This window comes from Dendrobates tinctorius, unplaced genomic scaffold, assembly GCF_039654945.1.
Source record: "Dendrobates tinctorius isolate UK_male_01 unplaced genomic scaffold, ASM3965494v1 ptg000134l, whole genome shotgun sequence".
Taxonomy (NCBI): Eukaryota; Metazoa; Chordata; class Amphibia; order Anura; family Dendrobatidae; genus Dendrobates; species Dendrobates tinctorius.
The window spans coordinates 20,380,312-20,451,638 of record NW_027361802.1 but is presented as its reverse complement, the minus strand read 5'-3'; the positions used below and the strand labels follow the sequence as shown (position 1 = coordinate 20,451,638).

The 71,327-nt window shown below is 45.2% G+C and overlaps 3 protein-coding genes and 2 long non-coding RNA genes across 13 annotated transcripts; 4 read left to right on the top strand and 1 right to left on the bottom strand.

The window, feature by feature from the left end:
- Positions 1 to 23,108: 23,108 nt before the first annotated feature.
- Positions 23,109 to 24,788, bottom strand: LOC141048313 (uncharacterized). The gene is made up of 3 exons (XR_012220022.1): positions 24,729 to 24,788; positions 24,620 to 24,650; positions 23,109 to 23,387 (listed from the first exon to the last, which is right to left on the bottom strand). It is a non-coding gene; the product is annotated as an uncharacterized lncRNA (long non-coding RNA).
- Positions 24,789 to 24,877: 89 nt separating this feature from the next.
- Positions 24,878 to 26,032, top strand: LOC141048312 (uncharacterized). The gene is made up of 2 exons (XR_012220021.1): positions 24,878 to 25,271; positions 25,350 to 26,032. It is a non-coding gene; the product is annotated as an uncharacterized lncRNA (long non-coding RNA).
- A 753-nt stretch (positions 26,033 to 26,785) lies between these two features.
- On the top strand, positions 26,786 to 35,523 carry LOC141048311 (uncharacterized). Of its 8 annotated transcripts, XR_012220020.1 has the most exons (5): positions 26,810 to 26,984; positions 29,466 to 30,013; positions 31,353 to 31,726; positions 34,201 to 34,754; positions 34,833 to 35,523. XR_012220020.1 is itself a non-coding variant. In XM_073543777.1 (4 exons), exon 4 carries the CDS (start codon positions 32,815 to 32,817, stop codon positions 34,003 to 34,005), a length of 1,191 nt encoding a protein of 396 aa, XP_073399878.1. In that variant the 5' UTR covers positions 26,786 to 26,984; positions 29,466 to 30,013; positions 30,092 to 30,122; positions 31,353 to 32,814; the 3' UTR covers positions 34,006 to 34,086. The 8 variants fall into 8 exon arrangements, 7 of the variants coding, with proteins under 7 accessions (XP_073399878.1, XP_073399879.1, XP_073399883.1 ...); XM_073543777.1 differs by lacking the exons at positions 34,201 to 34,754; positions 34,833 to 35,523 and adding an exon at positions 30,092 to 30,122 and having other exon boundaries at positions 26,786 to 26,984; positions 31,353 to 34,086; XM_073543782.1 differs by having other exon boundaries at positions 34,201 to 35,523.
- A 2,449-nt stretch (positions 35,524 to 37,972) lies between these two features.
- On the top strand, positions 37,973 to 40,410 carry LOC141048310 (uncharacterized). Its single transcript, XM_073543775.1, has 3 exons — positions 37,973 to 38,992; positions 39,069 to 39,225; positions 39,348 to 40,410. Exons 1-3 carry the CDS (start codon positions 38,755 to 38,757, stop codon positions 40,348 to 40,350), a joined length of 1,398 nt encoding a protein of 465 aa, XP_073399876.1. The 5' UTR covers positions 37,973 to 38,754; the 3' UTR covers positions 40,351 to 40,410.
- A 412-nt stretch (positions 40,411 to 40,822) lies between these two features.
- Positions 40,823 to 48,362, top strand: LOC141048309 (uncharacterized). 2 transcript variants are annotated; one of them, XM_073543772.1, is made up of 4 exons: positions 40,823 to 41,441; positions 44,221 to 44,650; positions 44,723 to 45,706; positions 45,827 to 48,362. In XM_073543772.1, the coding sequence occupies exons 3-4, from the start codon at positions 45,342 to 45,344 to the stop codon at positions 46,818 to 46,820; spliced, it is 1,359 nt and encodes a 452-aa protein (XP_073399873.1). In that variant the 5' UTR covers positions 40,823 to 41,441; positions 44,221 to 44,650; positions 44,723 to 45,341; the 3' UTR covers positions 46,821 to 48,362. The 2 variants fall into 2 exon arrangements, with proteins under 2 accessions (XP_073399873.1, XP_073399874.1); XM_073543773.1 differs by having other exon boundaries at positions 44,221 to 45,456; positions 45,544 to 45,706.
- Positions 48,363 to 71,327: the final 22,965 nt, after the last annotated feature.

The window sequence follows — 71,327 nt, the reverse complement described above, 5'->3', positions numbered from 1 at the left end:
CGCAAGGTTCCCCTGCTCAAGAAGGCATATGTGCAGGCCCATCTGAAGTTTGCCAATGACCTCCTGGAAGATTCTGTGAGTGATTGGGAGAAGGTGCTGTGGTCAGATGAGACAAAAATGTAGCTCTTTGGCATGAACTCAACATGCCGTGTTTGGAGGAAGAGAAATGCTGCCTATGACTCAAAGAACACCATCCCCACTGTCAAGCATGGATGTGGAAGCATTATGTTTTGGGGATTTTCTCTGCAAAAGGCACAGGACTACTTCACCACATCAATAGGAGGATGGATGGAGCCACGTACCATAAAATCCTGAGTGACAACCTCCTTCCCTTCACCAGGACATTAAAAATGAGTCGTGGCTGGGTCTTCCAGCAAAACAATGACCCAAAACCTACAGCCAAGGCAACAAAGGAGTGGATCAAAAAGAAGCTCATTAAGGACATGGAGTGGCCTAGCCAGTCTTCAGACCTTAATCCCATAGAAAACTATGAAGCTCCGAGTTGTCAAGCAACAGCCTCAAAATCTTAATGATTTAGAGATGATTTGCAAAGAAGAGTGGACCAAAATTCCTCCTGACGTGCGCAAACCTCATCATCAACTACAAAAAACATCTCACTGCTGTGCTTGCCAACAAGGGTTTTGCCACCAAGTATTAAGTCTTGTTTGCCAGAGGGATCAAATACTTATTTCTCACTGCAAAATGCAAATAAATTTATATAATTTATACAATGTGATTTTATTGATTTTATTTTTGATATTCTATCTCTCAATGTTAGAATTAACCTACCCATAAAATTATAGACTGTTCATGTTTTGTCAGTGGGCAAACTTACAAAATCAGCAATGGATCAAATAATTTTTTCCTTCACTGTATATTTGATTGTTTAAATACAAAGAAAATGTGTCTTATTTAACTTTAGTCCTTTTAGAGATCATTTCATCTTCACCTGGCTTAACTTTTTACAATAAGGGCTCATACTCACTTGCGAGAAATATGGACGAGTGCAATCCGATAATAAATCGGATGGCATTTGGACCAATGTTATTCAGTGGGTGACATCTCATCTGAGATTATTTTCACAGCTGAAATCGGACTGAGAAAAAAATCTGCATATGCTGCGTATTGTTGCATATCTCGGACGAGACTCGCTAATGCAAGTCAATGGGTGTGAGAAAAAATTGCACAGCACTCGCACCATGCGATTTTTACTCACCGGTGTCTTTTGAAAAGCCGGCAAGTCAAGTCCGGCTACTGTAAAATCACACTGACAGGTTATAATAGAACAGATAGAGTACACACATACACATAGAATAGGTGTGAGTATGTATATATGAGTATGTGTATATATATATAAATATATATATATATATATATACTGTATATGTATGTCAGTGACACATATATGTATATACAAAAAAAAATTACCAGCACCTCCTATTGTGAACATGTGGAAGTTGCAAAACCTGCACAATATAGACAAAAAGAATACAGCAGCACATATGCATGAATCTAGGCCATGTGAAAACACAGAAAAACATTAAACCATTTGTGTACTAAGAACCTTCATTTTCATCTTACTGTAAGTTTAAAAAAAAAATAAAAAAAAAAAATTTTTGAGGATTATTATCTAAATTGAATGGTTTTAATGCTTTTCTGTGTTTTCACATGGCCTAGATTCATGCACATGTGCTGCTGTATTGTTTTTGTCTATATATACTATATATATATATATATATACTGTGTGTATATATATATATACACACATATATATATATATATATATACTGGTTCAAGTAGCGGGAATTGTATACAGGAGCAACTGCACAGCATATGATCTAAGTAGTACAGGTGGGAGACCCCAGAAATATTACTGGAGAATGAAAGGGCTAAAATCCTGTGGGACTTCAAGATGGATAAGCAGGTGTTGGCCAACCAACCAGACACTGTCATGGTAGACAAGGATCAGAAGACAGCAAGGATAATAGATGTGGCAGTACCAAGTGACAGCAACATCAGAAAGAAGGAATGTGAGAAGCTGGACAAATACCAGGGCCTCAAAGGAGAACTGGAGAAGATGTGGAAGATGAAGGCAACAGTGATTCCAGTGGTGATAGGAGCACTTGGAGCAGTGGCCCCTAAGTTGGAACAATGGCTACAACAGATCCCAAGAGCAACATCTGAGCTCTCTGTCCAGAAATGCGCAATACTGGGAACAACTAAGATCCTGCGCAGAACCCTCAAACTCCCAGGCCTCTGGTAGAGGACCCGAGAATGAGAAAGGACAGCAAGACCAACCCCAATGGGGGTGAGAAGAAAGGTTTTTTTTTAATATGTCTTTATATATCATACAGAGATACATAGAAGAATAGCCGTTAGTTCATTTGTCGGCTTCTGTAAAATCAATGCAGGAGCTGACAGTATAGAAGACATGGTTTACATACAGTAAACACATGCAGAATAGTTTGATATATAGATATCAGTAACCAATATAATTAGTATAATGTGTGCAAACTATGGGACATGTGTGTATTTAATAAAAGAATCTTTTCGGGAGAAAAATGCCGTGGGCTCCCGAGCAATTTTCTGCACCAGAGAGGCAAAGCCAGTGACTGAGGGCAGATACTAATAGCCTAGGGAGGGACCATGGTTATTTGCCCCCCCCGACTACAAAAATCTTCCCCCAGCCGCCCCAGAAATGGCGCATCTCTAAGATGTGCCAATTCCGGCACTTAGCCTCTCTCTTCCCATTCCCCTGTAGTGGTGGCATATGGGGTAATAGTTGGGGGTTGATGCCACCTTTATATTGTAAGGTGACATCAAGCCTGGCTTAGTAATGGAGAGGTGTCAATAAGACACCTCTCCATTACTAATCCTAGAGTTGTTAAGTGGTTAAAAAAACACACAGCCAGAATAAAGTCTTTTAATGAAATAAAACAGTAAACACAGTTTGCCATCTTTATTATTCTGCTAATCCAAGCGACACCCTCGTTCTCCTGTAAGTAATAAAAAAAAAACTACAATGTACCATACCTGTCCAGCGTTCAGTCCCAGACCGTAATCCATATCTGGGCCATATACAATTTACAACCAAGATTGGTGCTAATGCGACCGTCCCGGCTGTAAACTGCTGAATGAATGAGAAAATGCCAGCCCTTGCTTCAGAGACAAGCGCTGACATGCGCTGATCCGCGCTGAACTCAGATGCTTGGGAGAATGAACTGGCATTTTCCCACACAAGAGTTCAGCTCAGGTCAGGTTGTGAGGCAGCGCAGCATCAGTGACTAGTAGTGACGCACAGAAATCGCATTGCACTCGCAGGGCACCCATCTGTTTTTTCGGTCCGGAAATCGGACCATCTTTTTTCTCACATATGGGTATGAGCCCTAACAGTAATTTTTACCAGGGGTGCTCAAAGTTTTATATGCTACTGTATTTAGAGGACTGAGGCTGGTCAGTTGTAGTTCCTCTATAGAAATAGAAGCGGGTTAGCTGTACAGTCTAGTATAAGAGAATGGAAAAGTCACATGACTTCTATCAGAGTGCTATCTTGGCTGGGAAGTGAAGGATGTCTCTGGGTATGATGGTTAAAGTGTGAGCTTGGAGTTTGATGATAAGATTGAGATTATAATCTGATCTGAATTAAGGTATGAGTATTTTCTATAAACCACAATTTTCAAAAAGCCACTCATATTTTTAATGGGACTTTCTACTGGCGAATCATCATGTGAAGATCTTACCCAACTCCTCTGTCATCTGGTATGATGGGTGGGCGGAGGTTTGGCTTTTTTCTATATTTACATTTCAGCATAAAAGATCTGCATAAAACAGTTTTGCTGAGTCTAGAGTGGATGTACTTGATAAGCCTGCACAGAGCCACTGTCCTCAACCCTAGTTGAGATAATCTGTCTTTATTCTCTTATGTATCAGGTGTTAAAAATCTGATAACATCATATCTACAGTTATCTGCCTGATCACTTTAGTGAGTGGCAGGTATTGCACATGGAACACCTCACAGGGCCTTAGGTTACTCGGTACCGGGCCGGTCAGGTTCTTTAAAGGGGATGTGTCACGGTGGCAGTGACCCGGTACGTGGCCCTGGGCATCCAGAAAAAATTAGAGAATAATTATGTGGTGTTTGGTCGTAACGCCACCCATGGTGTTCGGCAATGGGCTGTTTTGGTTCACTGAGGCTGATGGTGATACAGAAAAGATGGTTCAGCTCCCCACGGGTAGAGCAGGGCCCCAGGGCAAATATATTTGATTGTTCAGATGGTGGTGAATGTTGGGGTGCAAAGGAAAAGTGAAGGACACAGAAAGGTGCAGTTTTCTTTACCTTTTACTTGAACGTAAATGCTATCTGGGGTACCACATACAGATGATGGATTGAGTCCGGCTCGCTTGGAGGCATTCAGGGGATCCACCCTGCCAGGTGTGGTTGGGGACCTTCCTTCTGTGCTCCTTTTTTGGGTCCCTACTGCTAGTAGCTAAGCTGCGGCCCTTTCCTGCGTGATGATTGCTAACCTGTATGGCAGACAGTGTGAGCCTATATCACGGGCACTGTCCTTTTCACTGTCAGCCCCGGGCTCTTGGCCTGCTGCCGTGCCTTCAGGTGTTCAGTGTGGCCAAGGAACTTGCAGTCCCCTGCACTCCAGATTTGGCTGTCAGGATGTAAGCTCCTGCCCAGTCAAGGACTCTGGCGCCCCTTTTTATATCAGTGCTTCACTCTGGGGTCAGCTATATGCAATTTTAGTTCCCCAGAGCCCCTTGTCTCTGCTCCTGTCCCTTCCCTCTCCACAGACCAACTCCCACTGTACTGGTACTGGTACTGTACCCGCTAGATTGTTGCTAGTACCAAATCTGTCCGAGGTTGCCTTTTTGAGTTCACAGCTTCAGACAGACATTACCCCTTTGATATAAAAGAAATCTTAAAAATCAAAGCATGAAATAGAAAACATAATATAATGTAAAATATTACTTTAAACTACATAATATATTACATAATTATAATACATAATATAACAAAAAATATAATTTGATTATGTTTTAAACCATTCAGTTCTGAAGGAATAATGCACTGATACAAGTGTCCCGTGAGTGTGTAAGAGAATACAAAAACGGAAAAGAGTTAAAAATGATTGCCTGAATTATTCTGACACATGCCTGAAATAGTGACTAGAAATTTCATGGTTGTCACGCCAGTAAGCACTTAAATTCATCTACAGTACAAAGATAAAGATGAGAGACATATAGGCATCTCTGGGGCATCATAAAAATAAACTACCCAAGCACTAATTGTAAGAGTGTTTCACTCGGGCAGCTAAGAGAAGATTTTCAAGCTGTAGAAAGCAATTCAAATATCAATTTTTCTAACAGAGCGCAAAAATGTCATATAGTTTTACAGCTGAGAGTTCATCTATTTTCTAATTTAGGATCAATGATATTTGCAAGAATCATGCCACTGGTTTACTTAAAAGACAATGACCTTTCACTTGGGGTCACTTCTGCCATGAGACGACATCTGGCCTCAAGTCTGAGACATCTACCCTTTAAGTATGATTTTACTAGTTCTTAAAATGACAGCCAGTCCCTCTCTGTCTGCATTCAGTTGCCTTTGCGCCCTGCAGATGTGAGAATAATTAAAGAAATGAGCAGCATGCAGATACTACAAGGGCAGAGGCAACATGCTGATGTCACTTGATTAATCTGCTCACAGCGGGGCTGCACAGCAAAGAAGGCAAAAGTGGAAGGATAAGCACAGTGTGAGGAGGGGGCACAGTATGGAGAAGGGGCAGTGTCAGAAGGGGTTATAGAATTGACAGGTGTGTCGTAATAGTGTGGACATAGAAACAAGAGAGGGCACTGTATGAAGAAGGATCAGTCTAAAGGGACAGCATGGAAAAAGAGCAATCTGGGTGATATACATTGTGGGGAGATATATGAACCTACATAGAAAACGGAGTATAACGCCATAGAGTCAATAAACATAAATGGTTATAATATCAAAAATGATTCGCTCTTTATTAGTACAGGTGCATAAAAGGTGTACATTACAAAATACAATCATATGATCAGATGTCGGACATGACACTAAGAAAGAGAGGGGATGGATACACCGCACATGTATGGTAAATGCAATGGTACAAAAAATGATAATACATAGCCCCAAAAACCTGCATAAAGACTGATACCCATGCTGAAGAGTCTCACACTTGGCCGTCTAGTGTTACTACCAAAGTGAAGTGCATACCAAAAGACATGGGGAATTCATACAGGACCTTCCAGTAAAGTGCTATGTGCAAAAAGGTGTGGGGAAAATTATGAAAAGGTAACCATGCTTACCCATAAGGAAAGTGCATGCCCCCTGATGAAGCCCAGCGCGAAACGTGCGTAGGGGCTATGGGGCTGGACACCACGCACATGCACTTTCCTTATGGGTAAGCATGGTTACCTTTTCATAATTTTCCCCACACCTTTTTGCACATAGCACTTTACTGGAAGGTCCTGTATGAATTCCCCATGTCTTTTGGTATGCACTTCACTTTGGTAGTAACACTAGACGGCCAAGTGTGAGACTCTTCAGCATGGGTATCAGTCTTTATGCAGGTTTTTGGGGCTATGTATTATCATTTTTTGTACCATTGCATTTACCATACATGTGCGGTGTATCCATCCCCTATCTTTCTTAGTGTCATGTCCGACATCTGATCATATGATTGTATTTTGTAATGTATACCTTTTATGCACCTGTACTAATAAAGAGCGAATCATTTTTGATATTATAACCATTTATGTTTATTGACTCTATGGCGTTATACTCCGTTTTCTATGTAGGTTCATATATTTCTAAGGGAGTTGTCCTCTTGTTTATGCCATTATGAACGTCCTTTTTTCTAGATAGGAAAAAGTATCATGTTCATTGCTATGTTGGATTATGTTAAATTGTGGGGAGATAGTATGGAGAGGTGGCAGTGTAAGGAGGAATACCGGGCTGCGGGTACCTGCGCAATGCCGGGTCTGGAACTGTCGTGGTTGCGTCCAGTGTTTCTGGGGATAAAGAAAAGGGAACCATACAGGAACCCTGACCTGTTGAGAGAGGGTGTGGCAAGATCCGGCAGAGAACAGAAAGCATGGGAAAGCAGTGCAGTTTCCTGCCGTCAAAGAGTAGAGACAGGTGTGCGGTGCCGGGACTCAGCAGAGCACACGTGAGGGCCCCGCAGAGTCCATGAGTGCACAGAGCGTCGGGCACACAGCCATACAATGTGCGGTGCTCACATTGAGAGGTGAGTACCAGGTGCCAGACTGTCAACATTATTCCCCCCAGTTGGCAGGTGTGCGGTGGAGCCCACACCAGGTAGAGACTTCCACGTCATTACCCATTTCAGCTGTACAAATTGAAAGACTAGGGGCTCAACGGGCAAAACTGGAGACCGCCCGTTGTGGCAAGAAGCTTGTTCCTGTGTTGGCAGATGATGCCTGAAGACTCCATACCGGCCGTTGCTGGCGCTATAATCCTCATCGGACTGCATGCAGCTGAGGAACATAGCAGTCATGATTAGTTTATTAATCGGACTGTTGAGTTACATAAAAATTTCTTTTGTTAATTACCTGTTGTCTCCCTGCAAGGAGTTTCCCTACTGTTAAAATTAAATTGCATTACTGTTAACCCTTGTTCTGCCTTCCCTGCATTACTGTGTCCCGGTACCTGCTTACAGCAGTATGGGGGATCAGTGTGAAGAAACAGTGTTAAGAAAGGGTAGCATTGGTTGCAGTGTGGAGATAGGGACAGTGTGATGGAAAACAGAGCAGAGAGGATGGTGTGAAGTGGGGACAGTATAGAAGCCATGGTTCATAAGGAAGGATAGTTCATAAGGGGGATGATGTGATGGTTAACATTCATAAGGGAGGATCTTGTGGCGACTATAGTTCATAAGGGGAATGGTCTAGCAGTTTTAGTTCATTAAAGCAAAGAGAGTGAAGACATAATTTTTTAAGGGAGGACAGAGTGAAGGTAATGCATCTAAAAAAGGATAGTACATGGACAGGGCCGGTTTTAGGCAAAGTGGGGTCCTAGGCAAAGTTTTAAATGAGGCCCCAAATGCTAATATATTGCACATCACACAGAAGCATTTCGGTTGTATATACATGCGCTGAGGTCAGGCCGCTAAATGAGTGTGATCGACAATATTGAAGTCGTTCAGCGCTTGTTTCCCGGCTTCTTTCCACCAACTGAGAAAGAATGATGGGGACAGAATGATCACTAATAGATCAATCTGTCCCCATACAGTATCATGTTATCAGCAGCACATCTACAGTTTACACCAGCGATGTGCTGCTGAGAACAATGATTTTTGTTCTGGCATAAACAATCCAATCACTCGATGAATATGCAGCATTTTGCTTGTTTAGTTTAATACACCCCATAGTCCTCCATATATTATAATGTGTACCACAGTCCTCCATATAGTATAATACACTCCTCATAGTGCTCCATATAGTATATTGCACCGCCATAGTCATCCATGTAGTACAATTCACTTCCCATAGTATAATGCACCCCATAGTTCTTCATATAGTATAATGTATTCCCCATAGTCCTCGATACAGTATAATGCAGCCCACATATAATATAATGCAGCCACCCCATAGAGCATAATGCAACCACCCCACAGAGTATAATGCAGTCACCCCACAGAGTATAATGCAATCACCCCAAAGTATAATGTAACCCCCCATAGAATATAATGCAGCCCCCCTCATATAGTATAATGTAGCCACCTCATAAAATATAAATATAATACAGCCCCCCCCATAGAATATAATGTAGCCCCGAATAGAATAGAATACAGCCCACCTACTCATAGAATATAATGTAGTCCCATCAGAGAGTATGATGCAATTCTCCCTCATAAAATCTAATACAGCCCCCCATAGAATATAATGTAGCCACCATAGAATATAATACAGCCCACCTCCCCATAGTATATAATGTAGTCCCCCATAGAATATAATGCAGGCCCCCATAGTATATAACACAGCATCCCCCCTAGAATATAATATACCCCCCAATAGTATATAACACAGCCCGCATAGTATATAACACAGCTAACATAGTATATAACACAGCCCTCATATTATATAATACAGCCCACATAGTGTATGACACAGCCCTCATAGTATATAACACAACCCTCATAGTATATAACACAGCCCTCATAGTATATAACACAGCCCACATAGTATATAGCACAGCCCTCATAGTATATAGCACAGCCCACATAGTATATAGCACAGCCTGCATAGTATATAACACAGCCCACATAGTATATAACACAGCTAGCATAGTATATAGCACAGCTAACATAGTATATAGCACAGCCCGCATAATATATAACACAGCCCACATAGTATATAACACAGTCCGCATAGTCTATAGCTCAGACCACATCACCCCCCTGAGAATGGCCCCACAGTCCAGTGCTCACTGTTATAGTAAAAAAAAAACACACAATCCTCACCTCTCCTCGTGCTCGCACTGCTCCCGGCTCCTGTCTCAGCCGCTGCACTGCTGGCACACAGTGAGTGCACGGTGACATCATCACGCACCTGCAGTGTCAGAGGCAGAGCAGGGAATGATGGGGAGAGGGAGCGTCAGCTGACGCTCTCTCCTCCATCATTGCTTTGAACTGTACTGGCAGACGCTGGTATAGTTCAATGTGGCTGCTGGGGGAGTCGGCGCTGGCAGCAGGCGAGCCCCTCTGCCTCACGGGACCCTTTGCGGCTGCATGATGTGCTGCCAGATGGGGGCCCCTGGGGGAGCGGGGGCCCTAGGCAGCTGCCTGGTCTGCCCCTAACGCCATCCTTGTGCATGGAGCACACTGAAAGGTAATAATTTATTCAGGGCACATCATAGCTAGATATTTTTATATAGAGGACAATATAATATTTGCCTATCTGTCTGTGTGGTACTGATGCAGCACACGGGTGGTACATGGTTGCCACATGTGTGCCACACGTAGTACACACAAGGACACACGAACGCAGATATCTCCGGTACCGGTTTTTCCTGTGCCAGAAATATACAGTCGTGTGAAATGAGCCTTAGTTGTAAAATTTCATCGATATAACGTGCATTTATTTATGAAAAAAATGGAAATTTGGCAAAATTTTTCAATTTTCAAACTTTTAATTTTTGTACCCTTAAATCAGAAAGTGGTGTCACACAAAATAGTTAATACATAACATTCCCACATGTCAACTTTACATCAGCACAATTTCTAATTTTTCCAACAAAATTTGCAAAACCATTTTTTTAGGGGCCACCTCACATTTTAAGTGAGTTTGATGGTCAATATAACAGAAAATACCCAAAAGTGACACCATTCTAAAAATTGTACCCCTCAAGGTGAGCAAAACCACATTCAAGAAGTTTATTAACCCTTCAGGTGCTTCACGAGAACTAAAGCAATCTTTTCACAAAAAGTTTACTTTGGGACCAATTTTTTTATTTTCACAAGGGTATAATGAGAAAATGAACCACAAAATTTGTTGTGCAACTTCTCCTGAGTACGCCAATACCCCGTATGTGGGGGAAAGCCACTGTTTGGGCACATGACAGAGCTCAGAAGGGAGGGTGCACCATTTGACTTTTTGAACGCAAAATTGGCTGGAATCAATGGATGCACCATGTCACATTTGGAGACCCCCTGATCTACCTAAATGAGGAACCACAATAGGAAATGTCATCTCATCTAGTGATCATATGAATACAAAATATAAAAGTAAAAATAATAATGCCACTTGGCATCTGTTCACGGACCCATTGACAACTTTGGAAAAAAGCCCAGGCTGATCAATGAATAAAACAGGGTGACATTGTTCCGTTTTTTATTATTAAGATATTTCTATGTATGAGATGAAAATTGGTAAATCAACGGGGACCCAGAGTGAACATTGGTTCAATAATACCTTCATATTGTTTGATGTATCATGCTGCAACAATATACCAGTGACAGCCAGATAGCGTATTAATATTGTCATCCTCTGCTGATATACAAATAAGTTGGTCTTTTTCATATGGGATTACGGGATATAAGTATTCACTCTGAGGGATTCCTTTCTGATTGATATATAGGTTTCCACAGTGCAGATAAAAAAGGGGGTCAACTCCTTCTCCCCTCCCACACACAACCCGAGTCCTATGTTAATTGCTATTATTTAGTTATATGTTTATATGCCTGTTGTGTTTGTTATCCCATTGAGACTAAGGGTCTTTTTAGAAGGATTATTAAAAGTTATATTTTAATCTTTCCACTACCTTGCTATATACTAAATTGTGATTGGTAGATCTGTAGAGGTGAGAGGGCCGGACTAGGGGGGTGATCCCTCGTTATACCGCGCAGAGATGTAACAGAGACAAGATGGAGGCAGATTCTGGGTGCAACAGGTCCAAGTTTATTGTTCACCGTCCGACTGACGGCCCTCGCAGCACACCGCAATATCTCTCTCTCTCACAGCCCTCCGTGTCCAGGGCCGCTTCATACACCGTACGTTACACTAGGGACGTATTTATACGTACCGCCCCTTTTCACGCTGTGACAATCCTGTCAGCTCAGTCACTGTGGCCGCCTTAGGCCTGTACACCATCAGCACTTTACTGGCCAGTTTTGTTGTTACACATATGGTGTCCTTCACCCAGAGCCTCGTCTCTACTGCGGTTCTTTCCTGTCAGGACCACCCCCCTGATGTTCTCTCTCCTCAGTCCCCCTGGTTTGGCTTTCCTCAGAGTGCACAGACTGTCGCAGTCCTCCTGTCACTTGAGCTCCCCCTGGGGACTGGAACCTTCTGGAACCCTCCCTCAGTATTTACAGTATAGCTCTCCCGGTCCCCTGTCACTGTAACCACGCCCCCCATGACCAACGGTTTCTAAAGCCCTAAGCTGTTGTCAAGTCCTTTGCTCACACTCCTCCCTGCCATCTAATGGTCAATCCAAGGTACTGCACGTCCACTACACTTTCCTAGCTGTTTCCCCACTGTAATAACTGACACCTACCTACATTATGCAAACCTTTCCTTCTTCACTCTGACTAGTCCGTCCGTCCGTCAGGTCACCTTCCCTACACTCCCCCTTCCTTTGTCCATTGTCATCCTTGACAATCGTCATCCCTGCCTTCGTCGTTCTGAAGCTACACCTACATTCTGTTGTCGGACCAGCTGTTGAGCCAAACCCACTATCTGCGGGGCCGAACCATACTTGGAGCACTATGCTCTGAGCAGCCTACTGCTACTCACCAGCGCGCACGCCACATGACAACGTCTTTCAAATTGGGCTAGGTACACCCATATTCTCTCTATGGCGAGTACCTTCCTCTACTCTCCCCTACTGTTACCTTCCACTATCCGGTACGCCATGATCGAGGCCTCACACCTACCAGATCATTACCAGCGCCCGCCTTGCTCCTTCAGGGGTGTGCGTGGTGTTGGGGACCTGACCTAGGACGGCTGTCTTTCTCACGTCTTCCAACTCATTTTCCTTTCTTTCAATAACATGTCATGGTCGGCGTCCCAGTTTCCCAGACCTCCTCAACTCTTAGATCCCTACCGGACCTCACACTTTCCTTTGGTCCTGCAGACCTTCCCTTACCCGGACCTGTTGCATTTTACCTTGGCATATTATACATTAAACAACTTTATAATAGCACAAGTACCCATTTTTATATATTTTTTTTCATTTTCTTTTGCTTCTAAAACCAACATATAACAAAAACATTGCATGTCTTCTTTCTCCTCCCCCTTCCTTGGACATATGCACTCCCTCGCTTCTTGACACCCCACTCTGTCAGGTTTTATGCAACCAACAACTTTAACTTCTTATAATTTACATATACATCAACTGTCACAACGGTGCAACGAAACTTCGAGAGTTCAAACCACTCCCCGACGGCTGGCAGCGAGGGGCCCCACAGCCGTGGAGCGCCCGGGGTATAGGGAGTGTCCTAGGAGTTCTTACTACGGGGGTTCACGGTCCTCTGGTTCAGCAACCACAGCTACCGCGTAGTAGCCACGGGGGCAGTACTCCTTGTAGTACGACACCCAGTCCCCTTCATGTAGAGCCCGGCCGTGACGAATAGATGCCACATTAATATAAACCTTTTGTACAGTCTCATCCCGGATAAAACTGTATCCTCTATCAATGTTGGTGTATATCAGCCGTCCCCGGGATCTTTCCACCGCCATGCCAACCTCCCCCTTTGAGTGGAGCAGGCTCCATACCTCCTGCTCCCGAACTTTCTTTTGTTTGATCAACTCCGCGACCCAAACGGAGGGTGCCGTGCCAGTCCCAGAGTCCGGTGGGCGGGACTTCGCTGTAAAAGCGCGTGGGGAAGAGGCGGCTGATGAAATCTGCGGCCCAGCAGCCGCTGGGGCCGGGTGGCGGGTGAGGACAGCCGGGTCCTTGAGGGCTGGAGTAACAGGGCCTGTCAAACAGGCCGCAGCCAGTTCTAACGCTGGCAATACCGCGGCTGCAGGATAGGCCGCATCCAAAACTTCTAACGGAGCTGAAGTAACGGCCGGTTCCAACAAGGCAGCCCTTGACAAGGGGAGCGCAGCAGCGTCTTCTTCGGCTGAACGCCGCACTGGTAGCTCCGGGCAGGGTATCTCAGGGACCTGAGCGGGGGCCTCGCTCAGTTCCGTATACGCCATGGGGCCCGTGGTGACTAGGCCTTCCGGTGCGCAGGGGGCCGCGTGCTGCAGCATAATGGTGGGGGCCGCCTGCGGAGGCACTGATAGGGCCGGGGGTTCTCTCACCTTCCCCGGCGCTGCAGCCTCCGTCCCATCATCACGCGGTGGCCCCCGCAGCCTCCATTCCTTGCTCCACTGTCCGGCGGGCCATTCCTCCGGACTCGGGAGCTCCGCTGTGAAGTCCTCTGCTGGTATTGGTGGCGGCCGCTCTCGATGACTCCGCTCAGGCTCCGCTCCCCAGCTCAGTATTCTGCGGTTCACCCGTGGCTCTGAGGACAATTTCTGCTCCATCTCTCGCCTCCATTGCCACTCCAGGCGGCCGATGCCCCGGCACCCGCAGCGTCTCATACCGTCCGTTGGGCAGCAATCGAATGGCGCCAGACAGCTACAGCCAAGCTTTTCTTCTGTGCCACTCCTCCTGCTGGGTGGGGCATTGGCAGGCCTTTCCACCCATCTGCTAGGGTCCAGTACATGGGAGCGTCGGCCTCCGGGCACATACTGCTGTCCACAGGGGTACGTTGGAGGGGGTCCCAGTCCATTCAACACGACTGCAAACACCCGGACCTCTCCCCTGCGCTGTAGTAATGCCGCCATCTTGCGCAGCTCCTGATACCGCCCCGGATCTTCGGTCAGCACCACAGAGTCACCACAGCGCTCCCAATTTGTAATCCACAGGTAAGCCAATTGTAATCCACAGGTATTTATAATCCAAGCAGCACAGTCCAAGTCCTTTTCCATTCTTTTAAGGCAGGCCTGCCGCAGAAGATGATGTATTAGCGGCGGCGATCCTGCCGACCACGCCAAATGTAGAGGTGAGAGGGCTGGACTAGGGGGGTGATCCCTCTTTATACCGCGCAGAGACGTAACAGAGACAAGATGGAGGCAGATTCTGGGTGCAACAGGTCCAAGTTTATTGTTCACCGTCCGACTGACGGCCCTCGCAGCACACCGCAATATCTCTCTCTCTCACAGCACTCCGTGTCCAGGGCCGCTTCATACACCGTACGTTACACTAGGGACGTATTTATACGTACCGCCCCTTTTCACGCTGTGACAATCCTGTCAGCTCAGTCACTGTGGCCGCCTTAGGCCTGTACACCATCAGCACTTTATTGGCCAGTTTCGTCGTTACACATACGGTGTCCTTCACCCAGAGCCTCGTCTCTACTGCGGTTCTTTCCTGTCAGGACCACCCCCTGATGTTCTCTCTCCTCAGTCCCCCTGGTTTGGCTTTCCTCAGAGTGCACAGACTGTCGCAGTCCTCCTGTCACTTGAGCTCCCCCTGGGGACTGGAACCTTCTGGAACCCTCCCTCAGTATTTATAGCTCTCCCGGTCCCCTGTCACTGTAACCACGCCCCCCATGACCAACGGTTTCTAAAGCCCTAAGCTGTTGTCAAGTCCTTTGCTCACACTCCTCCCTGCCATCTAATGGTCAACCCAAGGTACTGCACGTCCACTACACTTTCCTAGCTGTTTCCCCACTGTAATAACTGACACCTACTTACACTGTGCAAACCTTTCCTTCTTCACTCTGACTAGTCCGTCCGTCCGTCAGGTCACCTTCCCTACAGATCCACTCTGTTTGTACTGTATATGTTATTACCTGTGAAGCATGTAGGTTGCCATATGTGGGTTGCATTTCCCGGCCATTGAGGAAATGTATTTGTGCATATCTATGATGCACAAAATAAAACCACCAGAAGCCTGTCAGGTGCACCCCAACACTTTCTCCATACTCCTAATGGGAATGTAAGTTCGCTAAGGGTTAATGCCATAGACATGGTGTCTCAAACTAAACTGGGTGGTGTGGTGTAGTGACCACTGTGTCCGCTAGGGGGCGCTGTGTGGGTATCCCAGGAGAGAGGATGAGTGGCATCTTTTGTTCCAATGTGTCAGGGAGAAGCCTTCAGATGATTGATGAGATGGGCGGGATCAATCATCTACAAATCCACCCAAGGGTGTGTCTAGAACGCCATAGTAAAGAATGCATGAATGCTTGTAGGACCTGTGATGAGGTCATAGCCATGTGACCCAGTGGGCGTGGCTACGGACCATATAAGGTGGCCAGGGTAGGTCACATGAGAGAATGCTGGGACCCGGATGGTCCGTATGAAAGGTCTCGTCTGGGCTGATGTGAGACCGACTGAAGGAAGATGGGTCTGCCTTCCTGTACACGTGAGACGTGTGTGTGAGAGTTCCCTGGAGGGAATGAATGTCAGCACTGAGAAGCAGCCATGAGGTAAACCCAGACAGGGGATATAACTCTGAGGCTGAAGAGCCTGTGTACTGGACATTGCAGAACCTGTGAGACCACAGGCTTAGAGGGAAGCTCTGTCATGGACGCTAAGCTGGTTATATGAACTTTCTGTTGCTGTTCCTGGTTTATGATGCCTAATAAACCGCATGGACTGTTGGAGTTATGTTAAGAAACCTGTGTCGGATGTGATTTATTGGCTGCCAAGCGAGTGTCCCCTATCTGAATAACAAGTGCTACCTTACAGTGGGGATAGAAAACCAATACTGAAATATAAAGAAGCTTTTTGTATTTTTAATCTGGTTACCGGAACCTCCAAAGGGATGAACATTAAAATTGATCTGATGTATATACAGTACATATAATGAAATTGACTTTATGTATATGAGATTATATTTGTATTTTCAAATGCAGTTACGTCATTTCCTTTTTTTCTTTTTAATTTATAAAATGGAGTCATCTGTGTCGGGTGTTGCACTATGACTAAGAACCATTAGGTTTGAAACCCGTGCGGTCACCCCTCTGTCCATACTTTACTTTCTTTGAAAAGGGTTTTAACATGATTTAATAAAGAAATCATTTTTTTTTTTATCCATGAACGTGATGCTGGTTTTTCACTTTGTTTCTCCTGCTTGCTGCCAAAAGAGCACTTGTGCACTGCCCGAGGTTAACTCCACAAGCTGAATTAAACCTTGGTGAGCAGGACTTTACTATTTTCACTTGGAGAAGAGAAAAGTCTACTGAGGATGTGAAAAGTGATCATGGTGCCTGGATCAGATGGAGGCGAAAGAGATGAGAATAACTCGAATCAGAGGAGACATCACCTACTAGGTACATGGATGTAAATGTTTATTTGTGATACTGACTGTGACTAATCAGGTTAAAAAAAGGCTAAACGGTAAAAATCAGGTTAAAAGGTTTTTGTTTTTGCTTTTTAATTGAAAATACTTATCCTTACCTGACTGGCACCTCCGTAAATCTCTAAATCTCTCACACTGAGCCAGGATTTCCTACTCTGATAAAACCCAGGGAGCTTCTGCTTATGCCTGCAACATCACGGAGTAAGTCATGACGTTGTCACCTTTCACGTGTTTGATACACGTCGTGACGCCATGACTTTATAAAAGTTCATACAATTGTGCAGTATGCTTGGCCCAACTGCGGGCAAAGCCGAAAAACTGAAGTGTCATGCGCCGACACTTACTTCTGGCTCATGTACCGGAACTACGCTTGCCAGCGCATGCGCACTTCTGTCTTTTGGCTTTGCCCGCAGTTGGGCAAAGCATACTGCGCAGGTGAGAAACGCAATATTTCTGTGCAGGCGTGAAATGTCGCACGGCGCAAGAGGTGTTATCCATGAAGTAGGATGGCGAGCAACAGCCAATGGGAGTGATGTAGAGGCCCGAAGTCATCCCCATCGGACCGGACTGAGAAGATTAACATACAGTGGGGGAGACATTAAAAAATGTTTTTGTGAGTATGTGAGGAGACTGCAGTCACGTAGGATGCAGTAACAGACTGTACACAGACCAAGGGTGAAAGAGGTTTATTATGCAGTAGAAACTCCACGCAGGGAGAAAACGGAGGGATAATATTCCCTAATATAGCAAAATGCTAATGGGGATAACTTAAGGAACAGGGACAAGTAAAGCTGAAAATACAATGGAATATAACTTATCTCTCAGGAGCCAGTCACGGTTGAACTTCTGTCTGTGACTGGTGCTGCATAGATTGCGTCGGAGTGGGGGTCTGACATAATCCTGAGGTAAATGATGTAGTATCTTTTGACATTGGCGGTGTCCTCCCGTGGTCCTGATGATGGCGGCGAATCCTCGTGATCCTGATGCAGGTCTTGGTTCCAGCAGATGAGGTGATGAAGAGGGATACATCCTTATCCTCAACGGTGAGTGTCCCAACACTATGGAGATTTTCAGCACTGCTCAAACACAGTTTACAACGGGAAGCGCGGTTCGCTATGACGAATCGACACACGCCTAAGTCCCGTTCACAGACCTTATCTCTCATGGTCAGTTGTTATGAATGGGTCACCGAGGAGGAGAGCGCAATAGGCTATGCCACCAGAACACCAGAGAGGTTGGTCGCTCAGCGGATTGCAGACCCCTGATCTTAAGAACACAACTAGCAGTAGCCGAGGAGCGTTCCTACTTTGCCTTAGACGCTTCATCACAGCCGGAGGACTAATTAAGCCTAAAGACAGAAATGTGAAATCTAAACTGCCTCAGAGCAGATCCCCAAAGGAATAGACAGCCCCCAAACATATATTGTCGGTGAGACAAGATGAAGCACAAACACAGACAGAAAATAGACTGAGCAAATGATGGGGCCCACACTGACTAGATAGGACAGGACAGAAAAGGCACTGTCTGCAATCACGCAAAAACCCTAACAATTCCAACACGACTGATGTACGAAAATACTGAGGTTTGCACAAGCCTCGCCCCCACTATATCAGCACTCAGGTGTGAACTGGCGGCTAGCAACAGGCTAATGCAGCAGGGGACAGAGCAAACAAACACAAGATATAAAAGTACTGGGCAGGAGCCAGCAGCCCCTGGGGGAGCAAGCTGACCACCGTCCTCCATTCTTCACCCTGGGGTTGTGATAGCAGAGGTCTCATCTGAATTGGAACGGGAGATTCAGGGGGCCCAGTCGCAGGCCCCGGCGGCCAAGCCGGAGGGGAAGTTGTTTGTCCCAGAGCAACTTCGCCTGAAACTCTTGCGGGAGTTCCATGAATCCAAGCTGAGTGCTCACCCTGGTATTTCAGCCACACGTCTGGCGGTGGCTAGGATCTTTTGGTGGCCTACCCTTAGTTCGGACATAAAAAAATTCATTGCTGGTTGTGGGGTCTGCGCTCGTTCTAAAAGCTCTCATAGCCGGCCGGCAGGGGAGCTGATGCCCTTGGCAGTGCCCGAAAGACCATGGACTCACTTATCCATGGATTTTGTTACCAATATCTCTCCATCTAAGGGTAATACAGTGGTATGGGTAGTGGTGGACAGGTTTTCTAAGCAGGCTCATTTTGTACCCCTGTCCGCACTACCGTCAGCTGAGACGTTGTCCAGGTTGTTTGTGCAGCATGTGATCCGGTTGCATGGGGTACCCCTGAATGTGGTGTCTGATCGTGGTGTGCAGTTTGTGGCTAAGTTTTGGCGTGCTTTCTGCAAAAAATTAGGGATGTCTCTGTCCTTTTCTAAAGTAGATATGACAGGCTCAAACCCCAACTTAGGTGCTCTGGGAAAAAACAAGACTAAAGTATAGGAGTAACCCCGGCACACTAATAACATGAAAGTAAAGTCTTCTCAACGACAGTCTTTAATTGTTGTGATTTTATTGATTGTGAAAAAAAAAAAAAGGGTGGTGTTACAATCCAAAAAAGGGTGGTGTTACAATCCAACGTTTCAGCTCTACATCTCGAGCTTTCATCAGGGATATGACTACAATATATACAATAAAAGAACAAAAATCAATAAATAAACTTTATAAAGTATTATAAAACCAAAAATCTAGTGATAGGTGATACATAAGGTGGGGACAGTGTCAAACATCCTTTGTGAAGGTGTGTATGGATCTAAAATGATGTGAGGCCAGTGAGTATGTATTGTGGTGTGATACGGTGAACATGTGAGAGGTTGAACAGAGGAATAGAGTGAAGGTGTAAGGAGTTGAAAAGCATGAATGTGTAGGTAGTGTTGAGAAAGGGCATTAGGGGACAGTGAAGTGGAGTGGGAATAAAGGTGAGGTCATCTAAGGAGGCAGTGTGTAAGGGGTGCTCTTGGAAATGTTAAGGCATAAGGTATAAATACCTAGATCCTTGGTTTTGAGGTGTGTGTATAAGTGGTATAGGTTTGCCTTTGTAATCCAGCTGCTGGAACGGTACCTATAGTAACCACTGAGAAAGGGTATAGGTTAAGGAATAGCAAGGTATATAGAAAGAAAAGATATAAAAGAAAGTTTTAGGGGTCACATACCGATGTGTAGGGTCAGCACGTGACTCCCGTCCTAAGGACAAAAAAGCAGGTCAATAAGCTGAGATGGAGAAAGGAAACCCAGTCTATGAAGACTGTAGGGCACCATTACCTTGTGTCCTAAATCTAGTCAGGTGTGGAGGAGGCCGGAAGTGCATGTGGCTTAGTGCAGTGATGTTAAATACTGTCAAGCACTTCCTGATTGGGTGGGGAAGGGGCGGGAATGGGGGGAAGGGCCATCGCCATCTTAGTGAGGTCAAAAATGTCTGAATGAATGTACTGAGCATGTGCAGGGCGGGGATAGAGAATGAACATGTTTTGACTTGACAGGAAGTGATGTTGGCAGTCGCCATCTTGGTGAGGTCAAAAATGTCAGAATGAATGTACTGAGCAGGTGCGAGCCATCCAGGAAGTGAAGTAAAAAAGGGAGGGTTGTGAGGAAATGTCACATGCATACAGGCGGCCATTTTAACGGTGGGACTGTGCTGAATTCATGCACCGTGATAATTTCAGTGCTGGTTGTGCCTATCATGTTTCAGAGAAACTTCCTTTTCCTGCCTAAAAACAAAGAAAGGTAATTAGAGCAAGGTTTACATACAAAGAGTAAAATGGCGTTCATATTAACACACTTATGTCAGAAATATCTCCTATAAACCAAAAAACGTTGTGTAGGAAAAGAACTTATTTGGTAGTGATTTTAAACTCCTGATGAAAAACAAAACTAATTCACTATGAAGTGGAATTTAGAAGGGATTAATAATACATTTCAGATTCTCTATTGAGACCGTGTGGATGGAGGGTATTTAGGTGATATATCCAATACGCTTCACGCTCTTTGAGCGTTTGGATTCTATTACCCCCTCGTCTGGGTACAGGGATTTGTTCGATAACCTGAAATTTCAGTTGGCTTACAGAGTGTCTATTCTCCAAAAAATGGGCAGGAATTGGTAAAAGTGTGTTCTCACACCGGATGGTTGATTTATGTTTGGAAATGCGGTCTTTCACATGCTGGGTGGTTTCCCCAACGTATCCTAGGCCGCATGGGCATTTGATTAAATAGACGACAACATTTGAGTTGCAGGTAAAATAGCCATTGATCTTGTACCGTTTGCCGGACCTCGGATGGGTGAATGAATCGCCTTTACTAACATTCGTGCATTGTGCGCAACCCAAACAAGGGAAGGTTCCGTTGCGCACCGTACTAAATGTCTTCTGCCTGAATGTCTTGAAGTGGGAGCCCACGTCGGCTCTAACCAAAGTGTTTTTTAGGTTCTGAGCCTGCTTATGGCAGATGAGAGGAGGATTTTGGAAATTTTCAATCCCCGGGTAAGCCTTTTCAAGTAGGGGCCAGTGTTCAAGAACTGCTTTTTTGATCAGAGGAGAGAACGGGTGATAGGTGTTGATGAACTTAACCCTATTCTCTACATCACAGTCACGTTGGGTAATTCTGGTTTGTTGTTCAGCGTTAATTTTGGGGTATCCTCTTGTTTGAAACTTTTCAGTCATCTCGTCATGTCTCATTTGCCTGATATCTGGTGTTGAGACTATGCGGTCAATTCTGTCATGTTGGGATTTAGGTAGAGCTATCTTCACGTGTCTTGGGTGACAACTGGACCAGTGTAGTAGACTATTACGGTCTGTAGGTTTGACGTAAAGGTCACTTGTAAGGGTGCCAGAGTCAGTTTTAGAGATCATGGTGTCAAGGAAACTGACAGACTGTGTGTTGGAATGTGAGGTAAAGGTTAGGTTCGGTATACTCTGGTGGAGGTCATGTACAAAATCTGTGAGGCTATTGGTGTCACCTGTCCATACACAAAAGATGTCGTCTATGTATCTGAGCCAGGTAAGAGCATGTTTTCTATATAGATGATGTGTGTAGACAAAGTCAGCCTCAAATTTACACATGAAGATGTTAGCGTACGGGGGGGCTACATTCGCCCCCATCGCGGTACCCCGTGCCTGAAGGTAGAATTGGTCCTCAAAGAGGAAATAGTTGTTGTTGAGGACCAATTTGAGTGTATCGGTACAGAACAATTTCTGGGGTTCGCTAAGAGAGGATTGTAAATCTAGGAACCATCTGACAGCCTCGATGCCAAGATCGTGATCTATACTAGTATATAGGCTGTTGACGTCTAGGCTGGCTAATAAACAAAAGGAAGGAATGTCATGGAGGGTTCTAACGTGGTTCAGAAAATCACCGGTGTCTTTGAGATAAGATGGAATTTTTGGTACTAGTGGAGTGAGGATCTTTTCCAAGGTTATTGACAGGGGTGAGAGGATAGAGTCGGTAGATGCCACTATGGGTCTACCGGGGGGCTTTTCCAAATTTTTATGTATTTTGGGGAGTATATAAATGACTGGAGTTATGGGACTTTGTTTGTGCAAATACTCTGCCAGTTTAGAATCAATTGTACCCAAATTTAAGTGGAAGTTGATCAAATTGTCTATCTTTCTCTCTATGGAGTAGATAGGATTCGTGGGGATGGGTCTGTATGTCGTGACGTCAGAGCGTTGTCTCTGGATTTCAGACATATAGTATTTCTTATCCAGTACTACAATGGAGCCACCTTTATCAGCAGGCTTTATGACAATGTCCTTGTTGTGTTTAAGACTTTTCAGTGCTAATGATTCTTCTCTATTAAGGTTATGCTTAAGGTGGTATTTACCATGTTTGATTTCATCTATATACTTATCCACAGAAGCATTAACAAGTGAAATATACGTCTCGACAGGATGATAGAGGCGAGGTGGTTGAAACGTGCTCGGGATCTTGAGTCCGAGATCTTTGAGAATAAACGTCTCTTGGGTGCTGGTTCCCGAGGAGAAAGGTACCTGGTTGGTGTTTATGTCTCCGCCATCTTTGTCAAAATGTACCTTAAGTCTCAAAGAGTGGTAAAAACGATTTAACTCTTGGTGTACGAGGAACGGATGAAAGGAGGGAGTGGGACAGAATGAGAGGCCCCTCTGGAGAACTCGGATCTTGGCAGGTGAGAGACAATAGGTAGAGATGTTGAAGACAAGATTGTTCTTACCTGAGATCGAGTATTGGGACGTGTATCCCTCTGAGGGTCCTCGTCTGTTTTTTCTTCATCCTCCTTGTCTGAAACTGTGTTTGGAGGTGCCGGGGGTTTCTTGCACGGGTCGAAAAAAGACTTGGGCGGTTTTCCACCGCGTCCTCCTCTGCCGCCTCGTCCAACTTGACCACCATCCGAACCTGAAGAACCTGATGAGCCATATCGGTTTCTGTAGGGGAGACCATCTGGAAGTGTGGTATACCGCCATCTATAGACCTGGTTTTTGAGATAGTCGTCCTGGTCTCTCAGAAACTTGTTCTTTTTTCGTGTTTTCAGTTCATTGGTGTAGTCTTGTAGAGTTTTGTTGGCTCTTGCCTTAAGGCTAGCGAGATCTGTTGGAGAAAGGGTGTTAGTCAACTGATTTTCGATAGCAGCAACCTGATCTTTCACCTTCTGTATATTCTCCTGGAGAAATTTGATGGTCAACACCATTAAATCTATAGAGCACTTATTTAGAATATTTTCAAAAAGTTGACAATATTCCTCACTGTCACTGAAGAGGGTTGGTCGTAACGAGACCCTGAGTCCCCTCGGAATCCGCTGTGCCTTCGTGTATTGAGCTAAAGTATACGCATGCAATTCAAAAGATGAAAGTTTCTTCAATTCCTTTTCATAATCCCTCGATTTCACCTCACGGGTAGGGATATTCAGGAAATTGTCAGTTTCTCTGACCGTAGAAAGAATACTAGATCTTTCTTCTTCGTTGAAGGAGAAGACACCGAAGGAGGCCATGAAAAATTGAGAAAATATGGTTTAGAGGGGGAGACAACTGTCTAAAATAGATCAAATATAAAGTAGATATGACAGGCTCAAACCCCAACTTAGGTGCTCTGGGAAAAAACAAGACTAAAGTATAGGAGTAACCCCGGCACACTAATAACATGAAAGTAAAGTCTTCTCAACGACAGTCTTTAATTGTTGTGATTTTATTGATTGTGAAAAAAAAAAGGGTGGTGTTACAATCCAAAAAAGGGTGGTGTTACAATCCAACGTTTCAGCTCTACATCTCGAGCTTTCATCAGGGATATGACTACAATATATACAATAAAAGAACAAAAATCAATAAATAAACTTTATAAAGTATTATAAAACCAAAAATCTAGTGATAGGTGATACATAAGGTGGGGACAGTGTCAAACATCCTTTGTGAAGGTGTGTATGGATCTATAATGATGTGAGGCCAGTGAGTATGTATTGTGGTGTGATACGGTGAACATGTGAGAGGTTGAACAGAGGAATAGAGTGAAGGTGTAAGGAGTTGAAAAGCATGAATGTGTAGGTAGTGTTGAGAAAGGGCATTAGGGGACAGTGAAGTGGAGTGGGAATAAAGGTGAGGTCATCTAAGAAGGCAGTGTGTAAGGGGTGCTCTTGGAAATGTTAAGGCATAAGGTATAAATACCTAGATCCTTGGTTTTGAGGTGTGTGTATAAGTGGTATAGGTTTGCCTTTGTAATCCAGCTGCTGGAACGGTACCTATAGTAACCACTGAGAAAGGGTATAGGTTAAGGAATAGCAAGGTATATAGAAAGAAAAGATATAAAAGAAAGTTTTAGGGATCACATACCGATGTGTAGGGTCAGCACGTGACTCCCGTCCTAAGGACAAAAAAGCAGGTCAATAAGCTGAGATGGAGAAAGGAAACCCAGTCTATGAAGACTGTAGGGCACCATTACCTTGTGTCCTAAATCTAGTCAGGTGTGGAGGAGGCCGGAAGTGCATGTGGCTTAGTGCAGTGATGTTAAATACTGTCAAGCACTTCCTGATTGGGTGGGGAAGGGGCGGGAATGGGGGGAAGGGCCATCGCCATCTTCCTGGATGGCTCGCACCTGCTCAGTACATTCATTCTGACATTTTTGACCTCACCAAGATGGCGACTGCCAACATCACTTCCTGTCAAGTCAAAACATGTTCATTCTCTATCCCTGCCCTGCACATGCTCAGTACATTCATTCTGACATTTTTTGACCTCACCAAGATGGCGACTGCCACCATCACTTCCTGTCAAGTCAAAACATGCTCATTCTCTATCCCCGCCCTGCACATGCTCAGTACATTCATTCAGACATTTTTGACCTCACTAAGATGGCGATGGCCCTTCCCCCCATTCCCGCCCCTTCCCCACCCAATCAGGAAGTGCTTGACAGTATTTAACATCACTGCACTAAGCCACATGCACTTCCGGCCTCCTCCACACCTGACTAGATTTAGGACACAAGGTAATGGTGCCCTACAGTCTTCATAGACTGGGTTTCCTTTCTCCATCTCAGCTTATTGACCTGCTTTTTTGTCCTTAGGACGGGAGTCACGTGCTGACCCTACACATCGGTATGTGACCCCTAAAACTTTCTTTTATATCTTTTCTTTCTATATACCTTGCTATTCCTTAACCTATACCCTTTCTCAGTGGTTACTATAGGTACCGTTCCAGCAGCTGGATTACAAAGGCAAACCTATACCACTTATACACACACCTCAAAACCAAGGATCTAGGTATTTATACCTTATGCCTTAACATTTCCAAGAGCACCCCTTACACACTGCCTCCTTAGATGACCTCACCTTTATTCCCACTCCACTTCACTGTCCCCTAATGCCCTTTCTCAACACTACCTACACATTCATGCTTTTCAACTCCTTACACCTTCACTCTATTCCTCTGTTCAACCTCTCACATGTTCACCGTATCACACCACAATACATACTCACTGGCCTCACATCATTTTAGATCCATACACACCTTCACAAAGGATGTTTGACACTGTCCCCACCTTATGTATCACCTATCACTAGATTTTTGGTTTTATAATACTTTATAAAGTTTATTTATTGATTTTTGTTCTTTTATTGTATATATTGTAGTCATATCCCTGATGAAAGCTCGAGATGTAGAGCTGAAACGTTGGATTGTAACACCACCCTTTTTTGGATTGTAACACCACCCTTTTTTTTCACAATCAATAAAATCACAACAATTAAAGACTGTCGTTGAGAAGACTTTACTTTCATGTTATTAGTGTGCCGGGGTTACTCCTATACTTTAGTCTTGTTTTTTCCCAGAGCACCTAAGTTGGGGTTTGAGCCTGTCATATCTACTTTATATTTGATCTATTTTAGACAGTTGTCTCCCCCTCTAAACCATATTTTCTCAGTTTTTCATGGCCTCCTTCGGTGTCTTCTCCTTCAACGAAGAAGAAAGATCTAGTATTCTTTCTACGGTCAGAGAAACTGACAATTTCCTGAATATCCCTACCCGTGAGGTGAAATCGAGGGATTATGAAAAGGAATTGAAGAAACTTTCATCTTTTGAATTGCATGCGTATACTTTAGCTCAATACACGAAGGCACAGCGGATTCCGAGGGGACTCAGGGTCTCGTTACGACCAACCCTCTTCAGTGACAATGAGGAATATTGTCAACTTTTTGAAAATATTCTAAATAAGTGCTCTATAGATTTAATGGTGTTGACCATCAAATTTCTCCAGGAGAATATACAGAAGGTGAAAGATCAGGTTGCTGCTATCGAAAATCAGTTGACTAACACCCTTTCTCCAACAGATCTCGCTAGCCTTAAGGCAAGAGCCAACAAAACTCTACAGGACTACACCAATGAACTGAAAACACGAAAAAAGAACAAGTTTCTGAGAGACCAGGACGACTATCTCAAAAACCAGGTCTATAGATGGCGGTATACCACACTTCCAGATGGTCCCCCCTACAGAAACCAATATGGCTCATCAGGTTCTTCAGGTTTGGATGGTGGTCAAGTTGGACGAGGCGGCAGAGGAGGACGCGGTGGAAAACCGCCCAAGTCTTTTTTCGACCCGTGCAAGAAACCCCCGGCACCTCCAAACACAGTTTCAGACGAGGAGGAAGAAGAAAAAACAGATGAGGACCCCCAGAGGGATACACGTCCCAATACTCGATCTCAGGTAAGAACAATCTTGTCTTCAACATCTCTACCTATTGTCTCTCACCTGCCGAGATCCGAGTTCTCCAGAGGGGCCTCTCATTCTGTCCCACTCCCTCCTTTGATCCGTTCCTCGTACACCAAGAGTTAAATCGTTTTTACCACTCTTTGAGACTTAAGGTACATTTTGACAAAGATGGCGGAGACATAAACACCAACCAGGTACCTTTCTCCTCGGGAACCAGCACCCAAGAGACGTTTATTCTCAAAGATCTCGGACTCAAGATCCCGAGCACGTTTCAACCACCTCGCCTCTATCATCCTGTCGAGACGTATATTTCACTTGTTAATGCTTCTGTGGATAAGTATATAGATGAAATCAAACATGGTAAATACCACCTTAAGCATAACCTTAATAGAGAAGAATCATTAGCACTGAAAAGTCTTAAACACAACAAGGACATTGTCATAAAGCCTGCTGATAAAGGTGGCTCCATTGTAGTACTGGATAAGAAATCCAGAGACAAATGTCTGAAATCCAGAGACAACTCTCTGACGTCACGACATACAGACCCATCCCCACGAATCCTATCTACTCCATAGAGAGAAAGATAGACAATTTGATCAACTTCCACTTAAATTTGGGTACAATTGATTCTAAACTGGCAGAGTATTTGCACAAACAAAGTCCCATAACTCCAGTCATTTATATACTCCCCAAAATACATAAAAATTTGGAAAAGCCCCCCGGTAGACCCATAGTGGCATCTACCGACTCTATCCTCTCACCCCTGTCAATAACCTTGGAAAAGATCCTCACTCCACTAGTACCAAAAATTCCATCTTATCTCAAAGACACCGGTGATTTTCTGAACCACGTTAGAACCCTCCATGACATTCCTTCCTTTTGTTTATTAGCCAGCCTAGACGTCAACAGCCTATATACTAGTATAGATCACGATCTTGGCATCGAGGCTGTCAGATGGTTCCTAGATTTACAATCCTCTCTTAGTGAACCCCAGAAATTGTTCTGTACCGATACACTCAAATTGGTCCTCAACAACAACTATTTCCTCTTTGAGGACCAATTCTACCTTCAGGCACGGGGTACCGCGATGGGGGCGAATGTAGCCCCCCCCCGTACGCTAACATCTTCATGTGTAAATTTGAGGCTGACTTTGTCTACACACATCATCTATATAGAAAACATGCTCTTACCTGGCTCAGATACATAGACGACATCTTTTGTGTATGGACAGGTGACACCAATAGCCTCACAGATTTTGTACATGACCTCAACCAGAGTATACCGAACCTAACCTTTACCTCACATTCCAACACACAGTCTGTCAGTTTCCTTGACACCATGATCTCTAAAACTGACTCTGGCACCCTTACAAGTGACCTTTACGTCAAACCTACAGACCGTAATAGTCTACTACACTGGTCCAGTTGTCACCCAAGACACGTGAAGATAGCTCTACCTAAATCCCAACATGACAGAATTGACCGCATAGTCTCAACACCAGATATCAGGCAAATGAGACATGACGAGATGACTGAAAAGTTTCAAACAAGAGGATACCCCAAAATTAACGCTGAACAACAAACCAGAATTACCCAACGTGACTGTGATGTAGAGAATAGGGTTAAGTTCATCAACACCTATCACCCGTTCTCTCCTCTGATCAAAAAAGCAGTCCTTGAACACTGGCCCCTACTAGAAAAGGCTTACCCGGGGATTGAAAATTTCCAAAATCCTCCTCTCATCTGCCATAAGCGGGCTCAGAACCTAAAAAACACTTTGGTTAGAGCCGACGTGGGCTCCCACTTCAAGACATTCAGGCAGAAGACATTTAGCACGGTGCGCAACGGAACCTTCCCTTGTTTGGGTTGCGCACAATGCACGAATGTTAGTAAAGGCGATTCATTCACCCATCTGAGGTCCGGCAAACGGTACAAGATCAATGGCTATTTTACCTGCAACTCAAATGTTGTCGTCTATTTAATCAAATGCCCATGCGGCCTAGGATACGTTGGGGAAACCACCCAGCATGTGAAAGACCGCATTTCCAAACATAAATCAACCATCCGGTGTGAGAACACACTTTTACCAATTCCTGCCCATTTTTTGGAAAATAGACACTCTGTAAGCCAACTGAAATTTCAGGTTATCGAACAAATCCCTGTACCCAGACGAGGGGGTAATAGAATCCAAACGCTCAAAGAGCGTGAAGCGTATTGGATATATCACCTAAATACCCTCCATCCACACGGTCTCAATAGAGAATCTGAAATGTATTATTAATCCCTTCTAAATTCCACTTCATAGTGAATTAGTTTTGTTTTTCATCAGGAGTTTAAAATCACTACCAAATAAGTTCTTTTCCTACACAACGTTTTTTGGTTTATAGGAGATATTTCTGACTTAAGTGTGTTAATATGAACGCCATTTTACTCTTTGTATGTAAACCTTGCTCTAATTACCTTTCTTTGTTTTTAGGCAGGAAAAGGAAGTTTCTCTGAAACCTGATAGGCACAACCAGCACTGAAATTATCACCGTGCATGAATTCAGCACAGTCCCACCGTTAAAATGGCCGCCTGTATGCATGTGACATTTCCTCACAACCCTCCCTTTTTTACTTCACTTCCTGGATGGCTCGCACCTGCTCAGTACATTCATTCTGACATTTTTGACCTCACCAAGATGGCGACTGCCAACATCACTTCCTGTCAATTCAAAACATGTTCATTCTCTATCCCTGCCCTGCACATGCTCAGTACATTCATTCTGACATTTTTTGACCTCACCAAGATGGCGACTGCCACCATCACTTCCTGTCAAGTCAAAACATGCTCATTCTCTATCCCCGCCCTGCACATGCTCAGTACATTCATTCAGACATTTTTGACCTCACTAAGATGGCCCTTCCCCCCATTCCCGCCCCTTCCCCACCCAATCAGGAAGTGCTTGACAGTATTTAACATCACTGCACTAAGCCACATGCACTTCCGGCCTCCTCCACACCTGACTAGATTTAGGACACAAGGTAATGGTGCCCTACAGTCTTCATAGACTGGGTTTCCTTTCTCCATCTCAGCTTATTGACCTGCTTTTTTGTCCTTAGGACGGGAGTCACGTGCTGACCCTACACATCGGTATGTGACCCCTAAAACTTTCTTTTATATCTTTTCTTTCTATATACCTTGCTATTCCTTAACCTATACCCTTTCTCAGTGGTTACTATAGGTACCGTTCCAGCAGCTGGATTACAAAGGCAAACCTATACCACTTATACACACACCTCAAAACCAAGGATCTAGGTATTTATACCTTATGCCTTAACATTTCCAAGAGCACCCCTTACACACTGCCTCCTTAGATGACCTCACCTTTATTCCCACTCCACTTCACTGTCCCCTAATGCCCTTTCTCAACACTACCTACACATTCATGCTTTTCAACTCCTTACACCTTCACTCTATTCCTCTGTTCAACCTTTCACATGTTCACCGTATCACACCACAATACATACTCACTGGCCTCACATCATTTTAGATCCATACACACCTTCACAAAGGATGTTTGACACTGTCCCCACCTTATGTATCACCTATCACTAGATTTTTGGTTTTATAATGCTTTATAAAGTTTATTTATTGATTTTTGTTCTTTTATTGTATATATTGTAGTCATATCCCTGATGAAAGCTCAAGATGTAGAGCTGAAACGTTGGATTGTAACACCACCCTTTTTTGGATTGTAACACCACCCTTTTTTTTCACAATCAATAAAATCACAACAATTAAAGACTGTCGTTGAGAAGACTTTACTTTCATGTTATTAGTGTGCCGGGGTTACTCCTATACTTTAGTCTTGTTTTTTCCCAGAGCACCTAAGTTGGGGTTTGAGCCTGTCATATCTACTTTATATTTGATCTATTTTAGACAGTTGTCTCCCCCTCTAAACCATATTTTCTCAATTTTTCATGGCCTCCTTCGGTGTCTTCTCCTTCAACGAAGAAGAAAGATCTAGTATTCTTTCTACGGTCAGAGAAACTGACAATTTCCTGAATATCCCTACCCGTGAGGTGAAATCGAGGGATTATGAAAAGGAATTGAAGAAACTTTCATCTTTTGAATTGCATGCGTATACTTTAGCTCAATACACGAAGGCACAGCGGATTCCGAGGGGACTCAGGGTCTCGTTACGACCAACCCTCTTCAGTGACAATGAGGAATATTGTCAACTTTTTGAAAATATTCTAAATAAGTGCTCTATAGATTTAATGGTGTTGACCATCAAATTTCTCCAGGAGAATATACAGAAGGTGAAAGATCAGGTTGCTGCTATCGAAAATCAGTTGACTAACACCCTTTCTCCAACAGATCTCGCTAGCCTTAAGGCAAGAGCCAACAAAACTCTACAAGACTACACCAATGAACTGAAAACACGAAAAAAGAACAAGTTTCTGAGAGACCAGGACGACTATCTCAAAAACCAGGTCTATAGATGGCGGTATACCACACTTCCAGATGGTCCCCCCTACAGAAACCGATATGGCTCATCAGGTTCTTCAGGTTTGGATGGTGGTCAAGTTGGACGAGGCGGCAGAGGAGAACGTGGTGGGAAACCACCCAAGTCTTTTTTCGACCCGTGCAAGAAACCCCCGGCACCTCCAAACACAGTTTCAGACGAGGAGGATGAAGAAAAAACAGACGAGGACCCCCAGAGGGATACACGTCCCAATACTCGATCTCAGGTAAGAACAATCTTGTCTTCAACATCTCTACCTATTGTCTCTCACCTGCCGAGATCCGAGTTCTCCAGAGGGGCCTCTCATTCTGTCCCACTCCCTCCTTTGATCCGTTCCTCGTACACCAAGAGTTAAATCGTTTTTACCGCTCTTTGAGACTTAAGGTACATTTTGACAAAGATGGCGGAGACATAAACACCAACCAGGTACCTTTCTCCTCGGGAACCAGCACCCAAGAGACGTTTATTCTCAAAGATCTCGGACTCAAGATCCCGAGCACGTTTCAACCACCTCGCCTCTATCATCCTGTCGAGACGTATATTTCACTTGTTAATGCTTCTGTGGATAAGTATATAGATGAAATCAAACATGGTAAATACCACCTTAAGCATAACCTTAATAGAGAAGAATCATTAGCACTGAAAAGTCTTAAACACAACAAGGACATTGTCATAAAGCCTGCTGATAAAGGTGGCTCCATTGTAGTACTGGATAAGAAATACTATCTGTCTGAAATCCAGAGACAACGCTCTGACGTCACGACATACAGACCCATCCCTACGAATCCTATCTACTCCATAGAGAGAAAGATAGACAATTTGATCAACTTCCACTTAAATTTGGGTACAATTGATTCTAAACTGGCAGAGTATTTGCACAAACAAAGTCCCATAACTCCAGTCATTTATATACTCCCCAAAATACATAAAAATTTGGAAAAGCCCCCCGGTAGACCCATAGTGGCATCTACCGACTCTATCCTCTCACCCCTGTCAATAACCTTGGAAAAGATCCTCACTCCACTAGTACCAAAAATTCCATCTTATCTCAAAGACACCGGTGATTTTCTGAACCACGTTAGAACCCTCCATGACATTCCTTCCTTTTGTTTATTAGCCAGCCTAGACGTCAACAGCCTATATACTAGTATAGATCACGATCTTGGCATCGAGGCTGTCAGATGGTTCCTAGATTTACAATCCTCTCTTAGCGAACCCCAGAAATTGTTCTGTACCGATACACTCAAATTGGTCCTCAACAACAACTATTTCCTCTTTGAGGACCAATTCTACCTTCAGGCACGGGGTACCGCGATGGGGGCGAATGTAGCCCCCCCGTACGCTAACATCTTCATGTGTAAATTTGAGGCTGACTTTGTCTACACACATCATCTATATAGAAAACATGCTCTTACCTGGCTCAGATACATAGACGACATCTTTTGTGTATGGACAGGTGACACCAATAGCCTCACAGATTTTGTACATGACCTCAACCAGAGTATACCGAACCTAACCTTTACCTCACATTCCAACACACAGTCTGTCAGTTTCCTTGACACCATGATCTCTAAAACTGACTCTGGCACCCTTACAAGTGACCTTTACGTCAAACCTACAGACCGTAATAGTCTACTACACTGGTCCAGTTGTCACCCAAGACACGTGAAGATAGCTCTACCTAAATCCCAACATGACAGAATTGACCGCATAGTCTCAACACCAGATATCAGGCAAATGAGACATGACGAGATGACTGAAAAGTTTCAAACAAGAGGATACCCCAAAATTAACGCTGAACAACAAACCAGAATTACCCAACGTGACTGTGATGTAGAGAATAGGGTTAAGTTCATCAACACCTATCACCCGTTCTCTCCTCTGATCAAAAAAGCAGTCCTTGAACACTGGCCCCTACTAGAAAAGGCTTACCCGGGGATTGAAAATTTCCAAAATCCTCCTCTCATCTGCCATAAGCAGGCTCAGAACCTAAAAAACACTTTGGTTAGAGCCGACGTGGGCTCTCACTTCAAGACATTCAGGCAGAAGACATTTAGCACGGTGCGCAATGGAACCTTCCCTTGTTTGGGTTGCGCACAATGCACGAATGTTAGTAAAGGCGATTCATTCACCCATCCGAGGTCCGGCAAACGGTACAAGATCAATGGCTATTTTACCTGCAACTCAAATTTTGTCGTCTATTTAATCAAATGCCCATGCGGCCTAGGATACGTTGGGGAAACCACCCAGCATGTGAAAGACCGCATTTCCAAACATAAATCAACCATCCGGTGTGAGAACACACTTTTACCAATTCCTGCCCATTTTTTGGAAAATAGACACTCTGTAAGCCAACTGAAATTTCAGGTTATCGAACAAATCCCTGTACCCAGACGAGGGGGTAATAGAATCCAAACGCTCAAAGAGCGTGAAGCGTATTGGATATATCACCTAAATACCCTCCATCCACACGGTCTCAATAGAGAATCTGAAATGTATTATTAATCCCTTCTAAATTCCACTTCATAGTGAATTAGTTTTGTTTTTCATCAGGAGTTTAAAATCACTACCAAATAAGTTCTTTTCCTACACAACGTTTTTTGGTTTATAGGAGATATTTCTGACATAAGTGTGTTAATATGAACGCCATTTTACTCTTTGTATGTAAACCTTGCTCTAATTACCTTTCTTTGTTTTTAGGCAGGAAAAGGAAGTTTCTCTGAAACCTGATAGGCACAACCAGCACTGAAATTATCACCGTGCATGAATTCAGCACAGTCCCACCGTTAAAATGGCCGCCTGTATGCATGTGACATTTCCTCACAACCCTCCCTTTTTTACTTCACTTCCTGGATGGCTCGCACCTGCTCAGTACATTCATTCTGACATTTTTGACCTCACCAAGATGGCGACTGCCAACATCACTTCCTGTCAATTCAAAACATGTTCATTCTCTATCCCTGCCCTGCACATGCTCAGTACATTCATTCTGACATTTTTTGACCTCACCAAGATGGCGACTGCCACCATCACTTCCTGTCAAGTCAAAACATGCTCATTCTCTATCCCCGCCCTGCACATGCTCAGTACATTCATTCAGACATTTTTGACCTCACTAAGATGGCGATGGCCCTTCCCCCCATTCCCGCCCCTTCCCCACCCAATCAGGAAGTGCTTGACAGTATTTAACATCACTGCACTAAGCCACATGCACTTCTGGCCTCCTCCACACCTGACTAGATTTAGGACACAAGGTAATGGTGCCCTACAGTCTTCATAGACTGGGTTTCCTTTCTCCATCTCAGCTTATTGACCTGCTTTTTTGTCCTTAGGACGGGAGTCACGTGCTGACCCTACACATCGGTATGTGACCCCTAAAACTTTCTTTTATATCTTTTCTTTCTATATACCTTGCTATTCCTTAACCTATACCCTTTCTCAGTGGTTACTATAGGTACCGTTCCAGCAGCTGGATTACAAAGGCAAACCTATACCACTTATACACACACCTCAAAACCAAGGATCTAGGTATTTATACCTTATGCCTTAACATTTCCAAGAGCACCCCTTACACACTGCCTCCTTAGATGACCTCACCTTTATTCCCACTCCACTTCACTGTCCCCTAATGCCCTTTCTCAACACTACCTACACATTCATGCTTTTCAACTCCTTACACCTTCACTCTATTCCTCTGTTCAACCTCTCACATGTTCACCGTATCACACCACAATACATACTCACTGGCCTCACATCATTTTAGATCCATACACACCTTCACAAAGGATGTTTGACACTGTCCCCACCTTATGTATCACCTATCACTAGATTTTTGGTTTTATAATACTTTATAAAGTTTATTTATTGATTTTTGTTCTTTTATTGTATATATTGTAGTCATATCCCTGATGAAAGCTCGAGATGTAGAGCTGAAACGTTGGATTGTAACACCACCCTTTTTTGGATTGTAACACCACCCTTTTTTTTTCACAATCAATAAAATCACAACAATTAAAGACTGTCGTTGAGAAGACTTTACTTTCATGTTATTAGTGTGCCGGGGTTACTCCTATACTTCTGTCCTTTTCGTCTGCATACCATCCTGAGAGCAATGGTCAGACGGAGCGCACTAACCAGTCCCTGGAACAGATCCTCAGGTGTCTAACCTCTGCTAGACAGAATGACTGGTGCGATGCACTGCCGTTGGCTGAATTTGCCTTCAAAAGTCGGGTGAGTCAATCCACGGGTATGACTCCTTTTTTGATCAATTATGGGTTCAGTCCTCATTTTGTTGAGTTTTCTCGTCTGGACTTGGGGTGTCCCGGGGCTGAGGGCTCTGTTCAACGATTACAGAATACGTGGGAAGAAGTTCAGCGGAGTATATCTAGGTCTCAGGGCAGGTATAAGTTTTTCACAGATAGGAAACGAACACCAGGGCCCACGTTTCAGGTTGGAGACAAGGTTTGGCTCTCCACTCGAAACATTAAGTTGAAGGTTCCTTCTGCCAAGTTGGGGCCCGAATTCATTGGCCCATACAAGATTGTGGGAAAAAATCAATCCTGTGGTGTATAGGCTGTACCTTCCACCCTCTTTCAAGATCCCTAACGTCTTCCACAAATCTCTACTGAAACCTTTTGAAGCAGTCCGGGGAGACTCCGAGTCTGCTGCTTCTCCTGTTTTGGTCGAGGGGCAGGTGGAGTACGAGGTTGGTCATATCGTAGATTCCAGGTTGGTACGGCGGTCGGTACAGTACCTGGTTCATTGGAAGGGGTATGGACCGGAAGACAGGTCCTGGGTACCGACCCGGTTGACGCATGCTGATCGCCTGGTGCGGGCTTTCCATGCTAAGTACCCGGGCAAGCCTGGGGGTCCAGAGGCCCCCCGTTGAGAGGGGGGTACTGTCATGATCTCAGTGCGGGTTTGACTCGCACACGTGGGGTTAATGTCTGGAACCAGTGCTGATGACTAGCATTTCTGGGGTTAAAGGTTGTGATCCTGGTGCAGGCTTAGGCTACTTTCACACATCAGTTTTTGTGCATCAGGCGCGATGCGGCGAAAAGTGTGAAAACCGGATCCGGCGCCTGTTGCCACCGGATCCGGTTTTTTCCCCATAGAGTTTCATTATTGCCGCATTGCGCCGGATGCCTATGCGGCGTATCCGGTTTTTGCTGGATCCGGCAAAAACAGCCGGTCCGGCGTCTGGAAAAAACGTACATGTAACGTTTTTTGTCTGCGGTAAAAAACCGGAAGACGCCGGATCCGGCGACATACGGTTTTTTTTCTAATGGTAGTCTATGTTCGCCGGATCCGGCGGCATCCGGTTTTTGCCTGATTCCGGCGCCGGATCCGGTTTTTGCACTGAGCATGCTCCAAAAAGTATCAAATTTGGGGAAACACCTGCCAATCTCCACCCACCCTATAGGAAAGGTAGAGAGAGGGCATTAATCACCCTTAATACAGAGGAGAAAGAGCTACTGGAGACACACAGCCACTGGATTCTGCCACATATACACCAGCCAGACAGACATCCAGCAACCAACTGGATTTTTGACAGCCATCCACTATTGGACCTCCAGCGAGCAGGAGTTTGAGTGTGAGTATAAAAAATTTTCTTGCAAGCATAGGTTTTCGTTTTGTCTGTGTGACTGCCGATACCTGCGCACCCATCCCCGTCACAGCCAGCGACTGTCTTGCCGCCTTCCCAGATAAACTTGTCACCACCATGACCCGCACAACCGCCACTGGAACCCTCTGCCGCAGAACCCCCATCACTGCTGTCACTGCTAGCCACCACGCTGGAGTCCCATGCTGTACCTGCTGCTGCCTGCCCAGCATGTATATGTATATATACACACACATGTATGTTGTTCATACATTGTACTATTGTTTTTAAAAAGTTTCAGGTGTGGTCATCAGTGTGGGGGGGATTCTAATTATGAAGGACAGTGTGAAGTAGTTTGCGTGGGTGGGTGTGTGAATTTATGTGTAAATACTGTAGGGGAGGTACTGTATATACTCGTGTATATGCCAAAATGTTAGGCCCATTTTTGGTGCTAAAAGTCCCCCTCTTGGCTTATACACGGGTCATCTCCCTGTGGGTCAGAGGGGGAGCAGGGGTGTCACAGATCATCCTGCTGTCATATCTGTAGCCTTGCTTGCTTCTCCACTGTCTCCCTTCCTGTCTTCAGTGGTAACGTTACCATTCCTGAATCTGTGCGTTGCAAGCATAGTGATATCCACCTTTCCTGGGTCCATTGCTGCTCACTGCGGTCTCTGCTGCATCCTCAGTGGGTGCGTTGATGTGAGAAGTGTGTGTCCCCCTCTGCTGGATGAACAGTCACTGACACAAGAAGTGGCAGACAGGGGCGATGGACCCACAATAGGTTTTTTTTTTTTTTTGGCATATGGGGGCATATTCTATGGAACAGCATATGGGGCCATAGTGTATGGGTTACACACTGGGCTTATGTGTTCCCAATTTTGGGCCGGTGCGGCTTATACACGAGTATATACATAGTAATTTTGCGATGGTTTGTTGTCCAAGCTGCATTTTATAGCGTGGTGAGAGTGGAATTCAAAAAATCTTATTTTTTACTATTTTTGTTGTTTTGTTTGATTGTAAAAATAAATGTTGCACACAGCACAAATCTAAACTACATCGTGCTTTTTTCATGCAGGAACTTGCCCAGGACACTACTGCAAAATCATAATTTGCAACCCATATTGTAAGTATACAGGCCTGAAAGCTTTGAATATGGTTAGTGTTGTAGGTAACAATTGTTTTCATTACAGAATTTCAGCCAGACATGTCTTCTTCTGGGAGCCCTCCCTCACATCGCCAGCGAAATGAGATATTTTTTTTTTTTTATTATTGCCATAACATTCTTGGTACACATAACCCTATATATGCATTCTTGTTTAATAGGAAGCTGAACCAGAGGGTCTCTCAGAAGGAGACGGGCGTAGCGGAGAAATGCCTGGAGTGGGCTCACCGCATGTAAGTATCTTTGCATTAATTGCACTAAAACATGTTCTTACACATCACTGGACCTAAAAACAAGATCAACATAACAGCATTTAATTTTCCTTTTCTTCTTTTTTTTTTCATTATAGGCTTCTGAATCTGTGGCTCGTCCGAGAGTTCCTCAAAGTGCCTCCCAGAGTCGTCGGCAACCACGCCGGGGCGGTCGCCATAGAGTAAGGATTTTTTTTTTTAGGACTTTTATAAGGTTTGTACATAATGCTGTGATTGTTATGTTTACCTTTTTTGTCTTTAAACAGGCTTCACAGCGTGCTCACGATTCCGACAGTGAGGATGTGGCTATTGATGTGGACCTCTTGATTGATATGGTGAGAGATCGTGAGCCGCTCTGGAATATGGCGGACCGCTTCCATGCAGATGCTAGTGTTACTAGACGACTCTGGGAGGAAGTGTGCCATGCTGTGGTATCTAACTGGGAGGAACTCCATTCTCGGGCACAGAAAGAACAGCGTAAGTATTCACATTTCAGTAATGTTTCCGGATGTATTGTGCTTGATCCTAATCATTTTGTGTTTTCAATTTTCAGGGGAAAGAGTTCAGTTGCGGTGGCGGTCAATGCGGGATCGCTTCAAGAAGGAGTTCAACAAAGAGATGCAGGCTCCCAGCGGATCAAGAGGACGCAGGAGCCGCTATAAGTATTCTGAGGCCCTGTCATTCCTGAGATCAACTATGGTGACAAGAAGGTAAACATTCCTACCAGAAGTGACTAAATAAAAAATGGTCAAATGTGTAATCTTTTTTTTGGCAGCCAGGGCTAATGAATATCATGATATTAATGTCTATTTTTTTCTACTTTTTTCAACAGCACCTTCAGCAGCACGCGGGAGCCTGCATTGAACCCTTCTGGAGCGATCCCCCAGGAGGCCATCACCATGGACCACAACATACCCAACCCCTCTGCACCCTCCCTGCCTTCCCTTGTGTGTGATCCCTCAGCCCCATCCACCTCTGCTGGAGCATCTGTGCAGGCTTCATTACATGAAGCTGCTGTTGACGAGGTAGGCTTTCCTTTACCTCACCCCTCTGACACAGCTGCCCTCTATAGAACACCTTTGAGTTCTGGGCGGCTGCGTCAGCGGGGTCAGGAAAAGCAGTTGGCTGCAGAGTTTATGAATCTACATGCATCCTTTCAAAACACTATGAAAGTCATGACCCAGCAAATGTCTGCTGGGTTCAATCTTGTTACTAGAGAGGTGCTTGATTTAGGCACGCGTGTTGAAAGGATGCATCTAGATGCAAATAAAGCGCCGCATCATTCTTTTTTCAAAGCTGTGATTGAGCGGCTGGACAACCTAACTCCTGAACAGCAGCTACATGTAATGCAAGCCTGCCAGGTGGCCTTAGCACAGGTGACATCAGCAGCCCCTCCAACAGGCCCAGTAGTTGCTCCAGGCCCGGTCCTTCCTACCCCTCCTGTACCATACCATTTTACCCAGTACCAACCTCCTGCCCCTTTCCAGTCTGCTTCCCCGTACCAGTTCCCAACTGCATCCGTGCCTCCACTCCCTTCCCAACCTACACTCCCTTCCCAATACATCCAGTCTCCTTCCACATCCCAAATTCAAGCGTCCTTCACCCACAGTTTAGTTTCCCCCCCCCGTCTATTGTTTTCTCCACCCCTTCCTCAGCTTTATCCACCCCTTCACCTTCTTTCTCCATTCCTATACCTTGTCCTTTGCTATCTGACCCCTCACAAACTACATCCTCCCACAACACCCCTGTTGAAGTGGTCCAAACTGAGAGCCCCTCCAATACTATTTCCGCTACACATTACACCAATCTTTAATGTGTTTTGTTGTTACCAATAAAAAAGTTTTATTACAAAAATATAAAAGAAAAAATTCCAGCTAAAGCTGATAAAAATAAAAAAAAATGTTCAGTCTATCAAATGTTTTTGTTTGTTTTACTGTTATATAACATGTCGATGTATAAAACTCAATGAGTGTGTGTGTGTGTGAGTGATTGTGCGAGAGTAGGTGTGTGTGAGTATGTGAATGTATGGGAGTGTGTGTACAAGAACATGTATGAGTAACGTACGTGTGTGACGGTGGGGGGAGGCCTGCTGGTGGGCAGTACTGTGGAAGGTCCTTGGATACCGCTTTATAGCCCCTATATTATTTTCTACACACCACACTACATGATTTAGGCCTGTTTCACACTTCCGTTTTTGTGTCCGCCAAACGGATCCGTTTCCGTTTTTTTGACGGAAACTGATGCAAACGGATCCGTTTTTAAAAAAACGGATCCGTTTTTTTGACGGATCCGCGGTAACCACTAAGGCCTCTTTCACACTTCAGTTTTTTGCCATCAGTCACAATCCGCCAAAATTTGAAATTGGCGGATCCGCTTTTTCTTGTTGCGGATCCGCCAATTTCCCCATTGGGATACATTAGTGGCGGATTTTGACGGATGGTCGTCCGTTGCGTCCGATATTCGGCGGATCCGCAAAATTCTTTGCGGATTCTGTCTGAGGGGGACGGAGAATGTAACGTTTTTTTTCGGCGTCAAAATGGCGGATGACGGCGGATCCGCCGTCATCAGCCATGCGGTAGAATGGGGCCCTATGGGCGGCGGATCCGCCGAGATCCGCGATTTTGCGGAATCCGCCGGCAGGATCCGCAAAATCGCACTGCGCATGCCCAGAAAAAAAGATACTTTTCCAGACAGTCCCAAAACTATATAAGATGGGCTAATTGGGCCCAGACATGCAGTAGCAGCCAGACAGCCACCAAGCCAGCCAGACAGCCACCAAGCCAGCCAGACAGCCACCAAGCCTGCAAGACAGCCACCAAGCCTGCAAGACAGCCACCAAGCCTGCCAGACCACCCAGCCTGCCAGACACCCACCAAGCCTGCAGCCACAGCTATCAAGAGGCCTGCCAGTACCAGCTTTACCAAGTGTGAGTATACCTATGACATTTCTGTGTATGGCCTGCAAGTGTGTAGCGTGTGTGTGTGTGTGTGTGTGTGTGTGTGTGTGTGTGTGTGTGTGTGTGTGTGTGTGTGTGTGGTCTGTGAGTGTTGCATGTCTGTTTTTTTTTTTTTTTTTATATTTTTTTTTTTCTGTTGCTTGTGTACTGCATTTTATTTTCATACAACTGTAATTATATTGTATTTTTTATGCTGTGATTGCTGCGATTGAGTGGTGTATGGTATGTGGTGTAATTGGGCCCAGACAATCCGGCACCAGCAACACTGAATACTCCAAGCAAGATATCCGACTCCAGCCTGCCTGACAGAAGATTCAACTAGAGCTATAAAACCTGTCTGCCCATCTGCAAGTCTACCACCTGCAAGACCCCTGGAGCGTGTGTGTGTATGTGTGTGGCCTGTGTGTGCATTTTTTTTTTTTTTTTTTCTTTCCATTTTTTTTTTTTTTTTTCTGTTGCATGTGTACTGCTTTTTATTTTCATACAACTGTAATTATATTGTATTTTTTATGCTGTGATTGCTGCGATTGAGTGGTGTATTGTATGTGGTGTAATTGGGCCCAGACAATCCGGCACCAGCAACACTGAATACTCCAAGCAAGATATCCGACTCCAGCCTGCCTGACAGAAGATTCAACTAGAGCTATAAAACCTGTCTACCACCTGCAAGACCCCTGGAGCGTGTGTGTGTATGTGTGTGGCCTGTGTGTGCATTTTTTTTTTTTTTTTTCTTTCCATTTTTTTTTTTTTTTTTCTGTTGCATGTGTACTGCTTTTTATTTTCATACAACTGTAATTATATTGTATTTTTTATGCTGTGATTGCTGCGATTGAGTGGTGTATTGTATGTGGTGTAATTGGGCCCAGACAATCCGGCACCAGCAACATTGAATACTCCAAGCAAGATATCAGACTCCAGCCTGCCTGACAGAAGATTCAACTAGAGCTATAAAACCTGTCTGCACAGCTGCAAGTCTACCACCTGCAAGACCCCTGGAGCGTGTGTGTGTGTGTGTGTGTTGCATTTTTTTTTTTTTTCTGTTGCATGTGTACTGCATGTTATTTTCATACAACTTTAATATTGTATTTCTTGCTGTGATTGTGTGGTGTAAAGGCTGGTTTCATATTTGCACTTTATAGCGCAGGGATAACCTGCACACGTCCACCACTAATCCCCGTCCCATCTAGTCATCACCGCCTACTAGCACACATGGACGCTTGCGATCTGCACACCCTATCTTTAGTATGGGGTGCGCAGATTGCAAGCGTTCATGTGCGCTAGTAGGTGGGGATTAGTGGCGGACATGTGCAGGAAATAGCTGCGCTATAAAGTGCAAATGTGAAACCGGCCTAAATGGTATTGTATGTGGTGTTATTGGGCACAGACATCTACATCAAACACCAGCCTGACTGTATCAGTCAGGCTGGTGTTTTAATGTAGATGTCTGTGCCCAATAACACCACATACAATACCATTTAGGCCGGTTTCACATTTGCACTTTATAGCGCAGCGATGGCCTGCACACGTCCGCCACAAATCCCCGCCTACTAGCGCACATGAATGCTTGCGATCTGCGCACCCTATCTTTATCATAGGGTGCGTAGATGGTGCGCTGGCAGGATTTTACCATGTGCTGCGCACTTTTGAAGGTGTGCCCTTGCGCGCCAAACGCAGCATGTTGCATTTTGGCGCGCACGGCACACCTTCAAAAGTGCGCAGCACACTGTAAAATCCTGCCAGCGCACCATCTGTGCACCCTATGATAAAGATAGGGTGCGCAGATCGTAAGCATTCATGTGCAGTAGTAGGTGGGGATTTGTGGCGGACGTGTGCAGGCCATCGCTGCGCTATAAAGTGCAAATGTGAAACCGGCCTAAATGGTATTGTATGTGGTTTGTGCCCAGACATCTGGCAACAGCCACACTGAAGAAACCGAACCAGACATCAAACACCAGCCTGACTGATAGAATTTCAAACTCCGCTGCAAATCTTCCACCTGCAAGACACCTGGAGTGTGTAGCCTGGCTGTGTGTTATGCGTGTTTGCGTTTTTTTATTTTTCATGTATTGTGGTATTTAAAATAAAGAGCAGAGTAGCTCCTATTTTTTGGAAAAAAAAAAAAATAATAAAAAAAAAAAATAAATAAATTGTTTTGAAAAAATCTACTTTGTATCATTTTAAAAAAGGTAAAATTAAGTTACCATAAAGGTAATTGAAGTGTTCTGGTATACAAGTGTGGTTAAAAGTGAGATTGCAACATACCATGAAAAAATGGGTATACACAACTGAGTTTCAGGGAATTCAAAACCATGCAAACACAGTGGGTATACACAGAAATTAAACACCTTCAATCACTGGTTACATACTCTGTTGAGAGTTTCAGGGAATGCAAACACTGGTATACACAGCAATTACACACTACACGCCTTCAATCACTGGTTACACGGTGAGACCTTTAATCACTGGTTACACTCTCGGTGAGAGTTTCAGGGAATGCAAACTGGTATACACAGCAATTACACACCTTCAATTACTGGTTACACTCAGTTACAAAACACAAAGAAAGTAGGTTTACACAAAATATTAGACACCTTCAATCACTGGTTACACTCTGAGATAAGGGAATGTAGACATGCAAACACTTAAAATTGCGTATAATTAGTTTCAGGGAATTACACATACAAAATGTGTTTTTTTTTTTGTTTTTTTTTTTGTTTTTTTTTAAAACTTTCATATCATTTTCTTTCAGTTCACACAATGAAGCGCCACCATACCGGCAGACACGGCCAGCCCAACCGTAGCAGAGATTCAGACCGCAGCAGGGATCAACGCAGCAGACATGACCGGTCAGACCGCAGCAGAAACAACCCTGACCGCAGCAGAGAGGAACAGCCACACCGCGGCGTACAGGCAACCATTAGTTTCCCTGTAAGTATAAAGACCTGAAAGCTTATTATGATCCTTTGTATAGTAGCTTAACAAGTCTCTTTATACTTGCAGATCACTTCAAGCACTACCAGCAGGGTAGCAGCAGAGACTGCCAGCCAGGCTGCAGCAGAGAGGCCCAGCCAGACCGCAACAGAGACTGCCAGCCAGGCTGCAGCAGAGAGGCCCAGCCAGACCGCAACAGAGACTGCCAGCCAGGCCGAAGCAGATACTGCCAGCCAAACATTTTCCCTGTAAGTATAAAAGCCTGAAAGCTTATTATGATACTTTGTATAGTAGCTTAACAAGTGTGTTTATACTTGCAGATCAGTTCAGGAAGCAACACAGCTGCCCCAAGCCGTAATGTCTTCTCCTGAAAGCTCCCCCTCACATCATCAGCGAGCTGAGGTAAAAAAAATTTTGTTTATTTTTTATTTAAAATAATTTTTTTGTGGTTAAAAACACTATCCTATTATGTTTTAACAGGAAGCTGATTCAGAGGAGCTTCCAGGAGGAGACGTGCAGGGTGGAGAGACACACGGAGGGGGTGCGCAGATTGTAAGTTTAGCACATACACAGATACATAATGCTACACCCAACACAAACATTCATCACAGTGCACACCATAATTGCATCCATCCAAACATTTTTTTTTTTTTTCCCACAGTCTTCAGAATCCGGTGCCCGCACTAGAGTGACTCCCAGGACATCCCAGGGTCGTCAAGGTGATGCCTCTGGTGGTCGGCAAACGGTAAGTAACCCTATTTTGATAATTGTTTAAATGAACATCATGTGTTTGAATATAATGTAATTTTTTGCTTTTTGTTTTGTTTTTTATCTTCACAGGTTTCACAGCGTGCTCCCCGCAGACATCAGGAGGAGGGTGTCATTATTGATAGTGATGACCTCATCCATGAGGTGGAAATCCGGGAGCCGCTGTGGAACATGGCAAACCGTCTTCATGCCGACCAACCAACCACACGACGGCTCTGGGATGAAGTCTGTTCTTCAGTTATTGACAACTGGGAGGAACTCAATGCGAGGGCCAGGGATTTTGTGCGTAAGTATTACAACTTCAGTAACTTTATATTTCCAGCATGTGAAGTGTTGAATACTAAACCTTTTTTTTTTTTTTTTTGCTTCACAGGTGACAGGGTTATCACACGGTGGCGGTCGCTCCGGGATCGCTTCAAGAGGGACTACAACAAAGAGATTCAGACCCCGAGTGGATCGTCGGGAGGACGCCGGGGACCCCAGTACAAAAACTACCAAGCCCTGGCGTTCCTGCGATCTACAATGGCGTGCAGAAGGTAAATATTCCCCAAACAATTCCTGTAGTAGAAATGTTTAACCAATTTTTTTTTCAGCAGACTTAAATTAAATATCAATATTTTTAATATACATTTTTTTCTTCTTTTTTTTTTTTTTAGCACCATCTGCAGCACTCGGGAGTCTGCATCACAGTTGCGTCCCTCTGGAGTGATCCCTAGTGAGACCGCCCCCGGTGACCACATCGAGGTATCCGACCCCTCTGTACCTACCCTCTTGTCTGATCCCTCTATCCCCTCCACCAGCACTGGAGCAGCAGGGCAGACTTCATCACATGAAGCTGCTGGTGACGACTTGTTCCCTGTTCCCCACCCCTCAGACACTGCCGCAACATCTCGACCAACTTTTGGTTCTGGCCGGCAGCGTCTGAGGAGTCAGGAAAGGATGACCTTGTCTGACTGTTTGAGTCTAAACTCAACTGTTCAACACGGTTTCCACACTTATGGACAACGGTTATCTTCTGGGTTGACCATGATCAATCAAAGTATCATGGAACTCAGAAGATACATGGAACAGATGAGTTTAGAATCAAACCAGACACCGAGACATACCTTTTTTCATTCTGTTGTCCGGCAAATGGAAGGTTTAAGTACTCACCAGCAGATGCGTGTGATGCAAGCCTGTCAGAATGCTCTAGTGGAAGTGCTTGCTGAAGCATCTCTTCCTCCCCCTGTCTATCCTTCCACAGTCCATCCTCCCCCTGTCTATCCTTCCACAGTCCATCCTCCCCCTGTCTATCCTTCCACAGTCCATCCTCCCCCCGTCCATCCTTCCACCACCATCAATCACACAGCCGTCCCTCCTCCTACCACTCCCTCTCCTTTCTCTAGTTCCCCATTCCATTCTTCCCAGTACCTACCTTCCCCATTGCATTATACCCCAATGCCCTCGCCATACCCACCCCCACATACACCTTCAATGTACCCACAAACCTCGTCTGTCCATCCACTCCCGTCCCAACCACATGTGTTAAACCCCCCTTCCACTTCTGGTCCTCACCAACTCCCTCCCCAGTCCCCTACCCCCCTCGATGTGGTCAACCCTGTTAACCCCCCCTCCAATACTATCTCCACCCAACAGTATCATAGTTTGTAATTTTTCTGTTGTAATATACCAAAAAAAAATTAAAAAAGTAATATACCAAAAAAAATTAAAAAAGGTAATATTATACCAAAAAAAAGTTACCAAAAAGGTAATACCAAAAAAAGTTACAAAAAAAGTTAAGAAAAAAAATTAAAAAAAAAAAATACAGTTAATACAAATTGTCAGAAATAAACTGTTTTTTTTCAAAAAACTTTATTGTGATGTTTATTTTTTGCTTCTTTATTCAAATTACACCAGTGGTGTAAAAGGTAAACACAACACTTGTTAACACAACACACAACCCTGGGTAATATTTCACAGTACACCGGTGGTGTACAAGGTACAAAAAAACACTTGGTAGCACAACATTTGATAACCAACACTTGTGAACATTTCAAAGTGTAAAACGCTTGGTACACAACACTTGGTAACTTTACGCTTGGTAACTTTACGCTTGGTACACAACACTTGGATAACTTTACGCTTGGTACCCAACAATTGTTAACACTGCAAAGTGTAAAATTAACCAAATCACATGGTAAAACACAATGCTTGTGCAAAGCAAACACTTGGTAAAATTTCAGATAAAAAAAAAAAAAAAAAAATTACTCACAATTGGTAAGAAGAAAATTATATCATGTGATATTGCCAGTCCACTTGTCCCTCTGGTGTAACAAAATAATCTGCAAAGGTATCCCTAATTCTTGCCACTGAACCAGTACTCCGAAAAGTTTGCTGCTCATAATCCCACAAGGTGGTTTCATACACATTGTCATCGATGGAAACTGGTTCCTTTGAAAGGACAAAATTGTGCAGGATTACACAGGCCTTTACCACCTCATCCACAGTCTCTGTTTTCATTTTCATGGCCGTTAACAGGACTCTCCATTTTGCAGTTAAAATTCCAAACGCGCACTCCACCACTCTGCGCGCTCTGGTTAACCGATAGTTATAGATTCTTTTCTGGTGTGTTAATCCACGACTACCATATGGCTTCAGTAGGTGTTTTGAAAGTTGAAAAGCATCGTCGCCAACGCACACAAAAGGCATTGGTGGGCCTGTTGTTCCAGGGAGTGGTCTTGGAGGTGGGAAGTTAAAATTGTCTCCATACAAGCGACGGCCCATGGTGGAACTCTTGAATACCTGTGAGTCGTTAGAACGACCGTATGCACCAATGTCCACGGCAATGAATTTGCAGTTTGCATCCGAAATGGCCATTAGCACAATGGAAAAGTATTTTTTATAGTTGTAAAACTGTGAACCAGATCCCATGGGTTTCACAATCCTGATATGCTTGCCATCCACGGCACCGATGCAGTTTGGAAACTGGCAGATATCTTGAAACTTCTCTGCAATCTCCAGCCACCTCTCCTGTGTTGGCTCTGGGATGTATTCCTCCTGTAGAGAATCCCATAATGCCCGGCAGGTCTGTTGTACAATTCCAGCAATAGTGGAAATCCCAATCCGGAACTGGAAATGGAGGGAGGTGAAGGATTCTCCAGTTGCCAGGAATCTTAAAAAAAGGGAAAAAAAGTAAAATTAATACAAACTACAAGCCATAACAACAATAAAAGCCTGCAGAATCTGAAACATTTTAAAAGGTAGATAACTTACCGAAGGGTCACCATCAAACGCTCCGCCGGTGATATAGAAAACCGCATGTAGGTGTCCCTTCTCCGGATTTGTTCTCCAACACGATCCACCAATATCTCAAAGAATTCCATCCGCATGCGCACGTAGTTGAAGAACTTGTCCGGATTCTCCCTCAATTCCAGGTACAGTGTGGAAAAAACGCCACGGGTGAACCTCTGCGCATTAATGGGATGAATCCACTGGCGCCGTCTCCTCATACGCAGGATTCGCAGTCTTCTTTTCTCCCTCTCGATAGCAATAATTGCCAACCGATTCAAGTGAAGATCCAATTCCACACAGAAGCTGTCAATACTCGCAATAACTCCTTCCAGACTCGCACTAACTCCTTCCATCGCTGCCACTAGCTCTAAAACCTTTCAAAGAAATTGTATCACAACACCCTAGATATATTTCTCCCTAGTTTCCAGCATCCAATCACATTTGAGAGCATTTTCCAAGAGCGAATCATATTTGGGAGCATCCCATTTTGGAGGAGTGGAAAAACGGATCCGCAAAAAACGGATCCAACGGATGACAAAAACGGATGCAAACTGATGGAACGGATCCGTTTTGTTGAGGATCCGCAGTAAAATCGGTATGGCGGATCCTCAACAAAAACGGATCCGTTCCATCAGTTTGCATCCGTTTTATTCCCATTTTTGCGGATCCGCCATTTTCAATTTTTTGGCGGATTGTGACTGATGGCAAAAAACTGAAGTGTGAAAGAGGCCTAATGGAAGTCTATGGGACAAAAAAAACGGATCCTGCAAAAAAATGGCGGATCCGTTTTTTTACGGAAACCAACGGATTTTGACGGATTTGAAAAAACGGAAGTGTGAAACAGGCCTTAGTAGAAAGTTTTTTACTAAATGATAATTTTTGTTCAATTTTAAAAGAGCTTTGTCAGGAATTTAAAAAATGGGAATATTTTGGTACAAAAAATAGGTAGTAAAACAATATAGAATACTGATACAAAGGTACTAATACTTTACCAAAATTGAAGCTAACAAGGTACAGTAACTTAAACCACAGAAATGGTTTGGTACAACAAGGTTAAAAATTGGTTTTAACATCTCAAACCATGTCATCCTGCCATTCAACTCTACCTTCAGGTGACATAAAGTACTCGGCAAATGTGTCCCTCATTCTGGACACTGCTAGAGTACTTCGCACATTAACACTGCGATAATCATGCAATGTGGTTTCAACATCATTGTCTTCGATGGCAATCTGTTCCTTACTAATAACCAAATTGTGTAGCACAACACATGCTTTTACCACCTCATCCACATTTTCTGTTTTCAAGTTAATTGCGGTCAACAGTACTCTCCATTTAGCGGTAAGAATTCCAAACGAACACTCCACCATCCGCCGTGCTCGTGTCAGGCAATAGTTGAACACTCTTTTTGTTGGTGTCAAGTCTCTGCTTGCGTACGGCTTCAGCAGGTGTTCTGACATTTGAAACGCTTCATCACCTACGCAGACAAATGGCAGTGGTGGCCCAGAAGTTTGAGGAAGCGGTCTTGGAGGTGGGAATTGGAATGTGTTTCCGTACAAATTATGTCCCATTGCTGAAATTTTAAAAACTTGTGAGTCATTGGAGCGTCCATAGGCCCCAATATCCACCGCAATGAATTTGTACTTGGCGTCTGCAATCGCCATCAGGACTATTGAGAAATATTTTTTATAATTAAAAAACTCAGATCCCGATCCTGCTGGTTTAGTGATCCTGATGTGCTTGCCATCAACTGCACCCAGGCAATTCGGAAACTGACAGATGCTGTAAAATTGGTCAGCTATTTCGAGCCACCTCTCTGTTGTGGGCTGTGGGATAAACTCTTCATGTAGACTGTCCCACAATGCGCGGCATGTGTACTTGATGATACCTGATAATGTTGAAATCCCAATCCTATACTGGTACTGTAGCGACGAAAGCGATTCGCCTGTTGCAAGGAATCTGTGGGAAAAGTTAAAAAAATAATTAATGCAAAATAACTGCAACAACAGGAGGAGACACATTTCCAGTATACTGAAGTCTGCTTTGAAGGACAAAGAATAACAATTGCTTACCGGAGAGTGACCATCAAACGCTCCGGTGGTGAGATGGAGAAGCGGCAGTAGGTGTCACGTCTCCGGATCAGTTCTCCAACCCTGTCCAGCAAAAAATCAAAAGTTTCCACTTTCATCCTCGTATAATGAAAAAACTTCTCTGGATTTCCTCACAACGACAGATATAACGTTGCAAACACTCCCAGTGTCAACCTCTGTGCAGTTATAGGGTGAATCCAGAAACGACGTCGGCGCAGACGCATGATACGCTGCCTTTGTCGCTCCTTCGCCATGACAATTGCTGCCAAAGAATTGGCCTCAAAAGTGAAATCAATGTAAGCCTGAGCGATGTTCCCAATAATGGCTTCCATCTTGCTCCAAAACAACAACCTCTCAACAGGGTGTATACCAAGGTATATATAGGATTTTCTGTAAATGCCAGTAGCCAATGGTGGCTTTTGGGCGTTTTTTTAAAAAACGGATCCGGCAAAAAAACGGACAAAACGGATGGAAAAACTGATAAAAACTGATGCACCGGTTCCGGTTTTTTGCCGGATCCGGCATAATCCGTTGACCGGATCCGGTAAAAAACCGGAACTGGTGCATCAGTTTTTTCACATGTTATGTCGGATCCGGCAATGCGGCACGGCGCCGCATCGCGCCTGATGCACAAAAACTGATGTGTGAAAGTAGCCTTACCTGCACACCTGGGGCTATGATTGTGGCCTCTCCCTGGTTCTGGGAGAGGCTTCTTATAGCCTCAGGACGCTCCCATCCCTGTCAGTTATACTCTTGCCCTTGGCATAGTGGGGTGACCCCTGAGTGTGTTTTTGCTGTGTTCTGGTTGCTTGATAATCTGTGTATGACTCAGTCTGTTCTCTGGATATTGCTTTGGATTCTGCTTGGTACCTTCTATGTTTGTTTGGTTTTGACTGCTGCTTGGCCCTGACTATCCGCTCTGTCTCATCCTTGGTACATTACGGCTATCTCTGTGTATGAACCCCGTTTTGCCTGACTCTGAGTAATTACATTATCTGTATAGTGTCTTTCCATCTCACTAAGCAGGATGCTAAGCCCCGCCCCTTGCAGTCACATGACCGTAGGTCCCGTGTCTGCTTGCTAAACTTCAGCATCCACAGGTCCTGTGCATCGGTTCTTTCTGGCTGTACCTGACCCCGGTACCCCTACAGTGCGGGCGAGTCCCTGCTCAGCAGAGGCTGCACGCCAGCGCTGACAGCATCCTGATACTCAGGACACACGCACTGGCTCAGTGAGCAAGTACAGTGCGGTGTTCCTGACACTGGTATTCAGCAAGTGCCCTCTGCTGCTCACTTATCCTTGCCAATGTATGATATGTTGAGATTCACCGTGTTGGCAGGTCGCAAATGAGTCAGTGGTTTGGCAAATTAAATTTCTTTTGACCGACAACAGCGATTGAGGAATGGCGGAAATGGGCACAAATACGGCGCACCTTCTCAAGTAGGTAGGCAAGTCAGGGTATGTTTTTATAAACTTCTGCACCACTAGGTTTAGCATGTGAGCCATGCATGGCATGTGTACCAACTTCCCGAGCTTTAAAGCCGCCACCAGGTTACGCCCATTGTCGCAGACAACCAGACCGGGTTGGAGTTGCAGTGGGGAGAGCCACTGATTGGTCTGTTGTTTTAGTCCTTGCTACAGATCTGCTGCAGTGTGTGGTGTTTCACCTAAGCAGATCAGATTCAGCAAAGCATGTTGCCACTTTTCCAATGCGCTACTGCACAGCTCCCTACTTGGGAGTGATGTGGAGGGTAATTCAGCATAGGATGACGAGGCAGAGGAGGAGGAAGAGGGGAGACAGGACATATATGATGAGGCGGAAACCCTGATTGAGATTGGGCTCGCTATTCGTGGCATGGGTAGGATATGTCATGGTCCAGTTTGAGACTTTGTCCCACCCTCCACTGTTGTTAGCTCATCTGTTCATTCATCTTTTGTGTCCGAGGATCTCCCTCTTCTGGTGAAGGAAGGTAGTGAGGCTAATTTGGATGAAAGAAACCAAACACCTGATCAGGTGGATCGTGACTGGGTAACGGGAACTACAGACTGGATATAAGGCAGTCGACGCCCTTCTGAGTCGCTGGTGATTTCTCTGCTGGATTCTTGGAGACCAGTCTGATTCCTGCTTCCCAAAGATAAGTTTTTGCTCTACTATTGAACTTTTTAGTTTTGGTTTTGTTTACCTTGTTTTTTGAGTTCAGCCATCCCCGGCCGGGGATGTGCTGGATTCTTTTTCCTTGATCAGTGTTCTTTTGCTCTGCTTCCAGAATATTCTGAGTGCTTGCATAGGGTTTGAAGTCTAGTGACTTCAGGGTCCTTTTTGCTTATCAGTTGTGTTGGTAGTATTTTTTGGCAGGGTTTTCTCGGATTGCAGACAGCAGCTTTTCTGTCCTGTCTGTTGTGAGTTCATTCTCCCCTTCACCTTTGATGTCTGATGAACTCCCTCTGCTGGTGAAGAGAGGTAGTGAAATTGATTGGGATGGGAAGAACCTGTCATCTGAACAGGCGGAGTGTGATTGGACATCTGGAATTTCTGAGTGGATATAAGGCAGCCGACGCCCTGCAGGGCTGCTGGTGATCCTTTCTGCTCTGAGCTCTTGCATCCAGTTTAGTTCCTGTCTACTAAAAGCTAAGTTTTTGCCCTGCTATTATTCCATGAGATTTTGTCTGGTTTCCTTAGTGTTTGTATTCAGCCAGTCCTGGTTGGGACTGGCTGAATTGCATTTTTGTCTCTGATCAGTTGATCTCTTTGCTCTGTTTTCAGAATATACCTGAGTGCTGATATAGTGATTTTGAAGTCTAGCGACTTCAGGGCCTTTTTCCCTATCAGACCGTTGGGACATTTTTGCTAGGGTTTTTTGTGGATTGCAGCCAGCATCTTTTCTGTCCTTTCCTATCTAGTTAGTTGGGCACCATCGTTTGCTCAGCCTGTCTTTCTGTCTGTGTTTGTGTTTTCATCTGTTTTTCACCGACAATACATGTTGGGGGCTGTCTATTGCTTTGGGGTCTGCTCTGGGGCAGTTTAGATTTCCCCTTTCCTTCTTTAGGCTTATGTAGTTCTCCGGCTGTGACGAGGGGTCTAGGGCACCGTAGGAACCCCCCACAGCTACTGTTAGTTGTGGTGTATAGGATCAGGGGTCTGCAATCCGATAGCTACCAACCTCTCCGGTTTTCTGGACTTAGCTTGTATTTTTGTTTTCTCCTCCTCCGGTGACTCATTCATAACACCTGTCCTTTTTAGTTAGCTTGGGCCCCATCGTTTGCTCAACCTATCTTTCTATCTGTGTTAGTGTTTTCTTCTTGCTTCACCGTCATTATATGTTGGGGGCTGCTTATTGCTTTGGGGTCTGTTCTGAGGCAGTCAGTTTTTCTGTTTTCTCTCTTTAGGCTTGTGTAGATCTCCGGCTGTGACGAGGTGTCTAGGATCACTCCATGGCTACTGCTAGTTGTGTGAAAGGTCAGGGGTCTGCAATCCGCTAGTTTCCAACCTCTCTGATTTTCTGGGCTGAGCTTGTGTTTTGTTTTTTCCTCCTCGGTGACTCAATCATAACAGAATCACCAGCCATAGCCTCTCACATTATTTCTGTCTGCCCTAACCGAGAGAAACGTTTTGCACACACATTTGCTGTAGGTGGGGTACAACCTAAGTTTCTTCTGGCAATTACTCTGATCTGCTCCCTGTCCACATTTTCTGCTAAAGCCTTTGTGGATTCAGGAGCGGCCTGGAACCTAATGGATTTAGATTTTGCTAAACGTTGTGGTTTCCCTATGACACCCCTGCGGACGCCTATTCCTTTGAGGGGTATTGATGCTACTCCTTTGGCGAAGAATAAACCTCAGTTTTGGACCCAGGTGGTAATGCGGGTCGCCCCAGACCATCAAGAAAATTGCAGATTTTTGGTGTTGCATAATTTGCATGATACCATCGGGCTGGGGTTCCCCTGGTTGCAAATCCATAACCCAGTTTTGGATTGGAAATCTGTGTCTGTGGTGAGTTGGGGTTGTCGGTGTGATCTTAGTGACACTCCTGTTTTCTCCACCTCTCCCCAGTCGCATGAGATTCTTGACTATTTGGCTGATTTTTATGCTGTGTTTAGTGAGAGTAACTCTGCGTCTTTGCCTCCTCATAGGAATTATGACTGTGCAATTGAGCTGAGTCCGGGGTGTAAATTTGCCAAGGGTCGACTTTTTAATTTATCTGTACCCGAACATGAGGCTATGCGTTCTTATATTAAGGAGTCATTGGAGAAGGGTCATATTAGATCATCCTCTTCACCCTTGGGTGCTGGGTTTTTTTTTGTGGCCAAGAAGGATGGTTCATTAAGGCCCTGTATTGACTATCGCTCCCTTAACAAAATTACTGTTAAATATCAGTATCCGTTACCCCTGATTTCTGACCTATTTTCTAGAGTTGAAGGTGCTTGCTGGTTTACCAAGCTTGACCTCAGGGGGGCGTATAATCTTATTCGCATTAAGCATGGGGATGAATGGAAGACAGCGTTTAATACTCCGGAGGGACATTTTGAGTACCTGGTGATGCCTTTTGGGCTCACTAACGCCCCTTCTGTCTTCCAGTGCTTCAAGAATGATATTTTCCGGGACTTTGTGGATAAGTTTCTGATCATCTATTTGGATGATATTTTGATCTTTTCCAGGGATTGGGACTCTCATGTGGAACATGTTCGGACTGTGTTCCAGATTTTGAGGGAAAACTCCCTGTATGTTAAGGGATCAAAATGTCTTTTTGGTGTACAGAGGATTTCATTTTTGGGATTATTTTGTCTCCGTCAACTATTGAAATGGACCCGGCCAAGGTACAGGCCATTTATGATTGGGTGCAGCCCACTTCTTTGAAGGCTCTCCAGAAGTTTTTGGGTTTTGCTAATTTTTATCGTAAGTTTATAGCCAATTTTTCTGTTATTGTCAAACCATTGACTGATTTGACTAAGAAGGGCGCTGATTTGCTGAATTAGTCTACAGAGGCTGTTTCTTCTTTTCAGGAGCTGAAGCGGAGGTTCACTTCTTCTCCGGTTTTGCGACAACCCGATGTCTCACTTCCATTTCAGGTGGAGGTGGATGCTTCAGAGACTGGTGCAGGAGCTGTTTTGTCCCAAAAAGATCCTGTAACATCTAAAATGAACCCCTGTGCCTTCTTTTCCTGAAAGTTCTCTCCTTCGAAGCGCAACTATGATGTGGGGAATCGAGAACTGCTGGCCATGAAGTGGGCATTTGAGGAGTGGAGACATTGGTTGGAGGGAGCTAGACATCAAGCTGTGGTCCTCACTGACCACAAGAATTTGATCTACCTTGAGTCGGCTAAACGCTTGAATCCGAGACAGGCCAGGTGGGCCTTGTTTTTCACACGTTTTGATATTGTGGTCTCCTTTCTTCCGGGCACTAAGAACGTTAAGGCTGATGCCCTCTCTAGGAGTTTTTTGGCCGATTCTCCTATTGTGACCAAGCCTGCTACCATCTTAGGTGAGGGGGTGGTTCTTTCTGCCATCTCACCTGATTTGAGACGTGCCCTGGAGAAGTTTCAGGCGGATAAGCCTGAGCCTTATCCCAGTGGTAGGTTATATGTTCCTGACCAGTGGAGGAGGAAAGTGATGTCTGAGGTTCATTGCTCCGCGTTGGCTGGTCATCCAGGTATTTTTGGTACTAGAGATTTGGGGAGTCGGTCTTTTTGGTGGCCTGCCTTGTCTCATGATGTCAGAAATTTTGTGCAGTCCTGTGGGACTTGCTCCCGATCTAAGCCTTGTTCTCGTTCTAGTGGGTTGCTGATGCCTTTGCCGGTGCCCAGGAGGCCATGGACCCATATTTCAATGGATTTTATTTCTGATCTGCCTGTCTCTCAGAGGATGACTGTTATCTGGGTGATTTGTGATAGATTCTCTAAGATGGTCCATCTTGTACCATTCCCTAAGTTGCCATCTTCCTCTGAGTTGGTGCCCTTGTTTTTGCAACAGGTGGTTCGCTTGCACGGGATTCCTGAGAACATTGTATCGGTCAGAGGAGTTCAGTTTGTCTCTAGATTCTGGAGGACCTTTTGTTCCAAGTTGGGAATTCAGTTGTCCTTCTCTGCATTTCACCCTCAGACCAATGGGCAGACAGAAAGAACAAACCAGACTTTGGAGGCTTATTTGAGATGTTTTATATCTGCTGATCAGGATGATTGGGTCTCATTTTTACCCTTGGCCAAATTTGCTTTAAATAATAGAGCTAGTTCTGCCACTTTGATGTCACCCTTTTTCTGTAACTTTGGGTTTCATCCTCGATTTTCTTCAGGGCAGGTGGAGTCTTCTGCCTGTCCAGGGGTTGACACTGTGGTAGAAAGAATGCAGCAGATTTGGGACCATGTGGTGGATAAGTTGTCTCTTTCCCAGGAAAAGGCCCAGCGGTTTTCTAACCGGTATTGGAACATTGGCCCCCGGTTAAGGTGGGTGATATGGGATGGTTGTCATCAAAGAATATCTCTATGAAAGTGGCTTCTCCAAAGTTTAAACCTAGATTTATTGGACCTTACAAGATTTTGGAGATTATTAATCCGGTCTCTTTTCAGTTGGCTCTTCCTGTCACATTTAAGATTCATAATGTGTTTCATAAGACCTTGTTGAAGAGGTTTGTTGAACCAGTGGTTCCTATGGTGGCACCTCCTGACCCTGTGTTGGTTGAAGGTAACATGGAATATGAGGTAGAGAAGATACTGGATTCCCGTCTGGCTATACGGAGACTCCAGTATTTGGTTAAGTGGAAGGGTTATGGTTAGGAGGATAATTCCTGGGTCTCTGCCTCTGATATTCATGCCGAAAGATTGGTGCGTGCTTTTCATCGGGCCCATCCTGATCGGCCTGGGGGCTTGGATGAGGGTTCGGTGACCCCTCCTCAAGGGGGAGGTACTGTTGTGAGCTCATTTGTTCATTCATCTTTTGTGTCCGAGGATCTCCCTCTTCTGGTGAAGGAAGGTAGTGAGGCTGATTTGGATGAAAGAAACCAAACACCTGATCAGGTGGATCGTGACTGGGTAGCGGGAACTACAGACTGTATATAAGGGAGCCGACGCCCTTCTGAGTCGCTGGTGATTTCTCTGCTGGATTCTTGGAGACCAGTCTGATTCCTGCTTCCCAAAGACAAGTTTTTGCTCTGCTATTGAACTTTTTAGTTTTGGTTTCGTTTACCTTGTTTTTTGAGTTCAGCCATCCCCGGCCGGGGGTGTGCTGGATTCTTTTTCCTTGATCAGTGTTCTCTTTTGCTTTGCTTCCAGAATATTCTGAGTGCTGATATAGGGTTTGAAGTCTAGTGACTTCAGGGTCCTTTTTGCTTATCAGTTGTGTTGGTAGTATTTTTTGGCAGGGTTTTCTCGGATTGCAGACAGTAGCTTTTCTGTCCTGTCCTTTTTAGTTAGCTTGGGCCCCATCGTTTGCTCAACCTATCTTTCTATCTGTGTTAGTGTTTTCTTCTTGCTTCACCGTCATTATATGTTGGGGACTGCCTATTGCTTTTGGGTCTGCTCTGGGGCAGTCAGTTTTTCTCTTTTCTCTCTTTAGGCTTGTGTAGATCTCCGGCTGTGACAAGGTGTCTAGGATCACCGTAGGAACACTCCACGGCTACTGCTAGTTGTGTGATAGGATCAGGGGTCTGCAATCCGCTAGTTTCCAACCTCTCTGATTTTCTGGGCTGAGCTTGTGTTTTGTTTTTTCCTCCTCGGTGACTCAATCATAACACTCCACCAGGTTGGGCCAGTGTGCCATGACAGAAATGTATCGTCCATGGCCACAAGTACTTGTCCACGTGTCTGTTGTAAGATGGACCTTCCCGGTTACGGCGTTGGTGAAAGCATGCTTTAGATTGTTTTTGCTTGTGTAACGCGGGGATGGCTCTCCGGGAAAAATAGTGCCGGCTGGGAACCGAGTATCGTGGGGCAACCACAGCCAACAAATCACGGAAAGACTGTGTCCCCACAAGCCCAAACGGCAACATCTCCACGGCTAGCAACTTGGCAATGTGCGTGTTCAGTATTTGTGCTTGTGGGTGCGTGGCTTGGTATGTACGCCTCCTTTCATACATCTGGGGCAACGACAATTGGACGCTTGGCTGGGACAAACAAGAGGATGAGCTTGTTGTGTCCTGTGTCTGTGCAACCGCAGCTTGTGAGCAAGAGGTATGATGATCACCTGCTTCCTGCGCAGCAGGTTGGGAAGGACAGATCACAGGTGACATGGCAGTGGTGTGACCCGCAGACACTGATCTGGTATCCTGTTGTTCCGCCCACCGACTAGGGTGCTTGGCTGCCATGTGTTTCCGCATACTGGTGGTGCTTTGGTTGCCTTTGCCTTGGCTGCTGCTCAGCTTCGTATGGCAGATGCTACAGATGACAACATTTGGTTCAGAAGGACTATCGTAAAAAAATTTCCAGACAGAGGCTGAACGCACCCTTGCCTTGACTTGGGACACAGAGGGATTGGTCTTGGCAACAGTTGACACACTTCACACTCTGCGCAAACCAGTAGCCTTTGGTGCCTTTGTTGGTGCTACGTATCCACCTTCTTCCTCTGTGCTGCTGTGCTGGCTATGCGTGCCAGCGGTCCAGGTCGGATCGGTGGTCTCATCATCGACCACCTCGTCATCCATGTCATCCTCCTTCCATGTTTATATTGGCGACTGACCAGATGGCAACTGTGGTCATCGCCATCAGACTCCACCTCTTCACCAGGTATATCACGTGGATGAAAGTAGCTTTCTTATGGCCGTTAGGTTTCAAATATTTGGCCATCATCAACAGACGATACCTCCTCACGTTCCTCTTCAATGTCGCTCAGTGAGAGGCCAGAGGCAAGGAAAGGAAATGGACCAAACAGATCCTTGGAGTGGCCAAGGTTGGGGTCAAATGTTTCCTGTGACTCCTGACGGGGTGATGAACTAGGAACAGGTTGAGTATAGGATGACCCAGCATTCTCTGTATGGACAGGAGACTGTTTTGACATGGACGATTGGGTGCTGCTAGAAAATATTGTTGAGGCCTTATCAGCCATCCAAGACAGTATCTGCTCTTGTTCTTCTGGCTCCCAGACCCGTTTAAGTTCCAGACCTGGAAATTTCTCCAGGAACCGAGATGCATCAACCTTCTTCGGTCTCCCAGACTTTGTGCCTTGTTGGGCACCAATAACAACCCCACGTCCACATCCCTGTCCCTTCACAACAGCCTTTTTAGGAATTTTGGATTTTTCTGCCATAGTTGCAGATGTTCAGATGCAGATATTGGGGAACAAGGAGCAGTTAGTGCTTTGTGGAAGGTAGCACTACAGCCTAGTACTGTTTTGTGTTTTACAAACAGCACCGCAGCAGCAGAAAAAATTGCCCTGAGGTTTAAGGCGAGATTACGCACCCCAGTAACCACACAAGACAGCAGTGCTGCCACTAAATAATTGCCCTGAGGTTTAATGCGAGATTACACACCCCAGTCACCAAAAATGACAGCGGTGCTGCCACTAAAAAATTGCGCTGAGATTTAAGGCGAGATTACGCACCCCAGTAACCACACAATCAGCGGTGATGAATTAATCTAGGGGTAAAGTAATAATATTGACACCACAGGTGTGTCACAGAATTTTATACCATCAGTCAGTGAAGAAAAATAATTACATTTTTACCACCAAAATTTTGTTTCTGACCCAGATTTTACTTTTTCACTCTGGGAAATTGGTAAAAATGGCACGAAAATTTGTCCCACAATTTCTGCTGAATGTAAAAATATGTGGCTAAACAGTACTGCTTAGCCATATGGCAAGACTTGGGAGGGACGGAGCCCTATTTTACTCCTGGAGTGCTTATTTTCTTAGAATAGTTTGTGGACTTCATATATAGAGCCCCTAAGTGCTAGCAGGGCAGAATCCCACCTCAAATGACCCCATTTTGGAAATAGTACCCCTTTGGGACTTTATCTACAGGTGTAGTGATGATTTTTATTCCATTGGTGTTTCCCAGAAAGAAGCTGTAGTGGTTCTGGCTGAGTGAAATTTGCAACCTGCCTTTGTAGTGACCAGTATGTTGTACTGACCAGTACATTGTAGTGGCCAGTATATTCTTGTACACATCTCATGCTTCTGGAGTCACACCAGTAAATTAGGAGGGCTTTCGCAGCTGCATAAATGTCAAACATGTGGACGCTAAATGTGGTTTAGGCACACAGTGGGGCTCAGAAGGGAGGGGGTATTTGGATTTGGGATTGCAGAATTTGCTGAATTTCTTTTGGGGAGGCAAGGAGCCATTTCGCTTTTCCAGAGCCTATGTGCTACCAACCTGGGAGACGAGATCTCAATCTGTACATGCGTCGCTTCCGGCGGCCATTTTCCCAAAGCCCGCCTCAGCCGCCTCAGGGATATCATAGAGGAAATGGACTCCGCTCACTGGTGCTGACTAATTCTAACATTCCAGGCCCCAGAACATCGCCTTGCTCCTGATCCCGCTGACCTCCTGAAGCAGTGACCCTACTTCCTGTGAACAGCTCCACCATTGCCAGCACCCTCTTAGCTCACTTCGGAAAAGACGCACCCCCATTATCTTCCCAAATTTGTAGGAAAAAAGTGCTACTTATAATCCAAAAAATGCTGTATCTTCAGCATAATGAAGAACAATGAAGAACAAGGAGTAATGCTATAGTCCCACACAGCTCTAATATCAACATTAACAAGTTTGTCTGAAATTACATGAAGAGGCAGAAGGATTTAGATAAACCTTCATCCACAAAAGATTTGGGATTAGTTCTCCAAGATGTGTAGAACAACCACCCTGCCAAGATTCTTCAAAAAGTAAGTGCAAGTGTACCCAGAAGAATTAATGCTGTTTTGCATATAAAGGGTAATCAAAACAAATAATGACTTGACGTTTATTTAATTTTGTTCATTCACTTTGCTTGTTGTTAATAGGTAAATGATAAATATAAATTATTATTAACAATTCTCTTTTTGACTCCCGTCTTAAACTTTTGCTCAATACTTTACATATACAGTGGGGGAAATACAGTGGGGCAAAAAAGTATTTAGTCAGTCAGCAATAGTGCAAGTTCCACCACTTAAAAAGATGAGAGGCGTCTGTAATTTACATCATAGGTAGACCTCAACTATGGGAGACAAACTGAGAAAAAAAAATCCAGAAAATCACATTGTCTGTTTTTTTTTTCATTTTATTTGCATATTATGGTGGAAAATAAGTATTTGGTCAGAAACAAAATTTCATCTCAATACTTTATGATATATCCTTTGCTGGCAATGACAGAGGTCAAACGTTTTCTGTAAGTCTTCACAAGGTTGCCACACACTGTTGTTGGTATGTTGGCCCATTCCTCCATGCAGATCTCCTCTAGAGCAGTGATGTTTTTGGCTTTTCGCTTGGCAACACGGACTTTCAACTCCCTCCAAAGGTTTTCTATAGGGTTGAGATCTGGAGACTGGCTAGGCCACTCCAGGACCTTGAAATGCTTCTTACGAAGCCACTCCTTCGTTGCCCTGGCGGTGTGCTTTGGATCATTGTCATGTTGAAAGACCCAGCCACTAGAGTTGAGCGACTTTTGGTTTTTTAGGGTAGCGTTTCGTTTCGTGAAACCCGACTTTTCCAAAAGTCGGGTCGAGCAAGATCGTCCGATAATAGGGAAAAGTCGGGGTCGTCCCGAAACACGAAACCCAATGTAAGTCAATGGGGAATAAAAGTCGGCAGTGAGAGGAGGACAGGAAACACACCTACAGTGCCCATTTGAATGCCAAAAGCATCAATTCTTCTTACTTAAGCTTGTCAACCTTAATTAACTTCATAATACAAGTTACGCACTGAAAAATGGGGGTTATTTGGCTAAATTTGTGGGGGGGAGGGCTGGCTGCAGGTTTTCATGTGCCCTGGGCGAAAGAGCGCCCCTTTAACACATACCACAACTCATCATGCTCCGATACGGCAGAGAAATAGCGGTATAGTACAATGAAAAATACCTCACTTTTTACATCTCATGACAAGGCCCATCTATTTCTCCATACAAAATCATTGGTCCCATATAATGTTTGAAACAGTATATGATGAGCTCCACATAATGCTACAGTATATGTTGGTCCCCATGGATGAAGCTCCACTGTCTTATGGGCCCAAATAATGCTCCAAACATAATGGGCCCCATTTCTAATGCTCTAGTGTATAATGGGCCCTGTAAATGCTGCTCCAGTGTCTGATGTCCACCTTTGGAATGTTCCAGTGTATGGTGGGCCCCATCTATCATTCTCCAGAGTATAGTGCTCCCCAAAAATTGCTGTCCCAACATTGAAAACAATCAAATAAGTCTCCTCGCTAGGGAATCCCTGTACTTGTCTGGACAGGTGCTGTAGCTTGCTTAACAGCTCGCCAGCCGTTCTCACGCCCAGTATGGATTGCACGTGATTGCACAAAGGTTAGAAAGGGTACCGTATCCCTGGATAACATGTATGGATAGCGTACACATTCAAAATATATGTCTATACAGCATGAGGCAGGCTCAGACGGTGTTAGGCCCAGTATGGATTGCACGTCATTGCACAAAGGTTAGAAAGGGTACCGTATTTTCGGATAACATGTATGGATAGCGTACACATTCAAAATATATGTCTATACAGCATGAGGCAGGCTCAGACGGTGTTAGGCCCAGTATGGATTGCACGTCATTGCACAAAGGTTAGAAAGGGTACCGTATCCCCGGATAACATGTATGGATAGCGTACACATTCAAAATATATGTCTATACAGCATGAGGCAGGCTCAGACGGTGTTAGGCCCAGTATGGATTGCACGTCATTGCACAAAGGTTAGAAAGGGTACCGTATCCCCGGATAACATGTATGGATAGCGTACACATTCAAAATATATGTCTATACAGCATGAGGCAGGCTCAGACGGTGTTAGGCCCAGTATGGATTGCACGTCATTGCACAAAGGTTAGAAAGGGTACCGTATCCCCGGATAACATGTATGGATAGTGTACACATTCAAAATATATGTCTATACAGCATGAGGCAGGCTCAGACGGTGTTAGGCCCAGTATGGATTGCACGTCATTGCTCAAAGGTTAGAAGGGGTACCGTATCCCCGGATATCATGTATGGATAGCGTACACATTCAAAATATATGTCTATACAGCATGAGGCAGGCTCAGACGGTGTTAGGTCCAGTATGGATTGCACGTCATTGCACAAAGGTTAGAAAGGGTACCGTATCCCCGGATAACATGTATGGATAGCGTACACATTCAAAATATATGTCTATACAGCATGAGGCAGGCTCAGACGGTGTTAGGCCCAGTATGGATTGCACGTCATTGCACAAAGGTTAGAAGGGGTACCGTATCCCCGGATAACATGTATGGATAGCGTACACATTCAAAATATATGTCTATACAGCATGAGGCAGGCTCAGACGGTGTTAGGCCCAGTATGGATTGCACGTCATTGCACAAAGGTTAGAAAGGGTACCGTATCCCCGGATAACATGCATGGATAGCGTACACATTCAAAATATGTCTATACAGCATGAGGCAGGCTCAGACGGTGTTAGGCCCAGTATGGATTACACGTCATTGCACAAAGGTTAGAAGGGGTACCGTATCCCCGGATAACATGTATGGATAGCGTACACATTCAAAATATATGTCTATACAGCATGAGGCAGGCTCAGACGGTGTTAGGCCCAGTATGGATTGCACGTCATTGCACAAAGGTTAGAAAGGGTACCGTATCCCTGGATAACATGTATGGATAGCGTACACATTCAAAATATATGTCTCAGGAGGCAGGCTCAGACGGTGTCAGGCACAGTATGGATTTGACGGCCCAGATTACACAGCGGAGGAGCAGGGAGAGGTAAAGATTGCAAATGCTGGGGCCCTGGCCAAGCAAGGGGGGCCCACTCATGGGCATCGGTACTGGCACTGGGCCCCTCATAGTACAGCGGTGTGTCTGACGGCGGGTGTGCACCACCACCGTCAGAGACACTTGATTGCACTATGAGGGACCCTGTGCCAGTGCCCACGCCCAAGAGTCGGCCTACCCACCTGTCCAGGGCAACGGCACTCGCACGGTGTCGTGCGGTAGGTGGTGACCCCGGCCATGGGGGGGGGAGGCAGCACAGTTATGGAGTTTTAGAAAGTGGCATATGTTGATGTTGGACATTCAGCTGATGCAAAAGGCGAAATAGGTGAAGTACCAGGAAGAGGTGGACCAAAGCAAGCCATTTTTCTGTCACCCTATGTGTCATCAGGGGAAGGTGGGACAAAATCCTTGGAAACCCATGCGTGGTTCATTTTAATGAAGGTTAGATCATCCACATTTTGGGTTGACAGACGGGTCCTTTTTTCTGTCAGGATTGATCCAGCTGCACTGAAGACTCTTTCCGATAGCACACTTGCAGCTGGGCAAGCGAGCTCCTGTAAGGCATATTGGGCCAATTCAGGCCAGGTGTCCAGTTTAGCGGCCCAATAGTCAAAGGGGAATGACCTGTGTGGGAGAACATCGATATGGGAGGAAAAGTAGTTTGTAACCATAGTTGACAACTGCTGTCTCCTGTCACTTTCCATCGATGCAGTATTACCAGTTGTGTGAGCGGTATTTGAAAAATCAGTCCACAACATTGTCATGAAACCCCTGTCTCCAACGCCACTTCTGCTGTGTGCACCACGAACACCTCTGCCAAGCTGCCCCCGGCCCGTACGGCTCTTGTGAGAACCATCACCGCTGCTGTGTGCTGGGAATGCCTCAAGCAACCGATTTACCAGAGTTGCTTGTTTATTAGCCAATATTAGGTCAAGGTTCTCCTGTGGCATGATGTTTTGTAATTTGCCTTTATAGCGTGGATCCAGGATGCTGGCCAACCAGTAGTCGTCATCGTTCATCATTTTGGCAATGCGGGGGTCCCTTTTTAGGATCCGCAAGGCATAATCTGACATGTGGGCCAATGTTCCCGGTGTCAATGATGCACTGCGAGTGCTGGGTGGAGGAGCACTTTCTGGCAAATCCACATCCCTCCAGTCACGCACAAACCCTGTACCAGACCTTGCCACGCCAACATTTTCACTTGCCCCACGAGATGCATCCTCCTCCCCTAAGTAATCATCCTCCTCCTCCTCCTCTTCTTCCTCCACCTCGTCCAGGAGAGGTCCCTGAGCAGACAATAGCTGAATGTCATCAAGGATTCCCTCCTCCTCTTCCTCCTCATCAACATTGGCTGCAGACGCCTGCTCCTTAAGGTGCGTCAAAGTTTGCATGAGCAGACGCATAAGTGGGATGCTCATGCTTAGGATGGCGTCGTCTGCGCTTACCAGCCGTGTGCATTCCTCAAAACACTGAAGGACTTTACAAAGGTCTTTCAGCTTCGACCACTGCACGCCTGTCAACTCCATGTCTGCTCTCAAAGTGCCTGGCCGTGTATCCTCCCACAAATGCATTATGGCCTGCCTCTGCTCGCACAGCCGCTCCACCATGTGTAGGGTGGAGTTCCACCTTGTTGCAATGTCGATAATGAGGCGGTGGTTGGGAAGGTGGAGCAATCGCTGCAGCTTCTGCATACGAACGGAGTGCACAGGCGACCGGCGGATGTGCGCGCACAGTCTTCGCACCTTCTGGAGCAGGGCTGTTAACTCCGGATAATTTTTGAGGAAGCACTGAACCACCAGGTTCAAGGTGTGAGCCAAGCAAGGTATGTGGCTGAGTTTTGAAAGGGCTATGGCTGCCACAAAATTACGGCCGTTATCACTAACTACCTTGCCTGCCTCAAGATGTACACTGCCCAGCCATGACTCAGTTTGTCGCTTCAAGTACTCGGCCAGCACCTCGGCGGTGTGTCTGTCGCCCAAACACATCATCTGCAACACAGCCTGCTGACGCTTTCCACTAGCTGCTCGATAGGGGGACACATCGTGTGCAACAGTGGCAGCTGCAGATGGAGTGCTCGTACGACTGCGCTCTGTGGACGAGCTTTCGCTTCTGGAGGAGGAGGAGGAGGAGGAGGGTCGAACGCCTACAGCCAACTGTTTCCTATACCGTGGGCTAGGCAGCACTGTCCCACCACCGATGTCCCCTGTGGACCCTGCATCCACCACATTAACCCAGTGCGCAGTGATGGACACGTAACGGCCCTGGCCATGCCGACTGGACCATGCATCAGTTGTGAGGTGCACCTTTCCGCTCACTGACTGCTTGAGTGCATGGACAATGCGGTCTTTCACATGATGGTGGAGGGCTGGGATGGCTTTGCGAGAGAAGAAGTGGCGACTGGGTAGGTCATAGCGTGGTACTGCATAGGCCATGAGTTCGCGGAAAGCTGTGCTTTCCACCAACCGAAAGGGCATCATCTCAAACGAGATTAGTTTGGCAATGTGGGCGTTCAAACCCAGTGTACGCGGATGAGAGACTGAGTACTTTCTTGACCTACTCATAGTGTCTGGGAGGGTGAGCTGGACTTGAGAGTTGCATATGGTGGAAGTAGTGGTGGACAGGGCGGACTGAGAGAGGGTTGATGATGGTGATGGAGTTGGTGTTCTTTCTGATGGCCTAGAATCAGTATTTCGTTGATATAACAGTGGGATTCCCTGACTGCTGTGGCCTTGCAACGACACCTCAACATTTGCTGCTGTGCTAACCGGTGGGCTTACAGTGGGGGAAACAATGTAGCGTTGCTGACTACCTTCGTTGTGATCAGTTGCACATGTGGCACTTGAGGTTTGGTGTTGTGTCCACGCTTGCAAGTGCATGCTGGTTAAATGTCTAAGCATGCAACTGGTATTCAAATTTTTCAGATTTTTCCCTCGGCTAAAGGTCTTTGCGCACTTCTTACAGATAACCTTGGCCTGATCATGAGGATTTTGTTCAAAAAAGTGCCACACTGCACTCTTCCTACTTTGGCAGACATTTTGTGGCCTAGCACGCTGTGATCTTTTGACCCTCTGGACAAGCTGTCCAGCAACTCTTTTGATGTTTGGAACCTGTCTTTGGAGTGCTCCGGGCCTGCCAGATAACAGCTGTTGCGATGTCGATGTCTGCTGTGGATGCTCCTCATCTGAGCTATTGGAAGCAGCACCCTCTTCCCCCAATGGATGCCAATCTGGGTCAACAACTGGGTCATCCATCACCTCCTCTTCTATGTCATGTGCACCTTCCTCTGTGTCACCGTGTATGGTGGTATAGTGTGCGGGAAGGGGCACCTGAGTCTCATCAGGGTCAGAATTTGGCTCTGTACACTGCGAGGACAATGTAGTGCTCTGAGTGAATGTACCAGCAGAATCATCCATCAGCGGCTGTGCATCAGTGCACTCCATGTCAGATTCATCTTGGCCTGGGTAATTCACCATTTCACTTGATAATCCAGGCATGGTATGTGAAAACAGCTCCATGGAGTAATCAGTAGTATGGCCTGCGTCATCCTTCAATCTTGGTTGGGGTGAAGGACACAAGGAAAGGTGTGGTTCATGAACATGAGCCTCCAATGACGACTCAGTGCTTTTACTTTTTACAACGGAAGAAGAGGAGGCGATAGAGCTGGAGGCTGAGTCAGCAATGTAAGACAAAACTTTTTCCTGATGCTCTGCCTTTAAAAGCGGTTTGCCAACTCCTAGAAAACTAAGCGTTCGAGGCCTTATGTAGCCAGACGATGACGCAGGGTCAGCACCTCCTGCATTCGGTCCTATTTTGCTCTTGCCACTACCATCAGATCCACCACCAACACCATCATTACCAGCTGCCAACCCCCGCCCAATTCCACGGCCTCTTCCACCAGCCTTCCTCATTTTTGGTAGAAATGTAGACAAAATCCAACAAACTATATAGTAATGTAAAACAAGGTACAAGGTGTCTATAGGACAGGGGAGTTTTAGAATTTCTGCACACACTTGTGGACAGTGGACACTTGTGGATTGTGTGAGGCCCACTGATATCTGAGCGCTATGTGACACGCTCGATGGCACAGCTGCCTGTGACCAAAGTGACGAGAGGATAATGGAGATTTTGAATCTCTGCGTACACTTTTGGACACTGGACACTTGTGGATTGTGTGAGGCCCACTGATATCTGAGCGCTATGTGACACGCTCGATGGCACAGCTGCCTGTGACCAAAGTGACGAGAGGATAATGGAGATTTTGAATCTCTGCGTACACTTTTGGACACTGGACACTTGTGGATTGTGTGAGGCCCACTGATATCTGAGCGCTATGTGACACGCTCGTTGGCACAGCTGCCTGTGACCAAAGTGATGAGAGGATAATGGAGATTTTGAATCTCTGCGTACACTTTTGGACACTGGACACTTGTGGATGGTGTGAGGCCCACTGATATCTGAGCGCTATGTGACACGCTCGATGGCACAGCTGCCTGTGACCAAAGTGACGAGAGGATAATGGAGATTTTGAATCTCTGCGTACACTTTTGGACACTGGACACTTGTGGATTGTGTGAGGCCCACTGATATCTGAGCGCTATGTGACACGCTCGATGGCACAGCTGCCTGTGACCAAAGTGACGAGAGGATAATGGAGATTTTGAATCTCTGCGTACACTTTTGGACACTGGACACTTGTGGATGGTGTGAGGCCCACTGATATCTGAGCGCTATGTGACACGCTCGATGGCACAGCTGCCTGTGACCAAAGTGACGAGAGGATAATGGAGATTTTGAATCTCTGCGTACACTTTTGGACACTGGACACTTGTGGATGGTGTGAGGCCCACTGATATCTGAGCGCTATGTGACACGCTCGATGGCACAGCTGCCTGTGACCAAAGTGACGAGAGGATAATGGAGATTTTGAATCTCTGCGTACACTTTTGGACACTGGACACTTGTGGATTGTGTGAGGCCCACTGATATCTGAGCGCAATGTGACACGCTCGATGGCACAGCTGCCTGTGACCAAAGTGACGAGAGGATAATGGAGATTTTGAATCTCTGCGTACACTTTTGGACACTGGACACTTGTGGATGGTGTGAGGCCCACTGATATCTGAGCGCTATGTGACACGCTCGATGGCACAGCTGCCTGTGACCAAAGTGACGAGAGGATAATGGAGATTTTGAATCTCTGTGTACACTTTTGGACACTGGACACTTGTGGATGGTGTGAGGCCCACTGATATCTGAGCGCTATGTGACACGCTCGATGGCACAGCTGCCTGTGACCAAAGTGACGAGAGGATAAGGGAGATTGGATTGCTTTTAAAAAAGCAGTTTGCGGAGCAGTGGGTAAACAGCAATGCCAGCGTGTCAGGAAGCCTTAAAAGGCAGCCCAACAACCAACACCACTGATACACCACAATATAGCCTCCCCTTGCACTGCACACACAGTGACTTGTGTGTTGTGCAGGCCAAATCGCTAGCAGCAGAAGCAGTTTTTTTGTCTTCTTCCCTGCCTAACGCTCTCCCTACAGAATCAGCAGCAACCTCTCCTTATACTAAGATCGGCAGAAGTAAGATGGCGGTCGGCGTGCACGCCCTTTTATACCCCCTGTGACGCCCACCAAAGCAAGCCAATCACTTGCATGCCCTTCTGAAAGATGGTGGTGACCCGTGCCTATGTCATCACGTTGCCCACAGTGTCCGTGGATCCTGATTGGCTGAAAAAGAGCGCAAAACAAACTTTTGAAACGCGACATTGGCGCGTAAGTCGCCGACCTCGTGGCCGACCTCATCCTAGGGTCGGGTTTCGTTTCATGAAACCCGACTTTGCCAAAAGTCGGCGACTTTTGAATTTTTTCGACCCGTTTCGCTCAACTCTACCAGCCACGTTTCATCATCAATGCCCTTGCTGATGGAAGGAGGTTTGCACTCAAAATCTCACGATACATGGCCCCATTCATTCTTTCATGTACCCGGATCAGTCGTCCTGGCCCCTTTGCAGAGAAACAGCCCCAAAGCATGATGTTTCCACCACCATGCTTTACAGTAGGTATGGTGTTTGATGGATGCAACTCAGTATTCTTTTTCCTCCAAACATGACAAGTTGTGTTTCTACCAAACAGTTCCAGTTTGGTTTCATCAGACCATAGGACATTCTTCCAAAACTCCTCTGGATCATCCAAATGCTCTCTAGCAAACTTCAGACGGGCCCGGACATGTACAGGCTTAAGCAGTGGGACACGTCTGGCACTGCAGGATCTGAGTCCATGGTGGCGTAGTGTGTTACTTATGGTAGGCCTTGTTACATTGGTCCCAGCTCTCTGCAGTTCATTCACTAGGTCCCCCCGCGTGGTTCTGGGATTTTTGCTCACGTTCTTGTGATCATTCTGACCCCACGGGGTGGGATTTTGCGTGGAGCACCAGATCGAGGGAGATTATCAGTGGTCTTGTATGTCTTCCATTTTCTAATTATTGCTCCCACAGTTGATTTCTTCACTCCAAGCTGGTTGGCTATTGCAGATTCAGTCTTCCCAGCCTGGTGCAGGGCTACAATTTTGTTTCTGGTGTCCTTTGACAGCTCTTTGGTCTTCACCATAGTGAAGTTTGGAGTCAGACTGTTTGAGGGTGTGCACAGGTGTCTTTTTATACTGATAACAAGTTTAAACAGGTGCCATTACTACAGGTAATGAGTGGAGGAAAGAGGAGACTCTTAAAGAAGAAGTTACAGGTCTGTGAGAGCCAGAAATCTTGATTGCTTGTTTCTGACCAAATACTTATTTTCCACCATAATATGCAAATAAAATGAAAAAAAAAAACAGACAATGTGATTTTCTGGATTTTTTTTTCTCAGTTTGTCTCCCATAGTTGAGGTCTACCTATGATGTAAATTACAGACGCCTCTCATCTTTTTAAG

Excerpts from the sequence above, each read along its gene's own strand:
- LOC141048310 (XM_073543775.1), top strand. The coding sequence starts at position 38,755 with ATGTTTACCTTTTTTGTCTTTAAACAGGCTTCACAGCGTGCTCACGAT. Across the intron at positions 38,993-39,068 it reads TCGGGCACAGAAAGAACAGC|GGGAAAGAGTTCAGTTGCGG; the intron begins GTAAGTATTCAC and ends TTCAATTTTCAG. Across the intron at positions 39,226-39,347 it reads TCAACTATGGTGACAAGAAG|CACCTTCAGCAGCACGCGGG; the intron begins GTAAACATTCCT and ends TTTTTTCAACAG.
- LOC141048309 (XM_073543772.1), top strand. The coding sequence starts at position 45,342 with ATGGCAAACCGTCTTCATGCCGACCAACCAACCACACGACGGCTCTGG. Across the intron at positions 45,707-45,826 it reads TCTACAATGGCGTGCAGAAG|CACCATCTGCAGCACTCGGG; the intron begins GTAAATATTCCC and ends TTTTTTTTTTAG.
- LOC141048311 (XM_073543778.1), top strand. The coding sequence starts at position 32,815 with ATGGGGGCGAATGTAGCCCCCCCGTACGCTAACATCTTCATGTGTAAA.